This window comes from Quercus lobata, chromosome 4 (assembly GCF_001633185.2).
Source record: "Quercus lobata isolate SW786 chromosome 4, ValleyOak3.0 Primary Assembly, whole genome shotgun sequence".
NCBI classification, from domain to species: Eukaryota; Viridiplantae; Streptophyta; class Magnoliopsida; order Fagales; family Fagaceae; genus Quercus; species Quercus lobata.
Window position 1 is genome coordinate 68,492,276 of NC_044907.1, and position 71,125 is coordinate 68,563,400.

General features: G+C 33.6%; 3 protein-coding genes and 2 pseudogenes across 3 annotated transcripts; 3 read left to right on the forward strand and 2 right to left on the reverse strand.

The window, feature by feature from the left end:
- The first annotated feature begins 6,923 nt into the window (after nucleotides 1-6,923).
- Nucleotides 6,924-11,117, forward strand: LOC115983999 (SNF1-related protein kinase regulatory subunit beta-2-like). Its single transcript, XM_031106875.1, has 5 exons — nucleotides 6,924-7,064; nucleotides 7,596-7,780; nucleotides 8,723-8,904; nucleotides 9,000-9,162; nucleotides 10,042-11,117. The coding sequence occupies exons 1-5, from the start codon at nucleotides 7,061-7,063 to the stop codon at nucleotides 10,417-10,419; spliced, it is 912 nt and encodes a 303-aa protein (XP_030962735.1). The 5' UTR covers nucleotides 6,924-7,060; the 3' UTR covers nucleotides 10,420-11,117.
- Nucleotides 11,118-11,780: 663 nt separating this feature from the next.
- LOC115986972 lies at nucleotides 11,781-12,756 on the reverse strand. The gene is made up of 3 exons (XM_031110406.1): nucleotides 12,530-12,756; nucleotides 12,314-12,383; nucleotides 11,781-12,186 (listed from the first exon to the last, which is right to left on the reverse strand). Exons 1-3 carry the CDS (start codon nucleotides 12,669-12,671, stop codon nucleotides 12,042-12,044), a joined length of 357 nt encoding a protein of 118 aa, XP_030966266.1. The 5' UTR covers nucleotides 12,672-12,756; the 3' UTR covers nucleotides 11,781-12,041.
- Nucleotides 12,757-38,480: 25,724 nt separating this feature from the next.
- LOC115987416 (alpha-1,6-mannosyl-glycoprotein 2-beta-N-acetylglucosaminyltransferase) lies at nucleotides 38,481-40,628 on the forward strand. The gene has a single exon (XM_031110954.1). The coding sequence runs from the start codon at nucleotides 39,151-39,153 to the stop codon at nucleotides 40,441-40,443; it is 1,293 nt and encodes a 430-aa protein (XP_030966814.1). The 5' UTR covers nucleotides 38,481-39,150; the 3' UTR covers nucleotides 40,444-40,628.
- A 7,985-nt stretch (nucleotides 40,629-48,613) lies between these two features.
- LOC115983172 lies at nucleotides 48,614-53,660 on the reverse strand (annotated as a pseudogene).
- A 16,891-nt stretch (nucleotides 53,661-70,551) lies between these two features.
- Nucleotides 70,552-71,125, forward strand: part of LOC115985681 — a 4,697-nt pseudogene continuing 4,123 nt past the window's right edge.

The window sequence follows — 71,125 nt, forward strand, 5'->3', positions numbered from 1 at the left end:
GCAGCATCTCTTTCATCTTTGTGGAGTTGCCGGCCATACTTGACCAAATTGTTATAAGTGGCTAGCCATTCAACAAAGCGATAGCATGATAGCATCTAGATGCCAGAATTAGCTTCAATCCTCTCTTGCTCCCTATAGAGATCTTCTCAAAGCCCTCATGTTCCTTTTGAACTTGAACAGTTTCAATTCTTCCCCCTCACCACTGGTTCAAGGGATTAATAAAAGGAAATGTTCTTCTAAGGTGTGGAAGAAAAAGGACTCCAAGTGATTCTATCACTTTTCTCTTTCTTTCTTCTTTTTTTTGTGTGTGCATTACTTGTGTGTTTTGCTTTCAAGTTTTGAGTTAGTCTAGTTTTATGCTTTATTTTGTTTAACATGTTTTTGTTTGGTTATTTTTTCAGTTTTGCTTTGTTTTGTTTTTGATATAAAAATTGAAAAAATTAGAAAAATACAAAACAGTGTGTGTTATGTGTACATTGGTACTTGTATACCTTAGATGACCATTGAAACAAAGTTTTCTAAACTTTGTATCTCTTGTAACTTAGATGAGCATCTCCATGCACAACTAAGCAAGTGAGTTTTATGGCTCTTGTTTGTGATGAGTAATATTAAGTTATCTCTTGTACTTAACATTCGTATCACTCTTTTTTACGGGAATGACTAGAAAATCCTAAGAGAAAGACATAAATAACCATCTCACCACTGTTGTCCGCCAATCATGATATAACATTTGTATGCTTAGACATAGCAAAATTGTGATGTTTAGCTTAACATAATTGGGTATTTCTTTTCTATCTCTTATATGCCCATGCATGATTTGCTTAAAAGAAAAATATGCAAAGAAAAAATAAAAAGCAAAAAGATTAAAATATTTTAAATATGATTGCATGTGTGTATTCTAGGAGATGTGGGAGTTATAGGATGTATCACGAAGGTGACAGTCCCCATTAAACAGTTATGATTGTGTGTGAGGTAAAATGATTTTCTTATATCTCAAATCGTCATAACATGTATACACTTATGCAATCTTGTAATGTTTTTCACACACAACACGCAATATTCTTTGATACTCTTGATACATGTGCAGGTACAATGTGATTTGGTCATCACAAGGTTTTACATGTGTTAATGTATACTCACTAAACTGTCTTAATTTATTTTTGAAATATAAAATTGATTAGACCTGTTTAGTATGTGTGTGTGTTTTTGGGATTCATGTGCTTAAAATTACTGTTGAGAGATGATTTTGAGAGGTTAATATGGTGTTTTGGATCATTCGTTGAGTCGTATGCTTGATTGCATTCATGTTTATGTTTTTCTCTTCTTGAAAAACTATTTTTAAAAGCTTGCTCGACACCTTCTCGGCACTTTCTCAACATCTAGCTTTTCGTCGAGCTTCCAAGCTTTTTCTTATCATAATCTCAACACCTCCTTGACACTTGGTGGATTGATCGAGAAAGTTCCTGTCCCCTCAATAGCTTCTCAACACTTGGTGGATCGATCGAGCCTCATCTTTTGTGTTTGATGTTTTGTACCTTGACACCTGTATTTGTTGACAACCAAATCCTTGGCTCGATACCTTGCTCGACACCTTTATCTGTTGAGCTTTACTGAGGTTCTATATATTCTTCCTCGTGCGATCTGAACGTTATTTTTCTCGATCTCTCTCTCGATAGCTCTATCTCTTCATCTACCAAACACTCTAATCTCACTCCCAATCTTCTCCTTAAGGTTTCTTCAAGCTTTTTCAAGAGTTTCTTCACTTGGTAAGCTTCTAATCTCTCATTCTTCATGCATTTCATGTTTTGAAACTTAGGTTTTGGGCATTTTGAAAAATTTTTGAGTTTTTCAAAATTGATGAGTGTTTGTTGAAATTTTGGGATGGGTTTTACTTAAATGAGTTTAAAATCTCATGCATTGCATCACATTAGCATAATAACTGTATTATCATACATTTTAGATGTGTGCAATTGATTGTGTGCTGGTAGGATTGGATTGGGCTGAGCTCATGATGTAATTTACTTTGCATGTCACATGTTCATGCATTTCCCATGCATACGTACTTCATTTCACTATACTCGCTTTATTTGAATTGTTTTGGAGCTTTTCTGATTGTCTCTATGTCTCTCCGTCTCTCCTTCTCTTTCTGTTTACATTAGTAGTGTCTATGGCACCTAAGCGTAAATCTACTCCGGCTTGGAACCCTCTTCGTTCCAGAGCTTCTTCATCTTCTGATTTTGCTCCTATCTCTCTTTGGTTCCGTGATGATGATGCCCACAAGGCATTCTCGGAGAACTTTTCTAGACGCAACATTCATTCGGAATGCCAAGTCATTCTAGTGGACTTCGCTGACACCGACCTTCCCGATGTCATTCATAGTCGGGGATGGGAGTCACTATGTGACGTCTCGTTCAATTGTCCTCTCGTGCTTATCCAGGAGTTTTACTCCAACATGTACGGGATTGATTGTTCAGTACCTCTTTTCTTCACTCGCGTTCGAGGTACGCGCAATCCTGTCACACCATTGCTTATTGCAGATGTGCTTCGGGTTCCTAGGGTAGAGTTCCTTGACTACCCTGGTTGTGAGCATCTACGAAATGTGTCCAAGGATGAGCACAAATCCACTTTTTGTAAGTGTCCTTCCGAGTGGGGTGAGCGCTAGTTCACTTACTATTCAAGCTTTGCAAAAGGCCTTCAATTTTTGAACATGGTCATGACCTTTGTACTCCATCCTCTCTCTCATTATAACTCCATCACAGAACCTTGTGTTTGGTTTTTGTTATCCCTCCTTGAGCATCTTACTACTGATTTCCCTTCTCATTTTATTATTTCCATTATAGATGTTCATTTGGATTTGGCGTCCCGTGATAAGCTCATCTTTTCTTCTGTTATCACGAGGATATTACACCATTTTTCCGTCCCTTTTCTTTTGTCCAACCACTTCACTCATATTTGTGCCATAGACTATGCTACTGTTAAATGTAGCGAGACGCAATTCAGGTCGCGACAGTCGGATTCAGCAACTTCTCCCTCCTGTTCGGCTCCATCTCGATCTGCTCGATCCACGTCTACTCCTTCTTCTTCCACGAGCAATGTGTCACTAGGAGACATCATGGCGTAGCTTCAACGGATGGATGCTTGCCTAGATACACTCTCTACAGAGTTGTATCAGGTGAACGTCCGTGTTGGTCGTATTGCTAGACAGTAGGCGATCATTGGCGGTTTTGCTCCTGAGGCTTCTCCTCCACCTCTTCCAGTGGCTTCTGATTCTGATTTTGAGGATGAGGATGATGATGATGGTGATGATGATGATGCTTCTGATGATGATGATAGAGATGCTATCTCTACTGATGAGATGTCTACTTGACACTCTAGCCTTTGTAACTCGTGACAAAAAGGGGAAGTAGTTTTGGTATATGAGAGTAGTCATACTTTAGGGGAGAGTTAATATAGGAAATTCTTATTAGAGGGAGTGTTGAAGTCTTAAGGGATGTAGTGAGGATTTTATGTATCTTTTCTTTTTCTTTTTCTTTTATAGATACATTATTCTTGTACCGTAGGTCTTATGATCATTTATTGACATACATTGTACTTATTCTTCTCTATATGTGGATGTATGTTTTTTCTTTCACCTACCCCTTACATGTGTTGTTTCTTTTCTCTCTTTATGCACATGCTTCTTATTACTTATATACAATCTATTATTTATGTTTCACACAAAGATGCCTTGATGAGTTTTGTTTAAAGTGTTTCAGAAATACAGGTTGTCAAAGTCTACATGCCATAAACTCTTTTCTTACAAAGTTTTTCAAGAGTTTGTGTTAGGATATATTTTATTGTATTCAACAAGTGAATATGAGTTAAGTGATTTATGACGTTTTTCATATGTTCATTTGTTTGTTGTGGTTTTGTCACGGAATGCCAAAGAGGGATATTGTTAGGACATATGTGATTCACTTGTTAGGAACATATGTCACTATTTTATGTAATTGGCTAATCCTTTGACAAAACGCACTTTACTTGTAATTGGGTAGATTTAGGTGTTTTTAATACTTCAAGAAACAAGATCTCAAGATCAAGTGTTGAAGTCATCAAGTCTATCCAAGAAACAAGCTAAGAAGTGCAAATTCATTAAAACTCGACAGTTACATCTATCGAGCTTAAGAAAGTTGTTTCAGCCTGTGTGCTCAAAACTTGCTCGACAGTTACTTGACACCTCTTATCTGTCGAGGTTTAAGAAAAATAGAAATTCTGATCTATTTTCTTGGAATTCGTGAATGTGTCTTTGGGACTTCTTTTCTTCTAACCCTAGACATATAAAAGGATTATTTTAAGGGCCGTCAAAGAGTTCACAAGTTGCACAAGCTTTAAGAAAAGTATGTTCAAGTAAATTATGACTGGAAACAAAATTTTGCCCTAGTTCATCTCTTTTGAAGAAGTTGCTGTGTATGTGCATCGTAGGATTTTGTGACCAAGTATCTTCTTGATCTTCATCGTGTGGATGAACTGAAAAACTTTGCAGCCAACAGCCTTCTCTAGTTGGTGATTGAAGTCGCGTACTGGGATCCGCGTAATTGGTTAGTCACGTACTTGGGAGCTGTGCATTGAAAGGAGAAATTGTCACTACAGAACAAGTCCAATTGGGTATTGGGGTAAGGGTTCAACTGTAGGTTGATATAAGGTACTGAGATTCCTTTACTTGTAATCACTTGTTGTGATAATAGTGGAATTTTAAGAGTGGTGACCTAAAAATTACCTGGTGGGATTTTTGCCGTGTAGGTTTTCCCCATTCGTAAATAAATCACGATGTCAAATTTATTTTCCATTAAATACTTAGTTTTTTGGTGATTTGTTTGTGTTACCACGCATTTGCATATTAATTAACTTAATTAAGTCACTTGGCTAAATTAATTGGTTAATTTATCACCAGGGGTCAATTTGTTTTTGGCCTATCACTTACTAGTAATAGTAATGTTAGAAACACAATATTTTTTACATTTTTTTTTTACAATTGCTGACATGACTTGTTGTGATTAAAGTAACGACTCATTCACCTAGGTCCATCAATGGCATTATTATTTTATTATTTTCAATTAGTCATAACAGGCTATATCAACACTTATGGAGAATGTTATATTTAAAAGTGTACATAGGTTAATTCAAGTCAGGTTTGGACTCAACCCAACACTCAACTTGACATAATTTGGTGAGGGATGGTAGAAATTACCATCAATTGAACAGAAATGTTGACTCAATTGTTTACGTGTCCACAATTGGTGGTAGAATTTGATGGAAACCGGCTAAAGACGATAGTAGTGCAACTTCGGCAATGACGTCATGGTCGAGGGCTAGTGGTGATAGGGAGAGGTAGAAATGATCTTGTGATCTTTTCAACATTTGGACAAAAGTCTCATAAAAAATCTCACTTTGGACGTTTGTGTTGAAAGGATTGAGTCGAATCGAATTCTTAAGTGGGGAAAACCCTACCTAATTCACTAAAGGTCAGTTTCGGAACTTTGGACTTTTTTCGTTGACTACCTCTTGCCAACCAAACCATGGCTTTGAAAATTGGATAGTGTTAGGTTCTAAAAGTTTAGAACAATTGGCAAATCATGAACACACAAGAACATACAAGCTGCAGAAAGAAGATTTCAGAGTCTGTCTGGTTCGATCGATCGAAAGACAGGCTTGACCGATTGAAAGTCGTATCTGCATAATTTTAATTAAGCCTAAACAGTAGTTCAAGCCCATTAAAGATTAGAGTTTTTGATCTACTTCTCCCAGTATATAAAGGAAACTCTAAGCATGTTTTTATAAGGCTTTTTAGGGAAATTAGAGTGCATCTTGTGCCTCTTTTGTAGATCTAGGGTTTTGTACCCAAAAGTTCTCTAATGTCTTCTATCGATGTTATTCCTGGAAGAATCTCAAGATCTGGTATTGTAGAAGTTGCTGCATACAAGATCAACGTTTAAGAAGATCCAAAACCTTTGAATGGAGTCTCAAAGTCACAAGCAAGTGAGCTTGTGTTGTTGCAAATGCCAAGAAAGAAGTAGTCCGTGGACTTGGAGTTATTATAGGGTCGTGGTAATAAGTTTTCTACTCAAGGTAGCAATAGAATGTTAGTGGTCTAAGTTTTATTGTACAAACTTCAATTCTTTCATAGTGGATTTGCTTTTTACCTTAAGGATAACTAGGTTAAATCTTCCCTAGGTTTTTTACCGGTTTGGTTTTCCTAGGTCATCATATCATTGTGTTTTTTATATTTCTACTGCTTTATATGATATGATATATTTGTGTTAACCTAGATCTGCATAATTTACCTAAGTTAATCACTTGGCTAAATAACTAGGTTAATCTGATTGTGTTTTAAGGGGTCTAAAAACAAACAGATAGGATCGACTAGTTCAATTGTGAACCAAACCCTAAGCAAATTTAGTAAAAATGGATGGTTCAACTGGGAATCGAACCCTTTTTCAATTTTTTGACTATTCCAAGCTTTAATTTAAAACCACTCAAATCCCAACTATTTGAATCAAATTGAGCGGGTGGGTTCGTTTGAGTAGGTCTTTGGACAACCCTTATGTCCCTAAACTCATTGGGGAAAAAAAGAAGAAAAAAAGAAGAGCAAAATACAACCTAGTCCACTAAATCATCCTCACATCACCATTCTCAACACAATATTTAGAATTCCAATTTGCAAATAGTCCTAAAAAGGTAATTTTGTATAGTGAAGTGACAGGTTGGTACTATTCCAGTATGATTATCTAGAACCAACGAATGCAAAGGAAAACCAAGTAAAATAGGATTGTAACCCAAAGTTTAACCCGTAAACATGGAATCTTTGAGTTAAAAAAATAAAAAATAAATAAATAAAAAAAGAAGGAAAGAAAAAAAGGAAAAAGAAAAAGAAAAAGAAAAAGGCATAGAATCTTCCCAACTCGTGGGAGAAAAACTATACAATGCCACTGTTGATGTCATTCACACAATTCAGAGTCCTTGTACAGTGCAGAGCTTAGAGAGAGATTTTAAAGACTACACCAACAAATAATAATGCTACTATATGGGTATGTCACAAACTTAGACTTATGTATTTCTTTAATTTCTTCTTTATGGGTTTCTTCTGTTTCCAACCTTGTATATTTTCATGGGTTTTTTGAATTTTTTTTCTTTGGTTTTGTGCTCTTCTGGTTTCCCTCAATTAATTTGATTGATTTTTGTTCGTGAGCTTGTTTTGTTTATCGTTTTTAGTTTATAGGCGTGGTTTTCATTGCTTTTTGCTTTTTTTTTTTTTTTTTTTTTTTTTTTTTTTTTTTTTTTTTTTTTTTTTTTTTTTTTCTTTTTGATACATTTTTGTACTTTAATAGTTTTTATTCTTCTAATTTTTCGGTTGATGGGGATAGTAATTTTTTTCTACTTCCATTAGTTTTTGTTTTTATAATTTATTCTTTTTATGAAAGTACTGATTTTTATTATTATTATTATTTTTCATGATCAATGAATGTTATCGTTCTGTGATAAAAACATGGTTTTGAATCCTGATTTCACTGATTATGACAATAATAGTCAATAATATAACTGGGGTTGTTTGCTTTCAGTAATGGGAAATAATGCTGGTTTGAGAAACGATGGAACAGGCTGTTCTGGAGCTAAGAATTTGGAAGACAACCATGACCATTTAATGGCCTCAACACAAGGTTATGGGATGGTGCCTATGCCCATTGTTCATTGTCCCCCCCATAACCACATAGCCTACCAGCCACCTTTCATTTTTAATCCAGAGGTCAGTTTTTCTCTCCAATTTTAATTTTCAGATACATCTAGTCCTTATGCATATTATTATTTTAAAAAGTTGTGGAGAATGAAATCTTTAAATAGCACATGTTTGTTTGTTTATATCAACAGCAGTTATTTGAATTTGGAATTTTAGGGAATAAAAGAGATATCTACTTTAATTCATTTGAAAAGTGTGGCTCTGTATGTACATGGGAAGTGGGATATGTGGTTATACATTGTTATGTGCAGTTTCTTTACACTTCTTTGACTATTTGACAATTATTAGTTTGATGGTTCATGTAAAGTTTCCTATGCATTTGCTGAGGGAAATTGGATGAAAAGATATAAGATCTTACATGCTACAAAATTAGGATGAATTGTCAAGCTGTGAAACCTATTTGAAGTTGCTTTGGACTAAATCTAGTTGGTTTTGTTTTCTCAGGGAGTATGTTTCCTTTGCTATTCGGTAGTTAATAAAAAAAGCAGGTTTTATGGTGCATATATAGCCACAAAACCAATAGGAGTGTATTTCAAAAATTAATTTTTTAAAGACTATAAGAAGTTAAGAACATCTCTGGAGAGTAAGTACCCCTGTTTAACCATGCTAAAAGTGGATAGCTAGCAAATTTGAGTTATTGCTATACATATGAAAAAAAATGCTCATATGACCCTTTCTACAATTTTGGTTTCCACAATCATAGAGAGACACAGTTGAGGACAGTCAAGAAATCTGGTTATAGTTATACATTTAAAAGATTCATTCTTGTTTTGCGTTCTTTTCTTCATATAAATTCAGTGGTTCATCCAAAATATAATACTCATTATTTTAGTTATACACGCACTTACAGCCCATAAGATCTTTAATTCTTATGAAATTTGGTTTCCACACGCACAAACACTCACAGACACTTTAATATGGATATTGGCTTATATAATAGTCTTCTTATAGGTGCTTGTGACTCCCATGCCAACGCTTCATCAGTTTATACAGTCCCAAGTGCATGCATTGCCACAAAGCACAATGGATAGTAAAGAAGAACTCATTGGAAAATTGATTTTTGTCAAGATCACATGGAACTATGGTGGCAATTCAGTAGGTCTTGTGGGGTCATGGAGCAACTGGCAGACTATGTAAATTACTTTTCTTTTCCAAGTTCCTACTAGATTCATGTTTATCCTTCCACTTTATAATTTGACACGCTAAACTTTCTTTTGTTTCAAACAAGGGAGTTCTTGGAACATGCAGTAAAAAATGCAACAGTAACCATGGCGCTCCCAGTTGGAATCCATTACTACTGTTTTATTGTCGATGGAGTGTTGACATACGCTTCAAACTTGGATTGGATCTGTGATAATTATGGAGATCACTATAATATCTTATATTTACTGGTAACTTCATGGTTCTTTATTTGAGTGTAATTTACAAATTGATAAATATTTCTTGTCATTAATAATATTAGTTGTGGTAGCACATAAACACACTCTCTTGTTATTGACAATGTTCTATCTTTCACTTATGTTACACATCTGTTATATCAATGAGAACAATGTTAATAGCATTGTAGGTAGCATATCCCGTATAATAAAATTAAATATCTAAATTGTTTGTCCCTCCTATCACCTGAGGGATACAATTGCTATGGATTCAGTATATAGTTCATATTTGATAGCGTGTCTTTTCCTTTGAAAGTACTCTCAGCCAAATAAATAAATAATATAAGGCTGCGTCATATAAGAGTCTCGGTCTCTATACTTCCTTTGTTTGAACACTCTGATGGAAGTACCAGTTCTCTTTCTGGTCCCTTGTTATTACATGATATTGTCATGACAAGTTTTGATCCGGAACTTAGCTTATGTTTTATCTTCATTTCAACTCCCTCGTAAAACTCCTAGTCCTTTGTTTATCCATGAGGTGAAGATGAAAGGAAAATGGATGCTATTGCTACACAGTTAGCAAAAGGGGCACAAAAGCCTTTATCTTGATCATTTTCACTCTTATACAGTCACCCTTTTAGTGCTATGGTATAATCAAATGTATATTGTTGATATCTTTTAAATTTTGTGCTTAGCTGTAATTCAAAAGTGTTGGGACTTCATTTACATCTGTTGATATTTTTCAGCTATTATTTCCATTTGGTGATTTTGCATAAGAAATTCTAATTTTCTCCCTCGAATGTTTCAGATTTTGAATGCCTTTCTGGAGTTGGATTCTTAGCTTGTTACAATGGATTTAAATCATTATTTAATCTAATTTGGTTTCACTTGTAGGAGGATGTCCTTCAAGCGCCTGCAAATGGTTTTGCAAATCTGTCTGATTTTGAATCTCCTCCTTCCCCACCTTCAAGTTATGACAACAAATTTTTTACTGACAAAGATTTTTATTATAGAACCAAAGAAGGTAACATTTGCGAGATTCAACCACCAGAACTACCCCCACAGCTAGAAGAAGCGATATTGGATATGCCATCATGCTCCTTTGATGTTTACCATTCTCTACCAAGGCCTCAATTTTCACAAGTAAATCATCTATACGGTCACAAAGAAAACGAAGATCAGTATGTGACAGTCAGCTCTACAGAGAGGTTTGCTGATAAGTATATTACCACAATATTATACAAGCCCGCCTTTAAAACCAAACCACCATGAACTTTTCTTATTTTTCCTTTATATATTTCAAGATTTAGATTTATTTAACATCAGTGACTTTGGTTAGGAAAAATTATTTGGTCCTCCAACTGTTGGACAAAGTTCAATTTAATCCTTCAATTATTAATTGTGTTAATTTAGTTCCTCAACTTGTAAAATCAAGTCATTGTCATCCTTGTGTTTCCCCTCCATTTTAATTTCAACAAAATTAATAGTTAAAATTTGTTTGATTTTGAATTTGTTCAATTTCCATTTTAATTTCAATTAACCATATCCATTAATTTTATTCTGATTTAAATGAGGATGAGATGTAAAGATGAAATTTAATTGATTTTGAAAGTTGAGGGATGAAATTAACACAATTAATACTTGGCTGGCCATATTGAACTTTACCCCATGGTTATAAGACTAAATTAGTAATTTGGCCTAACTATTTTCATTGATTTAGGATCATAGATTTAGTGGGCTGAGAAAAGAGTTAAGTAAAGAAATAGGATCTTTTGTTATATAACACATTGGTGTAATTGATATTCATTTTTGGACATAATTATATGTTTTCTAATTTCATTTGTGAGCTTCCTATTTATGAGGAGACTTCCAAAAAACTTGTAATATGACTGCATTTGCGAGATTTCACTAGTGAGTATAACCCAGGTGTATAGTTTGGAAGTATCTTCCGATAGCCCATTATGTGGCAATTGAAAAGACCATCTATATGTAGTTTTAATAATATGATTCTTTTAGTGCATCACTTGATTTGTTTTAGTATTATACACGAATAATCTTATAAATTGCAACGTAATCAATTGGAGGAAATTCTTCCAAACCGGTATGGAGCTAACCTTAACCCCTTTTCTTTTGGTTGGGCGGTGGGGGAAACCCATGTTGTATTGTTCAACTAAAATTTTAAATCGACTGCCTTCTTTGAAATGATCAGAATCTTAAGCCTATTCTATTTTAGTTTAAATTCTGCACAAATTTAATCAGGTTTATATGTTGCACACGCTTTAAAATATGAGCAATCAACGTTTATGAAGATTACCATTTCTTCTGTGCTTGCATTTTGGCCAAAAAAGAAAAAGAAAAATGAAAAATAAAAAGAAGTGTATTTGAATTTCATAAGAATCCTTGACAACCAAGATCATCTAGTTATATTGTTATGCAATATACAAAGTGGGATAAATTAGGACTTGCTGATGTATCATCAATTTTGTAATTCGTGACAGTGAAAGCAGATATTTGCCATCAATTAGAAGGATTTTCTCTCCTTCTTCACATGCTGTCTAAACCATCCTATTTGAATCAAATTTAATCATAAAGAAAGTTGTTAAAACAATCAATTGCAGTAAAGGGTAGACAAGTCAAGAAATCCCTTTGTGCTTGTTGCCCTTCTGTCATCAAAATTTGTGCTTAAGCAAGATCAAGTGGACATGTAACTGGTATGAAATGGTTATTACTGGCAAATAACTATAGTAATTTACTTGCTACGTTTCATCTAAAAAAACTCAATACATATTCAAGCAATTGTTGAAGAATATATGCTTTGAGAATTGTTGGTTTCTAAAAAGATTGAGCATTCATGACATGTAACACTGCTGCTTGCATCAACCGTCCCAATCAAATCATCGAACAGGGACCTTAACCCATCCATTTGCAAAAGCAATGGCTAAGATTACAAAAGGTGTAGCCATTCCAAATATGATAATGTAAGGAAGAGGAGTCATCATGGGATTCTCCCCTTCCCTTTCTCCTGCTGTTTGCCAATACCTGCAATTAGTAAACCCCTTTCAATTATTGCCAATTTGAACCATTAGCAATGCCAATGACATGTTTTGTTGAAGATCAACTTGGTTGAATTATTAAAGCAAATATTACAAATGGGTGGAAGGCCTACTCTTGTGGTTCTTCTTCTCTAGTTATGAATTTCTTCTTTCCTTCCTTTTTGATTTCTCCTTCCCCACCACCTATCAAAACCAAAATTTTAACCTCTCAAGTTATTATTTCAGTCTAAGTTTACTCAAGATTTGAACAAAAGCAAACAATAACAATGAAAATTAAGAAAATACAGTTAAATATGGTGAAATATCAATAATAAGAGAATATCTCTTACCCAAGTCTGCACATATTTTGAACTGATGGACCCTTGTCTTTGGTAAAATGTAAGTGCAAGAGAAAGGGGATGATAATGATGGCTTAGGTGGGAGTAGAAACTGGGTGCTGAGAGAGGAAGAGAGTGTCATTTGGGCTGCCATTTTTTTCTCCTTGGAACTCCTGTATGCTTTCTTTGCTCATTTCTTGACCATCACATATATTAGTTCTGGATATGGATGTGGTGGGGACTGATATTTACAATAACCTTGTGTGACCAATATATGACCAACATGTCACAAAGTGAATCTCTCTCTTCAGCTATGTGGTGTAGATTCGCTGCTAGAGTGAATGGACAAAACTAGTCATTGCATATCTTGCATTTTTGGTGTATCAGGGGTTTCAGTTAACTCAACTGGCAAAGTTATTGATAGTTGAATAAGAGATCTAAAAATCAATTTTCACCTACAACTAAAAACTAACTGGTGTCTTGATTTAATAATAAAGAGCACAATCATCATATGCGGATGTTATAAACTGAAACTCTATAATAATAAAAAAATAACATAACGGATTGTTTCATGTCGTCTGGTTGAGTAATCAAGAAACTTGAAGTCCTATTATGAAATTTCCACATGGTCTCTGAAGAATTTTTTTTTTTTTTTTTCCTTTCATTTTTTAAGGAGCTCAATTTTCACGGGGGACTATTATGGGTTGTTTTAATGTCACGATGAATATAATTGACCCATCAAAACATTTGTTTATGAGGGAGGGATGACAATTTTATTTATTAATCTAAATCTAGGCTAATTATACAATTTCCAAACTTTTATTTTTTTTGTAAGATACCAAATCAAATCTTAACTATTAATTTTAAATAAATAGTTTAATCCTAACTTTATATATAAAAATAAATTCCATAGGTTTCATGTCATTAGAATCGTGTGATTATAAAATATTTAACTATCTGAGAAATCAATTACAAATTTCTCAGCATTGTTACAAACCGATTATTGTTGACCCATCTGTTTGTTTTTGAACCGAGGCATCTATTTGATTTGTGCAAACAAATCAAGGTTTAGAGATAATTAGGGGGTGTTTGGTTTAAGTGTTTTCATCACCCAATACTCAATTTTCATTACTCAATTTTCAAATTTTGTGGGCCTCATAGCAAATTGCTTTGTTTGGATTAGTTTCCTAACTCAATTATCAAAAAATTGAGTTTGAGTTATGAAAATTAAAAACAACTTTGTGATATTTTCAAGTTGAAAAATGAGTAATAGTGGCATTATTGTAAATATTTACATCGTTGTGGGACTTGCATCAAGGACATGTCTACATCAAGTCAGCAGCACCAATGGCTCTCTCTTTCTCTCTTACTTCTTTCTCCTTTTTCCAATAGCATTCTCTGTTTCCCTTTCTCTTTCTTCTTTCTCCTTTCTCCTTCTCCCAACAGCAAACCAATATTTTTTCATAAATTTTTTACTCCTTTCTCTCTTGTCCTATCTTCACTTTTCCCTTCTACTACTGAAGAACAACGATACCCAGCTGAAACTCTCCATCTAAAAGAAAACCCAAAAACCCAACAATTGTGAAGAACGAAACCTAGCAACCGAAGACCACCCAAATCTCTCCATCTAAAAGAAAACCCAAAAACCTAGCAGCATCTGTGAAGAACGAAACCCATCAGCTAACTGAAGCTCTCCCTCTCTCTCTTGTCCTCTCCTCACTTTTGTATGAATTTTTATTTTAGGTCTTTGTGGAGTAAAGAGTTGTTGCTCTATGCAAATTTTCTAGTTTCTGTGCTCTCTATTTACTTTATGTAATTTGTTATTCTAAACCAAATTTTGTTTGGATTTTTTTAGTTATTTTTCGTTTCTGCTACCTGATTCACATTACTGAAAATATTTGGGTATTGTGTGCTTCATGTTTGAGCTATGCAGTAGTGTTTAACATCACTAGAGCCTGAAAATGAATGTAAATTTTTTTTTTTTTTTTTTGAAAATCAATGCTATTCTTTATATGAAATTCCTAGGTATAGTATAACTGCTATACTCATCTTTGGCAAGGTTGTTGGAGGAAGTGAGGAGGTGAGACAGAACAAAAAATGAATGGGAAAGAGGAGAGAGGAGAAGCACACGGGTAAAGGGTTACCGGTTTGACTGACCAGAGTGTGTGGACACCACCAATTTATCAAAAATTTGAGTTTAAGTAGTGAGATATGAAGTTGAGAACAAGAACCAAACAAAAGTATGATAAAGTAGGGGAAAAGTAGAGATATAGATGTGAGTTATGGATACTGAGAATCTGAGATTGAGTAATGAAAAATGAGAAAAGAGAACTGAGTTAATGTCTTGGATTTGAGATGAGGGTGCTATTGTCGATTTTATTTTAATAATTTTTTATATCATTTTAATCTTCCTTTTTGTTCATATGTTCAGTATGTTCCCTTACTACACTCCTAATTTCAAGAACGATATCGTTTTAAACGTTTTCAAATCATTTGCAAAGTTCTTAACGATTGTATACAAGACTATTTATTCCTTTCTCGTGTTTCTTTTTTATTTTTATTTTTTATTTTATAGTAAATTATAAAGTGTACACAACCGTTCTTCAAAATCTAGTAGATCAATTACATGTACGATTATCATTAATCTACCATCAAATTATTATTAGTTGTAATAGTTTTTAGGGTAGAAAAGTACAATATCTACCATGTTCGCCTTTGGATAGATTAGACCACCATTATATTGATTAGTAGCTTAAAGTTCCATTGGAATAGGATCCATCACATATCCACTGTCTTTTTGTGTCACTGCCAATTATAATGAACTTAAAAGATTATGTCAACTACATGGTGTAAGAATTCATAAAAATACAAACTTTAATTTATCTATAAGTAGTCGAACATTACCTCTAGACTATCAAAACTTCCTTTATTTGTAGGGAGGTCAATCTCTGCCCATCTTTTGGCTCAATGGACAACTCCTATAAGCTAGACTAGGCCGATTCCCATATCAAATCTGCCTTCTTCTATTTTGTAAGCTTTAGATAGAGATGAAATTTGGCTCAATTTGTTTCTCCCCTGTTTTGAGATGAGCAATAAAGTATTTATTCAGCAAAAAAATAAATAAATAAATAAATAAATAAATAAATGAAGGACTATCAAAACTTCTGCATCATTTGCTTAACTTCTTGGTCTCCTTAATAAAGAATACTTGGTTGACCGCCAAAATGTGTCCGTCAACACCTCAACATGGACCAGCTTGAGATTGCTAGAATCCAACCTCTACTGGGCCACCTAATAAGGAGTCAAATTTTTTTCACTCGTTGGCTATGCTCAAAGATCAACGATATCTCATTTTGCCATTGCTAATTAATTTTAAAGTTCAAAGGATAAATTTTCCAGCTCCACAAGATAATTACTTTTGATCTCATGGTATATTTGAACCTCAATCGTTTTATGCACATCCTTCCCCAATACAAGAGCCATCTTCAACTATACCACCCATATTTAGTGTGATTGGAGCAACTATTGTTAAATATTTCCACTAAAAGTCTACAATTTCATTCTTAAGTAATCATATGGACTTGATGTTCTATGCATTACTTTGTTGTAGCTAGATCCTCAAGCACACAGTTCATTGATAGGCATCCAACGGTTAACTTTTTTGCTTCCCTTCTGTGATAACATGTCAGCCGATTAAACTTTAAAGTTTAAACCTCCCTTTTGAATTCTTCATAGTCTTTTAGAGAGTGTCCCTTTGCACCAAAATGATACTATTAGAAATACTGAATAATTGTATATTGTATTTTCATGGTAAAAGAATACACATGAGTGTCTTTATATATGAGGAATATGAGTGCAGTACAAGTAAGAGTGTAGTACAAGAATGTGTGTTATACAAGTAATTTAGTTGGGCCTAAAGTCTATAACACTATACACATTAACAGCGCCCCTCAAACTCAAGGTGGATGTGAGACTAACTTGAGGTTGTCAACCAAAATACGAAGGCGTCCCTTAGGATGTGACTTAGTGAAGATATCTACAAGTTAATCTTTAGAGGAGATTAAGATTAGCTTGAGAGCATCATGGACAAGATGATAACGGATAAAATGACAATCGATCTCGATATGTTTAGTCCGTTCATGGAAGATATCATTATGAGCAATATGAATGACACTTTGGTTGTCACAAGAAAGAGAAGTAGCAGAGGATGTAGACACACCTAAATCTTTGAGAAGCCATCGTAGCCAAAGAAGCTTAGATGTGGTATCAGCAAGGGTACGATATTTTGCTTCAGTACTGGAGTGGGCCACATGAATTTGTTTTTTTACTTCGCCAAGAAATCAGAGAAGAATCAAGAAAAAAGCAATAATCAGTGGTGGACCTACGATCAGTGGGATCTCCTGCCTAATCAGCATCAGAAAAAACATGGAGAATAAGAGGAGACTGAGCAGAGTAGAAAAAAACATGAAAGAGAGTGCCCTTTAGGTATCGAAGAATGCGCAGAATAGCAGCATAGTGAGTCGATTGTGGAATGGACAAATATTGGCTCACCTAGTGAACAACATAGGAAATGTCCGGATGAGTAACGGTGAGATAAACTAGGCTGCCAACTAAGCGTTTGTAAAGAGAGGGATTAGACAATGGTTTCCCACCCCTGAGGGAGTCAGATGTGCATTAATCTCAACTGGAGTGTCAATAGTCTTGCTATCAGTGAGTCCAGCTCGAGATAAGAGTTCAGAGGCATACTTGGCTTGAGTAATGTAAAGTCCATCTGTAGAATGAGTGATTTCAAGAACCAAGAAGTAGCTGAGATGTCAAAGATCTTTCATCTCAAAACTGCTGACTGAGAAAATCCTTGAGTTTTTGAATGCCACTGAGGTCATCACCAGTTATTATTATATCATCCACATACAGGAGAAATAAAATAGTGCCTTTCTCAGTGCGACGAAGAAATAAGGCAAAATCATAATGACTGGCCATATAACCCAAGCGAGAGATGGTAGAGCTGAATTTGGCAAACCAAGCTCATGGAGCTTGTTTAAGGCCATAAAGTGCATGTCGAAGGTGACAAACCTTACTTGATTCAACAGAGAGACTAGGAGGAGGTTGCATATAAACTTCTTCACTTAAATCCCCATTAAGGAATGCATTTTTGACATCCATCTGAAAAAGGTCTCATTTACTGGCAAAAGCAACAGCTACGAGGGCACGAACAGATGAGATATGAGCAACTGGAACAAAGGTCTCTTCATAATCAATCCCATACTCTTGTGTAAAACCTTTTACAACAAGACGAGCTTTGTAGAGCTTAATGGACCCATCAGAGCGAGTCTTAATCTTATTGATCCACTTACAACCAACCATAGATTTCCTAGGAGGGAGAGTCACCAAGTCCCAAGTATGATTTTTAGATAATGCATCAAGTTCCTCTTTTATTGCAATTTTCCATAAAGGGTCAGTGGAAGCCTTACGATAGGTGTGAGACTCATGCAGTGTAGTAAGGGCAGTGTAATAATGATAGTCAAATAAATGTGTAGGAATGGATCTTACTCAAGTTAAGTGACGAGGTGGAATGTCTTGTGCATGATCTTCAGGCGGAGCAGGAGCAGGGGACCCAAGCTTAGGGTTGGGTAGTTCGTCTTTGACCTGTTCATTAAAGGGTGAACTAGGAAAGGGATCAAGGATATCTGGTGGTTGGACAGAGAAGTCTACAGGAGAATCAAGAGCAACTATAGGAGGATCAGGAGCAATTACAGAAGGAATATGTGCCTCATCTAAAAAAAGATCTAAGATAGAGGAGGAAGATATGGAGGCATGAAAGTAAGAGAGAGCTCAACAAAGAGGCGATCCCAAAAGACAACATTGCGGGAGATACGAAAATGATGGGAAATAGGATCATAACACTGATACCCCTTTCGAGTTTCGCCATAGCCAAGAAAACAACAAACCCTTGACCGAGGCTCAAGTTTGTTATGCTCATGTGGCTGAAGAAGAACGAAACAAGTAGAACCAAAAGAGTGAAGGTGGTGATAGTCTGGAGGTGACCCAAAAAGGCACTTATATGGAGTTTGATTTTAGATGACAGGACTTGGAATGCGATTAATAGCATGAATGACATGAAAAGCAGTTTCACCCCAAAAAGGAGCAAGAACTTTGGTAGAGAGAAGGAGAGCACGAATAGTGTCAAGAATATGACGAAGTTTTCGTTCGGCTTTACCATTTTGTTGAGAAGTACCTGGAAAAGTTAGTTGATGAACAGTACCATAGGAATGCAAAACAGCTTGGAAAGCATATTGAGTGTACTCAAGAGCATTATTAGATCCAAAAATTTTGATACATTTGGAAAATTGAGTTTCAACCATTTTTGCAAAATTAGAATATACTTGCAATAATTCAGAACGATATTTCATATTAAAAATTCAGCTATAGCAAGAGTAATCATCAATAAAGACAACAAAATATCAAAATCCACCAATACTAGAGATAGAGGAAGGCCCCCAAACATCAAAATGAAAAAGATCAAAGATATCAGTGGATATTGATTCACTATTATTGAAAGGCAAAGTTAGTTGTTTTCCTAACTGATATGAAACACAATCAAAATTTTCTATAGACATTGAGCTTAACAAATCTCTAGAAGCCAATTGTTGTACCCGAGAAGAAGATGCATAGCCAAGTCGAGCATGCCAAAGTGGAAGGGAAGGAATAGAAGAAATTGCAGCCGCTGCAACAACAGAAACAGGAGCAACAAGTGGAAGACGAAGGTTGTCCACGGGAAACATACGCCTAACTCTGGGACCGGTCCTAAGCTCCTGTCCCGTCTTTGGATCCTGCACAATACACCCAGAATAATCAAAGATAATGCGGTAATCCAACTCAGCTAATTGTCCCATATAAAATAAATTGTAAGAAAGGTCAAGAACATTAAAGACACTAGGAACCAAGAGGTTGGAGGTCGAAACGGAACCTATATTATGACCAGACATTGTGGAACGATTTGATGTGCGAATATTAAGAGGGTGTGGTATAGGTTTAAGTTTAGAAAATAAGGACGAGTGAGGTTTCATGTGATTGCAACAAGTAGAATCCATAAGCCAAGAGGAAGGAGACATACTTGATAAAGTTGAGAGAGAAGAGGAATAAGATGCATTGCCAACCATATGAATGACATTAGCGATGATGTTTTTATGGTCATCCGTGGTTATGGTGAAAGTGCGACCTGAAGACTTAGACTGTGCAGAGACGGGAGCCATTGGTTGGACACTCTCAGTGTTAGCAACAGTAGTAGCAGAAATTGAAATAGATGATTTGTTGCGATGATAGCAAGTCACAATATTATGGTCAAAACGTTTGCAAAAATTGCAAAAACGTTTGCTAGATTGTTAGCGGCGATTATTGCAACAAGAAGAAGACCTATCCTTATTCTTCATTTAGAAGCAAAATATGCAACTGTAAAAATGAAATCTATGTGAAAAATTGGGGAAGAAGCACCTGGACTGCAAAAGTCAACTCTGAGGAAAAAGTCAACGGTTAACGGTATAGTCAAATCCTAGTGATGACGTCATCAAGATGACGTAAGCTAATGACGTAAGCTAGGGCTTATGTGGATGCTGATGTGGCAGTGATGATGTCAGCAGGTGACCTAACGGCGCGTGGAGCGCGTGAGGCACATGGTTCAATCTTCGCCGAAGCTTTGGATGAGGCGTGAGGGCGTGTTGAGAGTCCAATGAGGCTGATTCTTTTCTGTCGATGTAGATCGGAGAAAGAATATTCTGATGACGACGGTGGTGAGATGATCGGAGCTATACTGAGGGCGTGTAAGGCGCATGGAAAAACTGCCGAATATTAGACTGGCGCGTAACAGCGCGTGTAGGATTAGATGATGATGATTCCGGCGGAGTTGTGTAGATCGATTGAAAATCTACACGGTGATATGTCTTATGTCTTAATCAGAGGTCCAATGTGGAAGATCCGACGAAGGCAGTGATCTTGGTGGTAGTGTTCAAGCTTTTGGCGGTGAAGATTCAACCTTGGGCACCTCTGACGGCGGTGGAGCAGTCAGGAGAGGGCACAAAAAAGGTTTATTGACCGAAGAAGTCAAGGCAGCGGAAAATACCAACAAAGACAAGGTTGCAAAACACAAGAAAGTTAGAGCAATGGTTTTGATACCATGTTAGAAATACTGAATGATTGTATATTGTATTTTTACGGTAAAAGAATGCACATGAGTGCCTTTATATAGGAGGCATATGAGTGCAGTACAAGTAAGAGTGTAGTACAAGAATGTGTGCTATACAAGTAATCTAGTTGGGCCTAAAACCCATGACACTATACACATTAACAGATACAAGTCTCACTGGTATCTCCTTACTCTTTGGCCTCCATCACCTGGCATATTCCGAGGCAACCAATGTCTTAAGAGGGGCTTGCATTCACGAAAGTTTTCTATGTTCGGGTGGTCATCTTCTATCCCAATATTTATGTTTACTGCACTTTCGATGGCTTGGTGTTGCATAGTATCCCCAAATATTAAGACACTATCATCAATTAGGGTGTTGAATTCGAAGTTTGAGCGAAAGACAATCCTCCAATGAATGTCCAAGGGTGTTTCAATGGAATTCACAACTTTTAGAAGGGTGATAATCCTCTGGAAGGTAAGTAATTGGCTTGGGAACCATCGGGGTGGGGTGATCATTCATCATTCTCTCATTCAGTAGTAGTAAATATGATTCCATGATTGGCATGGGTAGCGAATTAGACTTCCTTGGTTCCCTTGTAAGGATATAGCTTATCTCTGTCGTAGATGTTGAACCTCAACATTTTTGTGCACATCCCTTCCTTTCTCCTCGATTATTTTTTGCCTTTCTAGGATGAAAAGCAATTGAGAGATATCATGAATACAATTACTTCAAATGCTATCTTTTATTCTCCAACTAATTAAGACTAGATCAACAAAGATTTGGACCATTTAAGGCTGTCCATAATGATTTAGACCATGTACTCTTTTTATGTTATTTTATTTTTTTTTTATTCAGATTTAACTTGTGCGAATTGCTCTCTCCATCTCTAAGCATATTCATGGAAGGTTTCGCTGTTTTTCTTCTCCATACATTTAAGATCAAAGCGGTCATAAGTAATTTCAATGTTAAAACTATAACAAGATAATAAGACATTAGCCAGGTCCTTACAACATATTGGACCCATTATTGGCAATGAACTACGGAGTACGCTAATGCCTCTAAAACAGATCCATAAAAGGAGTCGTCACCTAATTTAGATTTAGAAACCACTGTGAACTTTATAACTGAAGGATTAATTGGCCCAAATTGAGTCCAGACTCATGGTAAGTTCTTGGAAAGGTTTTAGACACCCTAGATCACCTAGCTGTAATTTGCGTTCACTTGTATTACCGGATTATATCTAAATAGACTTTATTGAGCAGGCACCTATGCATGCACTCACACCTTAACCCTAAAACTTAACTAAAATGGGAAATCAGACAATGAAAGTGATAAAGTATATAGGCAAATAAAAAAAATCACATAAATTAAGTCATCAATCATGTGTAGCTCAAACGAGCATGTAAGAACAACTAGTATGTGAGAATAGCCAAGCATGTGTGAACAACCAATCGTGTGAACTTGATCAAAATTAGAAACATGAAATTATAAGCATGAAAAAATATATGCAATGGATTTAGAATTAATAACAGATCGAAAAGATTGTAAGAGAGAACATATGCGTTTATGGAATTGATGAAAATTAGAAATCCAGCATTTGAATGTTATCATATTGAATCTAGCATGATAAACAAATTGAAAAAACAAGCATGTTATTGCATGTGAGCCAAGCATGGTAAATAAATTGAAAAGTAAACGTGTTATTACATGTAAATCCAACATGGTAAAGAGATTGAAAAACAAATATGTTATTGATTGTGACAGAAAAAAGTTTAAAATAAACAATGAGATTAATTCTTGAACAACATATGAACAAATAAAAAACATAATGAACACCTAGCATGCATAGATTCTAATAAACATCATATAATTAAGGCATCAAAACAAATTACACAAAGAAATTTGACATGATTAGAACCAATAGGATTATAATAGTGAGTGCACCGTCCTGTGCAGGACACATATGGTTTGCTTACTGGACGTATGCTTTAGTTGAATGGAGAGGAGGTAGAAGGTTTAGAGTTGCCACCTATTTTAGGTCTAGGAACCAACTTAGGCTCCTTATTGTTGGGGGACCATAATTTGACTCCCTACAACCACTCTAAAAACAGGCACACATGGCGTGATGTCGAATGTCATAAAAGATTTGAGTGTGTCTTTCTCATCACCAATTGGTTTTGAGGTAGAATGACATAACTCACGGTCTGACAAATGGTATCCAAGCCAAGGTCATGGGTTCGAGTTAGGGAGTGTCATTGTGAGGGAGCGATTGTTGGGAGGACCACAATTTGACTCCCTACAACCACTCTAAAAACAGGCCCACATGTCATGATGTCGAATGCCATAAAAGATTTGAGTGCGTTTTTCTCATCATTAATTGGTTTTAAGGTGGAATGATACAACTCATGGTTCGACACTTACAAAGGACTACATGTTTGACATTGCATCCAGAGCTAGGGTACTAGAATGGAAAGATGTTAAGCACCCAAACCACCCCGTCTTGTGAGCCGGCCTCCATTATTATGTTTAGAAGCCATATTTAACTAAATATTTTATCAAAAGAGTCATAAACCCTAATCCTAATCACATGCACATTGAATTAAATAAAAAGCACGTGAAACATATATCAAAGATCACACCACAACACTGAAAGAGACATATGAAATTCAACTAAATCAATTAAAATTTACAGTAAAAAATTAAGAAAAATAAACATACAGTAATGAGGAAATATCTTATTCTAAGCATATTCAAATCACATTAAATATGAAATTAATAAGAGAGAAAATCATGGCAATTAATAAACTATTTTAATCCTAAAGATTCAAAGTCAGACAAATTACATAACATATGAGAAAACATAGTTTCTGCCCATTTTGGGTTGTGGGTGCACACATACTCAACCTTGCGTACGCATCCTAATACATAAACTTATATTTTGCATGTCGCATTATTCAAAAAATCCAATACATAAATTGATCATATTAACATCAAATAATACTAAAAATCAAATATAACTAATCTATGATCATATTAACACATCAAACAAAGATTAGAATCATCAAGCAAATCACATATAAATACTTTACTTATTAGAACATATTTACTTGAAATTTAAGGACAGGCAATAGGGAAACACAAAGGAAATACTAAAGCAAAAGCTTAATTAAATCATATGGTCAAATTAATTTATATCACAAAATATATAAGATCATTAAACAAATTGAATACAAGCCTAGAAATAAATTACTACATGAGATTAATTTGGGAACTACTTAGCATGACAAGAAATCATGGAGATATAACTCACCTTGCTTGAGGATGACGAGTTTGAAGTTTATTTCACCGACCCTTCTGTGCCAACAACAACAACTTTAGATTCAGAATACAAGAGGAATTAAAGAACACAATAGAACTAAGTTACCACAACTCAAGAACAATATTACTTTGAAAAAGATTTTGAAAACAATTTTAAAAACAAGTTTATGTCTTGTGAGACTATTAGAGAGAGGTTTTGAAGACTTTAAAAACGTGCTAGTGTGTGGTGAGAGAGATTAGAGAATAGAAATAGGGTTTTGAAAACATGGAAGCACTATCTCTAGGTTTTTTTGGAGGCATAGGGTGGATATATATAGGAGTAAATTAAGGGATTTTGAGCCTTGGAGGTAGACGTTCCAAGAGGTATATGAGCGCCCCAACCTGAAGATTTAAGTGTTGGGGGACTAAATATGGAAATATATAGTTCTGGAAACGAGACTGCGTATGAAGCCCCATGAGTGTGCGAACACTGCCTCGAGGCCTCATGCGCAAACTCACCAAGAATCCAAAATTTTGACAGCATTGGTGCCCTAACTTGGAATTGTCATAACTTACTTATTCTAAATCCAAATTGAGAAAAATTATGTCCAAATTGAAGCCTTGGATGTCTGCTTTCCAATGCAAAAAGTTAATTTAAAAAATTATTTGTGGTTAAGAATTTATGGTCAAAATAGTGACCATATGTCATTTTTCAACATCATTTTCAAAGAAATTTTGAGTACTTTGAGTTGTGGTTACCTCTGACCAAACTATTAAGTACACTTCAATTACCTTGCTTGAAATATGTCACACTCATCATTGGAGTAAGGTACAAAAGGTTATTAATGATGGATACAAAATGAGGTGTCTATAATTAGTTAATTACCTAAATTAATTAAGTACAAACAAAAGTGAGGGAATTCTTTTAAAGCTTTTGAGGAGTGAGGCAACAAGGTGCTTGACTGCAACTTAAGGCTAGGAAGTTTGATGTTCCCAAACATGACCGACTAGGAAGATGATCACATGTGCCTTTTTTTTTTTTCATTCATATAGAACTCTAAAAAATTATCTCTAGAAATCTAGAAATGAAGCAAGACAATGCTCACTCACATTCAGAGACTAGGAAGATTTGATGCTTGACAAGCAGTTCTTACTCTCTCTAGAATGCTAGGGGATGGGGTACCTGAATGGTGAATCTTCTATTTATAGAAGTCTCTAGAAGAGGGAGGATCCTCTTTAGATGAGCTGGTTCAAATTTGAATTCAAATTTCAAATGAAATGGGAGGGAGAAACAAGAGCTAAATATGGAAAACTTGAATTTTAAAGCGGAACACTTGTCAATATTTTAGCCATAACTTTTTGTTTAAAATTCAGATTAAGTTGACACCATGTGTATGTGTGTGTGTATATATATGTGTGTGTATTTGCAATAATGCTCTTTTTTATTTATTTATTTATTTTGGTTTAGTGTTATAATGCTTAAAAGTGATATATAAATAACCGTATGTATTTATTTATTTTTTTTAAAGAAGGAGGTAAAATAATGTGGAATAACGTTTAAAAATGAGATAAAGAACCGAAAGAAATTGAAACCCAATGGGGCATTTGAATTTATTGATTGAGATAAAAATTGTGATAAGTAAAAAAATTTGATATTTGAACAAAAGAAAGATTATATACGTGAGTGTGGATAGATGGGGATTTGTGATAACAAAAATTTTGGAATGTTTTAAAGAATTCAAAAAAAAAAAAAACAATCCATAGAAATTTCTGAATAAGAATGAGCAGTTTTTACATGATGTAGTAGGGTTTTTTTTTTTTTTTTGGAAAAAGTATTTTTTTATATAAATATAATTGAAGTATTTGAATTCAAATAAATAACAAATACAGATAAAAATCGGACATTTGAATACAAATGGGTGATGAGAATATTTTTTTTTTCTTTTTTCCTTTTGTATGTGAGATAGTATTATTGTTTTAACTTGCAATTTACAATTACAAGGAAGAAAAAAAAGGTAATTAAAAGAAAATTTTCTTATAACATATTAAAAAAAAAAAAAAAAAAGCTACATGATGATAAAAATATCCATTAGCACCTTCTCAAAAAAAAAGGAAAAATGAAAAAGAAACCATCCATTAGCACCTTCTGAAAAAAATAAATAAATAAATAAATGCATTAGCATGCACAATTTTTACTACATAACTAAAATATACATCACATCATATATTTATCTCATATATTATCATATATTGTGCAATAATGCTTTATTTATTTATTTATTTCTTTTAGTGTTATAATGCTTAAAAGTGATATATATAAATAACTGTGTGTATTTTTTTTTTTTTTTAAGAAGGAGGTAAGGTAATGTGGAATAATGTTTAAAAATGAGATAGAGAACCGTAAGAAGTTGAAACTGAATAAGACATTTGAATTTATTGATTGTGATAAGAATTGCGATAAGTATTGTGTTAAGTAAAAAAAATTTGAGATTTGAACAAAAGAAAGATGATATACGTTAGTCTGGATGGATGTGGATTTGTGATAACTGTATAGAATTTGGATAACAAAAATTTTGGAATGTTTTGAAGAATTAAAAAACAAAAAAACCATAAAAATTTTGGGATAAGAATGAGTAATTTTTACTTTTTACGTGAGGTAGACTTTTTTTTTGGAAGAAGTAAATTTTTTTTTTTTTTTTTTTTTTTAAGATAATTGAAGTATTTGAATTCAAATAGATAACAAATATAGATAGGAATCATATATTTGAATAAAAATGGGTGGTGAAAATAACGGTTTTTTTTTTTTTTTTTGGTACGTGAGATAGTATTATTATTTTAACATTTTTTTTTTGTGGGAAAAAATTAAACTAAAGAGTATGTTATTTCAAAATTTGTATGACGATATTTTGGTATGCCAAAAATTGAAGACAAAACAGAAAAATCCTCTTATTAATGGCATATATATAACAACTTTCATAAATGTCCAAGTTCAAATTTCAATATTTACAATGCCAATTGCCCTGCAATGTGAACATGAATATATATTGTTGCAATTTTATGTTTTTTAATGGTTTTCTCGTAATTGTTTTGAATTGAATCCTAACGTTGAACTTAAAATTTAATCATTTTGGATCAGTTTAGGATAATGGATATTTTGAAAATAACTTTTTTTTTTTTTTTTTTTTTGTTGAGAAAATAACTTATTTCAATTAAAAACTTAAATTTAATATATTTAATTAAGATTAGTTATTCATTATAATCACATAATCCCATGTGCAATATTACACCCTTGTCCATCAAGTTAGGCTAATGTGATTATCATGACACTTCATTAACAATAATTAATCCTTTGAACAACCAATTATACTCAATCAATATATATATAAAAGCAGAGACCTCATGAGGGAGTGCATGAGGTCCTGCCATGTGGCACTCTAATATTGCATTTAGCATTTTTAACCTATTTTCGTTAAATTGTTTTTACTGTTACCTCAAGAGTACATTAACCTATTTTTACTTTTATATAAAAGATGGCCAGTGTTAATACATGGGCCATTGTCAGCCTCAATTAAATGGAAAATGAGGAAGCTATAAAAACAGAGGCTTTCAGCATTTACTGAAATCCCATCGTATTGTGCAACTTAGCTGTCATTTCTCCTTTTACAAAATTTAGTAGTTTCATATTGCCAACCTCTTGGTATTCTTCATAAAATGGTTGTTCTTACGTTCCAATTTTCTTTGCCATTAATTTATCCAACTTCAGTTACTACCTCTCTCTCTCGCCTCTTATCTTCATCAAAGTTAAACCCCCTCAAATGAGATTGACATAAAAAAGGGCAGATAATCACTATTGAAGAAGATAGAGAACAAGAACTTAACGGCTAAAAGAGACTGTCACAGTGGAAGATCAACTTTATAGGTCGCATGTTTAATGAAATTTATCTTAGACAGGTGATTTGTAATCCTTTGATTCTTTTTTTTTTTCTCATTCAAATTTAATCTCACTCTGTCTCTTATTATCTCTCTCCTTCCCAGATCTTATTTTTATTTATTCCCTCTCTCTATCTCTCTTTTTACCCCTCTTTCTATCTATTTTTTAAAAAGATTAATGAAAACCCTGAGCCTTTGCCAAGTCCGTTGGTTTAAGCCCCCACTTGGGTCACAAACCCACATAACTGAGCTCAACTAAATAGTAATACATATTACTTGATAATGGTCATTGTGGTAGAGCATAGTTGGGTGGCTTTGATTTTATCTCCTAATTCATAATAAGTTGAAAATTTGCAGTGTATATATGTTCTTTTGGAATTATGATTATATGTTATTGACTTATTGTTGCATGCCATATGTTGATTGAAAATTTCTTTTTGATGTGATGTGAAATATTCATATTTTCCCATTTTGTGATCACTGTTTAAGGTTGATTTCCTTGAAAATTATTTTTTGGTTGGAACAAAGACTATGGTGGTTCAATTCAACTTATCTCAAAGTCTTTTGACTAAATGGGTAAAAGGGATTTGGCTAATTCGTGAAAGGCATTTTTCCACATTAAATTAGCCAAACAACTCAAATCTTTGGTATGCCTTTATTACTTTAAATGTTTAAGATAGATTCAACGCAAAATTAATGCAGAATTGTAAGAGTTAAATTCAATGGATTAGTTAATTTGATATTTTGTCTCTACACATTTTTCCAATCAATGCATTCTCTTCATCAAACTTTTTGTCATTAAACTTACAGGAAAATTTTAGAAGGGAAGGAAGAAGAGGTGGTGGAGGAACTTTTTGAGATAGCGAGGATGCTCTGGAGTTAAAGAAATTAATGACTTTTTGAATGGTAATACAAACTACCCGGTGTGATGGCCAAAGAGGCCATATGTTTTGCTGCAAGACTACAAGACCCGTAACGATCTAATTGCACATAAGAATCCACCAATCAATAAAAAACAACCTCCTCAAGAGATGTCCTTGATGATAAATTTTGATGGAGCAATTTTTATAGAACAAAGCACATTGGGAGCAGGAGTTTTTATTCGAGATGATAATCGGTTCCTCATTGCAGCATTGAGTTGCAAAGGGAGAGCAATTATGGATTAGGAGGAGGCAGAACTAGCAGTGGTTGGCTAGGCCACTAGGCTATTAATTTTGCAATTGGGATAGGTGCAAGAGATATCATCTTAGAGGGAGATTTAGCAAATGTTATTGACAAGCTATGATCCGAGGAGGAAGATAATTCATGCTGGGAGTTGTGGTGGATGAAGCAATACTAAGAATGAATCTATTCAAGCCATGGAAGGAAAGCTATTCTAGGTGAGAGGCAAATCAACATGCATATGTATTGGTATGGCTTGCTTATTGATTGGCTAAACACTGATGTAATGAATATGAATAGTATTTAATACAAGTTATATTTGATTAGTTTAAGGGGGAAAAAAAAAAAGAGAGACCAATACCCCAACATACTATCTCTCTCTAAAATGCTTCCAAAGAAGAAAATTTTCAGTTGCTCCATATACTCAATGGTGGTTTTGATATATGATTCTATTTGTTCCACTTTGTATGTCATTTGTTTTGACCCTTTCTTTTTTTCAATATTATTATTGCTACATTTTCATTGATTTCTTTTTTTTATCCTCCATGGGCAAATGCACTTCCATTGTGGACCCTTATGATCACTATTACATTTGTAGAAGTTTTTATGTTGATATCAATTTCCTGTCATTAGATTTGATCCATATATTGCACCCTAAGCATGTAATAATTCTAATAAATTTATTGCAAAAATAGGTAGGAGGACGATTACTAATCTACTTTCAACACCTTGGTTCATTTACACTTCTAATACGTATTGCATTGAGTGTTTTTATTCTGTCATGAAGTGTAATATAATAGTTGAATAAATTTATTTTGAAAAATTACTGATTTTCTCAAAATTTGTTGTAACTTCAGTTATATTTTTTTCCCTAGAGGATATTAAAAATAAGCAGATATGGGTTCCTCCATTTTAGATTAGCTTTTTACTTATCTAAAATTCTCAACCGTGTGTAAGGCAATAGTCAATGAAGCAGGAGCCTATGTTGCAAAAAAAATTTGTGCCATGTATCTTTCTATTTTGAAAGAACAACATTCTTTTTATTTAGCCTTCATGACTGCCATTTTAGTTTGAGTAAACTGAACAATTTAAAATATGATCATTAAGTTCATAATCTTTTGTATATTAATCTTAACAAATTATATTTACTCTATTTTTAATAACATGTAATGTAATTGAAACTAATTCCTCAAGCATTAAATCACATAATGAGTATTATGCATGATCTAGAAGATAATTTCTTATAAAATATTTTAAAATAAATTAATACTGTACCCGTGCATCGCACGGGAACATTGGCTAGTTGACCATAATTACACATATCTAATCCTAATTGTAGGGATGACTGATTGTTAAGACTTAAGATTTATTTTACAGGGAGAATTTAGAGGGTCAACATTATGATTTTACCCTTAAGATGTTAAAAAATCATTTATTTCCCTAATTGAGGTTAAATGTAGGTTGCAAAATGAGATATTTATAGTCAAATACTAGCTTGGCAAAAAGGGTTGCCATCTATACTTGGATGTAAGAGATTTTTGTTTTAATTCAGCTTGATATTATCTCTCTCTCACACACACACACATTATATATACATAATTATATTTATATATTTGCTTTGATTCCCCAAGAGTCAAATCATGCTTCTCCACTATATATAAGGTTAGAATTAAGTTACACATGTTGTAAATCTTTATGATATTACATTAGTCCATAACTTTTATTGGATTAATATTTTGTTACTTTTAATATACACACAAATTTCTTGTCAATAAGATATTATTTACTATATGGTTCATAAACTCATATTTTGTTTAAAATTTTAATGTTTAAAAATATTGGAATTTAAACATTTTATAATGAGATAGTTATTGATTTATGATCCTCTTGATATGTTTCCAGTATGATAGTCACAAGAAGAAAAGGAGGAAATATTGAAAAAAAGAAAAAGAAAAAAAAGCTCAACAATAAGGATGCACGAACAAATGAGGATGGGTGAGTGGGATCAAAGCTGAAAATAAGCTATAAAGATGAAAGAATCGCATTTTGCTCTTGTGCTATAAAATAAAGAAATTTATTTATGTTTTCCATATAGTACTTTTTTTTAATAGAGTTTTAACCTATAACGTCCGTTTATAATAATTGTGCTATTTGTCATTAGACCAAGACACTAATCGGTTTTTAGTGTAAGTGAGGATTGAACCCAAGGTCTTTTATTCAACCATCAGAGACTTTACTAATTGAACTATTTGAAACTCAATCCATATAGTAAACTTGCCATGGTTTTTTATGCTTTCCATAAGTAGCAACACTTTAATATAAATAATTCAACCTTGACAACCTCTCTCTCTCTCTCTCTCTCTCTCTCTCTATATATATATATATATATAATTTCAATTTTGTGGGGGCTATGGCTTTGTCATAACTCATAATTCCATTACAGAGTTCGTAAAATCTTATTTATTTATTTAAAATTGAATTGCGTAAAATTTAATAAGGTCAATTTGAGAGGATCCAAATGTCCAATAGAGCTTTAAGGCAAGGAGTGGAAGAACGAAATTTTTAATAAGTCCTACGCTGCCTAGATATGGGGAGGTCTTGCATCTTATATGGAGGCCTTGAACTCTAAATTCATGAGGGATGATGTTGGGTGTTACTCCCGAAGAAGAATATATCATGCCAATTATGAGTTGGTGTATTGGCCAAAAAGTCCAAAAGACATCCTAAATAGGGTGAGGTGAAGGAGAACTAAATCCTAACTAAGGGTACGTTTGGTATGTATCAGAATGGCAGTAAAGATGATCACAAGGAAGCAAGAGCAGAGCATGAGACAGCAGAGCTTAATCTGAGTGAAGAAAAAAGTGCTGCATAAACGACATCAGAACTATGCAGAAACGGCAAGTAGTTTTTGGTCTCTGTATTAATGCCCACATGTGGGAGAGTTAGTTTTCTATATGAAGTCACGTGTAGGAGTTAGTTATTTGAGTTTGTTAGTCTCTGTTATTCAGTTAGATCAGTTCCGTAGCTTGGTTCAATCTATATATAGTCTTGTACATTCATTTTTGTAATTAATGAAAAAGATAATAGAAATTCTTCATTTCTCTGATATGGTATCAGAGCAAATTCCCAATTTTTAGGGTTTCTTTTTCTCTCAAAATTCTCTTCAATTTTCTCGGGAAAACACTTTGTTTTTGAGAAAATTCCTTTTCTTTGTCATCAATGGCTTCCGCTACCACAAACACAAATACAACTGGTTCAATTAATGGTTCTGTACCTGAAAATCCATCTCCTTCTTCACAAGATTCACCAATGGATGATCCCCTGTTCTTGCATCATGCTGAGAATCCAAGCTTAGTGTTAGTTACGCAACCTTTAATTGGTGGAGAAAACTACTCAGCTTGGGCTCGAGCTGTGAGAAAGGCATTGCTCACCAAGAACAAACTGGGATTTATTGATGGGACTCTGACTCTCTCATCTCCATTGATTTCTACTCCTTCATCTGTGCAAGCATGGATTCGATGTGATAACATGGTTGGAACCTGGTTGACCAATTCAATTTCTTCAAAGCTTCAAGCAAGCATTATATATGAAGATACTGCTCTAGAAATATGGACTGATTTGAAGAATCGTTTTGCACAAACCAATGGACCAAGGGTATTCAATCTCCAAAAGGAAATTTCAGAATTACATCAAGGTGAGATGAGCATTACTGATTTCTTTACTCAGTTGAAAGTTTTTTGGGATCAGTTACAAAACCTTAGTCCATTCCCTTCTTGCTCTTGTGGAAAGTGTATGTGCAATATCAACAAAAGACTCAATGATTTACAAGGTAGAGAGTCTGTGATGAAGTTCTTAATGGGAGTAAATGAGTCTTTTTCTCAAGTTAGGTCTCAAGTGCTACTCATGGATCCTATTCCATCACTGAGCAAGGTTTATTCCTTGATGATCCAAGAAGAGACTCAAAGGTCAATCCCTAATGCACCTGTTGTTAAAGTAGATTCCACTGTTTTGGCTGCTAAAGTGTCCACTGATCAAGCCAATTATGTTGTTAATTCTGCTGGAAAAGGAAAAGATAGGCCGGTTTGTACCCACTGTGGCAAGATTGGTCACACTATGGACAAGTGCTACAGATTACATGGGTTTCCTCCTAGTTTTAAGTTCAAGAATAAGACTGCTATGGCACATCAAGTCTCCTCAGGATCAAGCTCAGAATTTGTTTCACCAATGCATCAATTTTCTGCCTTCAGTCCTGAGCAGTGCCAGTAGCTTTTAGCCTTGTTTAGTGCACCCAATCCTTCTTCTGCAACATCATCTCATATATCAGATGCCTCAATGGTCACAACAACTCCTTCTTCCACTTCTGCTAATGTGGCAATGGCAGGTATGAACTTCTCTCATAGTGTTTTTGCTGCTCAGGTGGTAAATAGAAAGGCTTATGGTTGTAATACTTGGGTCTTGGACACTGGTGCAATTGATCATTTTGTATGCTCAGTGGATTTGCTAACTTCAATCACAGCTATTAGGCAATCTTTGGTCCAATTACCTAATGGGGAATCAGCTCAAGTAACTCACATTGGGACTGTTACTCTTTCTTCTTCCCTAGTTCTTAAAAATGTCCTTTGTGTTCCATCTTTTTCTTTTAATCTCTTGTCTATTAGTTCTTTAACTCATTCACAATCATATTGTTGTGTTTTTCTGTTTGCTTATTGCTTCATTCAGGACCTTATTTCCTGGAAAACGATTGGGGTAGGCAAAGCACTTGATGGATTGAACCTGTTGCAGTCAAACAGCCTTCACCAATTCTCCAGTTCTTCATTTGCTACTTTCTTATCTACTCACAACCTCACTGATGCTTTTGGTCATTTCACTACTGTTACTTCCACATCAGTCTCTTCTCAACCTTCATCTATTTGGCATGACAGGTTGGGGCACCCATCTGATGTCAAACTCAATAGTTTGTGTCATGTAATTCCTTCTTTAAAACCTTCTTGTAACAAAGGTTGTCAAATCTATCCTATGGCAAAACTTAAGAGATTGCCCTTTCCTTTTCATAATAATATCAGTTCTTGTGCTTTTGACTTGATTCATATGGATGTATGGGGTCCCTACTCAACTCCAACTTTAGATGGCTTCATATATTTTTTAACTGTTGTGGATGATGCTACAAGAGCCACTTGGTTATTTTTAATGAAGTCTAAATCTGAAGTTAGGCAGTTATTTTCTTCTTTCTATACTATGGTTCATACTTAATTTGGCCTTAAAATCAAAGCTGTTAGAACTGATAATGCCAAGGAGTTTAACATGTCTGACTTCTTCAATTCTCATGGAATTATACATCAAACCAGCTGTGTTTACACTCCACAACAGAATTCTATTGTGGAAAGGAAACATCAGCATCTTCTTTGCATAGCTAGAGCTTTACAAATTCAATCCCAACTCCCTCTTCAGTTTTGGGGTGATTGTGTGTTACATGCTGCCTATCTTATCAATAGGCTTCCATCTCCTTTGCTACATGATAAAACTCCTTTTGAACTTCTTTTCCACAAAATTCCAAACTATTCTAATCTCAAAACTTTTGGTTGCCTATGTTTTGCATCCACCATTTCTCACACTAGATCCAAGTTTTCTCCAAGAGCAAGGAATTGTGTCTTCCTTGGCTTTCCTTTCAATATTAAAGGTTTCAAAGTTTTTGATCTTGTCTCTCACACTATTTTTGTTTCTAGAGATGTCACATTTCATGAAAATGTGTTTCCTTTTGTTTCCAATTCAACTAATTCTGTCCAGCAGCCTTGTTTCACTCCTGTGTCTTGTGTTCCAGCCATTAATCCGCTCTTTGATCCTTTAATTCAATCTAAATCTAAATTTGCTCCTGCTGTACCTCTTGATCCCATCACTCATATTCATCATTCTATTGATGATGATTTACTTGATGAGGTTCCAGTTGAGCCCCCTGATCCTATTGTTGATCCTATCCCTCTTAGAAAGTCTTCTAGAGCTGTCAAACAACCCTCCTACTTACAAGCTTACCACTACAACAAGGTATCTTCTGTCATTGCTGCCCCTACTTCCCAGTCAGGTACTTCTCATCCACTCTCTTCACATCTCTCTTATCAACACCTCTCTTCTTCTTACAAATCCTTTTGTTGTTCCATTTCTTCTCTTGTTGGGCCTACCTATTATTATCAAGCTGCTTCTAATCCCAAATGGCAAGAAGCCATGACTGCCAAAATAGCTGCCCTTGAAGCAAATCACACATGGACTTTAACCCCTCTACTTGCTGGTAAGAAGCCTATAGGGTGTAAATGGGTGTATAAAATCAAGTATAAGGCTGATGGTTTAGTTGAAAGGTACAAGGCAAGGCTAGTTGCTAAAGGTTTTACACAGAAAGAGGGTGTGGACTATTTTGAGACCTTTTACCCAGTGGCCAAAATGGTATCTGTCAAAGTACTCCTTGCTGTTGCTGCCATAAAGGGCTGGTTTCTTAGTCAATTGGATGTGAACAATGCTTTTTTGCATGGTGATTTGGATGAGGAAGTTTATATGGCTCTTCCACAAGGGTTTCATAGCCAGGGGGAGGTAGTTTGTAAGCTGAATAAGTCATTGTATGGGCTAAAACAAGCATCTAGGCAATGGTTTGCCAAGTTTTCTAGCACTTTGTTTCAGCTTGGTTTTACTCAGTCCAAAGCTGACTATTCATTGTTTACTAGGAGGCAAGGTGATGTTTTCATGATGCTTTTGGTGTATGTGGATGATGTCTTAATAGCTTGTAATGATAAGGCTGAGATAGAGAGATTCAAGGCTCTGTTGGATGACAGGTTCAAGCTCAAAGACTTAGGTGACTTAAAGTACTTTCTTGGATTGGAGGTTGCTAGATCAGCCAAGGGAATTGCCCTTTGTCACAGGAAATACACTCTTGAGATGCTTAATGATGCTGGTATGTTAGGGTGTAAACCAGCTAAGACCCCTATGGAACAAAGTCTCAAGTTAAGTCAATTGGAAGGAGAAGAGCTCAAAGATCCCAGCACCTACAGAAGGCTAATTGGGAGGTTATTGTATCTGACCATCACAAGGCCAGACATCACCTTTGCTGTTCATAAGCTTAGCCAATACATGTCCAAACCAAGAAAGCCACATTTAGATGCAGCCTATAGAATCTTACAGTATTTGAAGAATGAACCAGGGAAGGGTCTCCTATTTTCTTCCAAGACAGATTTACACTTGAAAGGCTTTGCAGATGCTGATTGGGCTTCATGTTGTGATACAAGGAAGTCAATAACAGGTTATAGCATTTTCATTGGAGATTCTTTGGTGTCTTGGAAATCAAAGAAGCAGTCCACAGTCTCCAGGTCCTCAGCAGAAGCTGAGTATAGAGCTATGGCAGTTGCAACATGTGAACTTGTGTGGATTTTATACTTTCTAAATGATATTGGAGTTAAACATGACAAAGAAGCATTGTTGTTCTGTGACAGCCAGGCAGCATTGCACATTGGTTCCAATCCCGTTTTTCATGAGAGAACCAAGCACATTGAAATAGACTGTCATGTAGTTAGGGATAAAGTTTTGGAAGGTGTCATCAAGCTTAATCATGTGAGGTCTCATTGTCAATTAGCAGACATGCTTACCAAAGCATTGGGGTACAATCAATTTTCCAATCTTGTTGACAAGATCGGGATGATGAATATACACACACCAGTTGCTCTTGAGGGGAAGTATCAGAATGGCAGTAAAGATGATCACAAGGAAGCAAGAGCAGAGCATGAGACAGCAGAGCTTAATCTGAGTGAAGAACAAAGTGCTGCATAAACGACATCAGAACTATGCAGAAATGGCAAGTAGTTTTTGGTCTCTGTATTAATGCCCACACGTGGGAGAGTTAGTTTTCTGTATGAAGTCACGTGTAGGAGTTAGTTATTTGAGTTTGTTAGTCTCTGTTATTCAGTTAGATCAGTTTCGTAGCTTGGTTCAATCTATATATAGTCTTGTACATTCATTTTTGTAATTAATAAAAAAGATAATAGAAATTCTTCATTTCTCTGATAGTATGTTGTAATAGCTCCTGTAATGGAATAGTTATTCATATGTAATAGCAATTCGGTCATTTGGTTGCATATTTATTACATGGATTAGTTATTACATTAAAATGACTATTCTTTAAATTGAAGAATAGTTATTCCTCTTATGTAATAGCTATTCCTTAGTATATATAATAGGTTTCAAAATTAATATATTTCTAAAAATATAATGTTTCCTTATACATCATCTTTTACAAACTTTCTATATGTAACAACCAAACTTATGAATAGTAATAGTTATTCTATTACAATGTCTTCTATTTCTAGTAATAAAGATTACTATTCCTAATGTAATCTACATTCAGTGTACTAAACGTATCCTAAGTGTCATATCAAAGAAAATGTCATATGCCTTATATGGAGGCCTTGGAGACTAATTGATATACGAAGCATTTTAAAGCCTTGAAGGATGATGCTGTGCCGTCCTCGAAGAGGACAATATGCAATGATGAGGTAGGACGAGAGATACTGGTAACAATGCAGACACGCACGTGATGGAATGGTGGGTACATCGCACAAGGGACGTGTAAATTTGTAATCCTTAATAAATGAAACTCTAGAAAATCTAAACTCATTTTGAATCTATTTTAAATTGAATATTCAATTTTGATCCGAAACTAAACTAAAAAAGCCTACTATATATATTACCACAATAACTATGTCTATGTGTGGCGTTATTTAATTAAAACATTCAATTTAACTTTTTTTTTTTTTTCATATAACTCTCAATTAAACTTAAACTTTTTTTTTAAATTATTTATATCTATAATACTATTTAATGAGCTTTCTCTATTTGATATTCTCATTTTTTTTTTGTTCAAAAATGTCCATACACTTTTATATTTAAGTAGAATCAAAACTAAAAGACAATTTAGTAAAAATACAACTCTAACTCCTACTAAAATATTATTTGAAAAATAAAGTCACTATCCTGTTGATTTTTAAATTGTTTTATTTATTTATAAATTAGATTCTCCAAAATAAAAATTATATATAAAATAAAAACACTTTTTTTTATATAAAATAAATGTGTAATATTTGTTCATTTTTTAAATCTTATCCTCATCACACTCCTAAATGTATCAGTAGTCTAAATACTCTAATATTAATGAGAAATGGTGAAAATCTAAAAGTAGTAGTTCTAGATATTATTATTGAGAAGAAACCTTTTCTTCTCTAGAAGTATATTCTTAAAGGGGAAACGTTTACCTTGTCCTAAAGAGGCCAGATTTACATTAGAAATGACAATGACACATTTAGCCCTCAATGTTGACTCCATATTTTGATTTTCCACAAAACGCGAGGACCTCATTTGACAACTGAACCGAGTCTGAACTCAAAACTAGTTTGCAATTAAAGCATATTCTCTGCTTTTTTTTGTAAATTTCTCGGTTTAACCTATAAAATCCCTTGGAAGTTTGCGACCCTTTATCTAAACCCCAACTACCTAACTTGAGAGAAATTGTCAACTTTCAAACCCAAAAGTCACCCTTTGGAAATTTCCTTCAACTCTACTCAATTGTTCTGTTCTGGTTTTTCAAGTCTACCAACTGTTCGATCAAGGTCCTTGATCTCAATGATATTTCCTTTTTGAAGCAACCAAATGCTTTGTTGGGTCACTGAGGTTTTGCTCTATTTCACTGACCCGAAAGGAGAACTTGATTTGTGGTAACTGATTGAATCGCAGCAACAAGGGAGCAGTGGTTTCTGTTCATGGGTATCAGTTAAAACAAGGTCTGGATTGCTTCAGTTTCATTTTGGGGGCTGTAATTGAGGTTTTTGATACTTACCCTTAATTTTATTCAATCTGTTCTCAAATGGGTCGGTGTTGTTTTTGATCTTTGACTCTTGTTTAGAATCAAATTTTGGTAATTTTGTTCATCGTAGAATATTTGGTGGGTTTTGTTTCTCTGAGCTTTAAGCGATGGATGCTGTTATTGTACAATCTATTAAACCTGTTTGACACTGTGTATGTTCTTAGTGACTTAGTTTTATGGCTACTATCAACAAACCCCAACTCAAAGCTGCGGCCTTTCGCCGTTTCTTATCCGTCGTTCTTCTCACGCTGTTAGGGGTTTTGCTACTGATATTTCTCCTTGGAACAAATTTAACTTCAAATTTTGTGTCACCGCCTTTAGATGATATAGATGAAGTTAGTTATACTAATTCACATTTGAGGGAAAAACTTGGTTTTCCTGAGCAGAGTAAATTGTCTATTAAATTGGAGAAGCGAAACCAATTGCCCCCAAGAAACATAGATCTGTATCCAAATCTAGCCAAAGATCATATAACTATTGTTCTATATGTACATAACCGGCCCCAATATCTCCGGGTTGTTGTGGAGAGCCTTTCACAGGTTGTGGGAATAAGTGAAACTTTACTGATAGTTAGCCATGATGGGTACTTTGAAGAGATGAACAAGATTGTCGAAGGCATCAAATTTTGCCAGGTGAAACAGATATTTGCTCCTTACTCACCTCATCTCTTTCCCAATAGCTTTCCAGGGGTCTCACCTAATGACTGTAAGGATAAGGAAGATGCAGCAAAGCAACATTGTGAAGGGCATCCTGATCAGTACGGTAACCATCGATCACCAAAGATTGTGTCGTTAAAGCATCACTGGTGGTGGATGATGAACACGGTATGGGATGGATTGAAGGAGACCCGCGGGCACTCAGGTCATATTCTTTTTATAGAGGAGGACCATTTCATATTCCCCAATGCATATCGCAACTTACAGATACTTACAGAATTGAAACCTTATAAGTGTCCTGATTGTTATGCTGCTAATTTAGCACCTTGGGATGTGAATTCAAGAGGAGAGCAGTGGGATAGTTTGATTGCTGAGAGAATGGGAAATGTGGGTTATTCCTTTAATCAAACTATTTGGAGGAAAATCCATAGGAAGGCAAGGGAATTTTGTTTTTTTGATGAATACAACTGGGATATAACAATGTGGGCAACTGTTTATCCATCATTTGGTGGTTCTGTTTACTCATTACGAGGGCCAAGAACTAGTGCAGTTCACTTTGGTAAGTGTGGCCTGCATCAGGGCCAGGCGGACAATAAAGCTTGCATTGACAATGGCATGGTTAAAGTTGATGTGCAAGAGATTGATAGAATTGCCAATATCAAATCACAATGGCAAGTGCAGGTCTCTAATAATCAAGCGGGCTACAAAGCTGGATTTAAGGGTTGGGGGGGTTGGGGTGATGAGAGGGACCACAAGTTGTGCTTGAATTTTGCTCGCATGTATCATGCCATAGACACTGCCTCTACTTTCTGAAGAGTTGACGTTTTGGCATTTTGATTTTTTTTTTTTCCAACTGAAGTAACTGGGGAAGGCTTGAATGTTTTTGTTGTGTAATTTAAAGGTAGCATAAGTAGCTGTTATTTGTTTAGAATATCCCACGGACCTTCATTTTGTTTCTTTACAATACTGCTTCAATCAAATGGATTTTTCTTTTGCTATTCCAGTAGTACAGATTACTTGTCTGTGTTGCTATTGGCTTTCTGCTCAGTTTCTTTTGTTCTTTCTGCTGGAGAATCACTCCCATATGTCTGTTAGTGTTGTTCTGATGAGCAAACACATCTTCTTTGTTTCTCTTTCTGCATCTATGCATGTATATGCATCTGCATATGTGATTCAATGCTTGGGATTAGATGCCTATGGATGCAACAACTATGTTTTCTTTTGCCAGAAATTTGTATGTTTACATGTTTATCTTTTGCCAGAGATGATTTGTGACTTCAAATCTTAACTTGTCAAAGGTCCAATCGATTGTGTGCACTTTGCCTTTGCCCTTGCCCTTGTTGTCAAGTTGTCAACATTGGTTGGGATGTTCATGCTTCATGATCATTCTTCCGACTAAACTTCTTATCTTTAGAATTGTTGTTCTTGTCTGTCTCATCTAACTTCCTTTGAAGTCCATTAAACTCTCTGCTACCGTGATAGCTGAAGTGAGGCCATTTACTTTCTCCCTCCTAAGTTCGTTCTGAATTCACAACTGCAATCCAGCCATAAAGTTTTAAAGCTTTTCTTCCTCACTTATACTACCCACTTTGAGCATGAGAGATTGAAACTCTTCACATACACAGCAAAGACAGATTTCCCAGCTCTTGTTTCATCTCTGGCCAATCAGTGATAGGTTGGCGTGAAGAATCCTCAACTCTGGTTCTTTACCATAGTTTTATATCACACACAAGATACACAGAAGTAATGCTAACTTTATCTGCTCCTGGTATATGCGCCACTACGAAATACTGTTAGACATGGAACATGAAGTTCTCTACTTCATATTCACCAATAAATGCACCATTGAAGGCCTTAAGCTCAGGGTTCCAAACCTCTGGTCTACCCCTGCCTCTGGTCTACCCTTACGCTCTCAAACCTCGAGAGAATGTTTAATAACTCGTTATAATAGTAAGCTGCAATCGGAAAATAAAGAAGTTAAAAACATAAATAAATAAAAATCCATCATCTTGTTAATGCTCTTCACTAGAAAAGCTAAATGCTTTTCACTCAGATCTAATTTAACCAAAGAGCCATGGATGCAGACACGACTCTTCTATTAATTGTTTGATGGAAATACTTTCGACTAAAAGAAGAAAGTAAAAGAAAAAAACTTTGGCTGAAGTGAAGAACACATCTAGCGGTCAATGAAAGTTCAAAAGTGTTTCGTGACTCTTAAATAGCTGTTGAAAGAACAATTCCATCATCTTGGATTTGCCTTTAAAAACAGAAAAAAAAAAGAAAAGAAAAGGTGAAGCTATCTAGCTGAGATCTTTTGGACCTTAATTTGGTTAGGAAAAAACGAAATTGTTGATTTTGGAAGACATTTGTAAGATCAGCCATGCCCTCTGATATACAAGGTTGGCCAATAAGGGAAGTTTAAAGCATAGATGAATAAAAAAGCTTTCTGAGTACTTGTGTATACAAGGGCGAATAGAGATCTTACATGCAGAAAAATATAAGGAACGTTCTTGGAGAAGACATAAAGAACTTACTGAAATAATTTGAATAGTTCCTAATTTGTGCGATGCACAAGAAAGTTTTACATAAAGGTGATACATATTTATATATTATATTTAATAAAACATTTTTTCCATCATCAAAATGTAAAGAAAAAAAAAATTTCTAAAAACTTAAAGACATAATATTGACTTTTATATAACTTTTACTTAGAAAATTTTTATTTAATCAATTAAAGTTAGAAATTGGAAATTATTAACTAAAAAAAATCTTTCTTAAAATCCGAACTTTCACTTAAAAAAAAAAAAAAATCTAAAATTTCATTTTTATTCAATTCAGTATTTTGTTTATTTCCGTAACAATTTTGCTAATAGTGACTTCCAAAATGATGTAGTTTTGAGTTTTTTAAATTAAAATAAATATGAAAAGTTAATAAAAATATTGTTTCATGACAAAAACAAAAATTAAAATTAAAATTATTTTCAAATCTTTAAAGAAAAAAAATACTAGAGATATTTATTAGAAGGGCAAAACTTAGGTACAATACCTTAGGTACAGTACATTAGGTTCCCTACTTGAAATTTTGACACCTGTCCAATTTAACAAACAAATTAAACGGCGTTAAAACTAAATTTTTTTTTTTTCTTTTTCCTTCTTCCGTTTTTTTCCTGTACTGCGCAAATCTCCAGTTGGCTCATTTTCTAGTGGGTTTCAAACTAGAAAAGACCCTTCTCCCTCATTTTCTCGGTAACCAAACAAGAAAGATCAAAAAATAAAAGCTAGATCTATTGGGTTTCAAACCAAAAAAGGGACCCTTTTCAGCTATACCCGAAACTTCCACACTTCACATCAACAAAGCTGAAACAAATACACATAAATACATACAGAAGACAGAAAGAATCATAGATCAGAAGACAGAATCATAGATTAGAAAAGAGGACAGAATCATAGATCAGAAAAGAAGAAAGAATCATAGATCAGAAAAGAAAGAATCATAGATCAGAAAAGAAGGAAATAGATACACATACATACACACACACACCGAGAGAGAGAGAGAAAGAACGAATCATAGATCAGAAAAGAAAGAATCATGGATTAGAAAAGAAGAAAGGAAACAGATACACATACATACACCGAGAGAGAGAGGTATGAGATATTCTTTCTTTTTTTTTTTTTCTTTTTTTTTTTTGGGTTTTGGGTTTGGAAGAGAAGGGTCATGAGTGGTTTGGAAGAGAAAGGTTTTGGGTTTGGAAGAGAAGCCATTTGCAGGTACTGGAAAAAGAAGGAAGAACGAAATATGGGTTTTTGGTTTGGAAGAGAAAGGTTTTGGGTTTGGAAGAGAAACCGTGTGCGGTACAGGAAAAAGAATGAAGAAGGAAAAAAAAATAATAATAAAGAAGATATTTTAGTTTTAACGCCGTTTAGTTTGTTTGTTAAATTGGACAGGTGTCAGAATTTTAAGTAGGGAACCTAATGTACTGTACCTAAGATACTGTACCTAAGTTTTGCCCTTATTAGAAACAGTAACACTACTCACTTTGTCAACACTGCCACTTGCCATTCCCTCTACTCCACCACTGGCTACCAACACAATCTCTCCTTTGCCACGAACCACTTCCTCATCACCACCTCCAATCCACCACCACCACGTCTCGCCCTCTACCACTGTCAACCACTCTTTCCATGATATCTCATACATATTTGGAAAATGTTAAAAATACTACAAATTTTATTATATAAAGCATATAAATTGATGTAATAGTGAATGAGATTGGTAGATTTCAATTACCTAATAAATGAATATTTAAATTGTTTTTTGTGTAGTAGCACATCAATTTGTAAGCTCTATGTAGTAAAATTTGAGAATATTTTAGTTAAATCACATTTTGCAAACTCAAAAATCAACTGGTTCCAAATTTTTAAAGTATATTAGAAAAGTCAACCCCATAAATTTTAGTTAAATCACATGCCCCACAAATCAAGAGATTATGAACCATTTTGAAACATGTGACAAAAGCGTAGAAATAATTGTGTAATATAAGTTTACTGTTAACTAGAATATCCCCTCTCTCCGTGTGTGTATTAAAATACTAAGTGTTCTAAAAAAAAAAAAAAAAACAAAACAAAACAAAAACAATGGGTTAATCCCACATTAGAAAATGAGTGTAAGTTAAAAAGGTTTAAAGCATATGCTATGTATTCAAGAGTTAGGCCATTCTGGATACATACTACTGTTAGTTTCTTTAAAACTTTCTCCCATCTCTCCGTGTGTGTTTGTTAAAATACTTTGTATTCTAAAAAAAGAAAAAAGAATATCACTCTCTTGTAACAGCTAAATGCCAATTACTAAATGAAATTATGTAGCCTTGAAAGAAAGATATAACTCTCTTGTAACAGCTTCAACACTTTGCCAAAAGCCTCAATATACTTATGAGATTTTACTTTTGTCATGAAAACAAATCTCGTTTTTGACAAGTACTATCATCCAAATGCCAATTACTAAAAGAAACTAGGAAGAAAGATATAAAAGACATTCAATGCCTAAGACAACTAATTAAGGAATATCGTATGGGCACCAATGGACGATTAGCTGTTGGCAGACAATAAAAGCCAGCCATTAATACCAACAACTTCATATCCCATAAATGCAGATATTTATTCAGACAATGAATACAAGAGCTATAAAACCCACACAAACCAAAGGAAGGAGGTATACAATTCTCACCCCAAAAATTATTCCCAAGTTGAATTCTTTTGCAATATGCTCCAATTGAATTTCATTCTATCTTAATCATCAGAGGCCCTTTGGCATACACCACACCGATGTATTTCTTTTTCTCTATTTCATATCTTATTGTAGGTTCGTCTTTATACGAATCCAACACCTTTGTCCATTTGTATTGGCAAGGAGTTCAACCGACGATTTTTTACATCATCAATTATAAAGCCAGATAAGAATAGCACCAAAAGCTATAAAGCCAAAGAAGAATAGCCCCAAAAGGTTCGTCTCTGGACAAAATGTCTTTGTCCATCTAAATTGACGAGGAGTTCAACTAACGATTTTTTGCATCATCATTGACTAATCCATGAAGTAATAAATACGTTCTTTCCCTACAATAGAAAAATCATCCCTTTCGACTGAGCATTGTCAATTCAGAATGAGATGATTTCATATTCTAATAAACCAAAAAACCACATAAATGCAACTTACATAAACAACCATATCATTACTATATAGTGGCGGCTCTAGGAATTGTTTCTAGGCTGGTCATTAAGAAATATAAATTATACATGTGGGGGGTTTGAAGACTGAGGAGGATCAGACCGAGGAATAATTTGCATAGTCCAAGCCCAAAGAGATAAATATGTTCTGAGGATTTTGCCTACCAGATGATGGAAACAGAATCAGGACAATTGGTGCCCTGTGGTGTTCTAGGGAAAGGAGAAGAGATAGTGATGGAGGCAAGGATGGTAGGAGGAAGTTTCCTAAAGGGTATACTTCCCCCCTCTGCATTTAATGCCCTACACCAACCTTATCAGCTGCATTAATATGGAAATGATCCCTGAGCAGTAATTTCACAGTTAGCAGCCCTTTCCGCCACCTTTAGCAGAGTTTTGATAAGACAAGTATCCTTAGGAATGCCTAGAGGCATATAGGTGGAGGATTAGGATGCAAGGAAAGGGGATATAAAAGGAAGGGAATCTCCCAGAAAAAGGGGATGAACATTTTCTTTAATAAATAGAAAAATAAGGAAGTGAACAGTGTATTATCTGGTGTAAAACCTGAACCAAATATATATAAGAGACTAATCCTCATACCAGCCCGAGGAGAACATCATTCTCAATTACTACTTAATTCTCACTTATCTATTACTCTGGGCTCTTCGGCCTTAGACTTGAACTAAGCTTAGAACTGCACTTGAAGTATTTTCTCACTCTCTTCTAAAAATTCTATTGTTTGGGCTTGGTTCGAAGGACACGGTACCATTGTTCTTAGTGGGCTTAGACATTTATTTTTTGAGTACTTACAATACAATATTTAATAAAAAATATAGTTATATCTTATTATCAATACTGCAAGCTATATCTCTTTCAAAATTTTAATTAAATAAGATTTTTCTTGGATTTTTCTTTTTGTTTGTAAAGGCCCAATATATTGTTAAAATGACCAAAGTTTGAATACAAACTTAGTTGTAGCCTAAAACTACAACTTTTACTAAACAAATTAACATAACTACATATTTTGAAAATCTAACTATTGAATTATATGTTTTTTATGTTCTTAAAAGACATGTCAAATTTTATGTCAATCGGATGTTATTTACTATTTGATCTATAAACTTATTTTTTATGTATGATTTTAGACTACAAAAACTCGAAAATTAAACATTTGATTGATGACATAAGCTATTTATCTTTAATCTTCTTGAATTTCGCAAGTATAGAGGATATAAGAAAAAGAAATGTAATCTAATTATGGAATTGTTAAAATTCATATCTAATAAAAAAATATTGAGTGGAGTTGTAACCTTAATTTACAACCAAGTTTGTTACTAAACTTTGTCCAAAATTTAATTATATTGGACCTAAAAAAAATTAGGGTGGTCACACATTTTTTTAAGGTAAAAAAATCATTAAATTTTTAAATTTTATATATAATAATGACTTTTTTTTTTCTAGGCTAGGGTGGTCCTGTGACCACCCTAACTCTAACTTGGAGCCGCCAGTGTTACTATACACACACGCACATCTGTCATAGTGTTTTAATGTGAGATCCCCACATACAGAGATTATAAGTTTAATTATACTTGTGTTTTTAGAGCATTAGTAGTATTGGAGCTAAAAATTTAGCTATTTGGCTCTACAAAAAACTACTTTATCTATTTTACTTACTTATTTTACAAAACATCCAGTAGCAGTGGATCTATTTTAACTTTTAACACAATAAAATAATATATACATCACAATAAAATAATATATCTACTACAATAAAATAATACATCCAACTAAAAAAAACACCACAAACCGATCATTGGCACAGTCCACAGCCATTGCCAACCAAGAATAACCACCACAAAAACCTTTCCTCCAGCCACATCTACCTCCACCACCACTCCACTAGCAACAACCTCTATGAGACAACCACAACCCATGGCAAGAAGAAAAAAAAAAAAAAAAAATCAAATCACCACCAAACCCAGAACAGATTGGCGATGAAGATCGGAGATGAAGATGAACCCATGGCAAGAAAAAAAAAATCAAACCACCACCAAACCTAGAACAGATCAGCGATGAAGATGAACCCACAGTGGCGTTGAGCTTCAAATAAGGCTGGCTGCGTTGAGCTTCGACTCGGGTCGGTGGTAGTGAGACAGAGAGGTGAAAGTTTGAGAGAGTTTGAGAGTTTGATGATTTGAAGGAGAAAGGGTGAGAATGAGAGGAGAGCAAGAGCAGAGTAAAAAGAAAAAGAAAAATAATAATAAAAAAAAGTATTATTTTAATGGAGGTAGGATTAAAATATTATTTTTTGTTTTTACCCTTCACCTTTCGTACGAAGCCAAATATAGCTTCATACGGAAGGCTAAAGCTAAAAAATTTTAGCTTTACCTTCATTGCTGTGTGAGCATTTTTTGGGTTTGTGTGGAGCTAAAATAGCTATATAGCTTTTTAGCTCCACTACTACTAATGCTCTTAGTACTTTCAAAAGAGCATGAACTATTTTGAAACATAGGATAGAAGCAGGGCCGGCTCAAGGTATTGTGGGGCCTAAGGTGATAACTTTAAGTGAGATCTATTCTTATATTTTGAATAATAAAAGAATATTTATTCAACTTTTTTTTAATCTATTTTTTTAGAAAAAAATTACAAATTAAAATGAACCCATTGCATTATTCAACGACTATACAACTAAAATAAACACTATTCATTGAATGAAGTAACCAAATACTAAAAAATTATGATTGAAAATTTTAATAAAGTTATATATTTGATATTTCTAAATAGAATTTGAGTAAAAATTTATTTACTAGTGTAAGATTAATAAGTTTTTTTAACATTTATGTATGAGAGATTAAATTATTGACCCATCCAATGAAAATATTTTCTTTAACTAGTTTTTCTTTGATAAAAAACAACTACTTTTTTTATTTATTGGTGAATATTTAGGACTTAATTAATACTTCTATTGGTACAGGAATATCTCTATTGGTAAAAATTTAGAGGCCTTTTTTCATTGGGGGCCTTAGGCGGTTACCTATTTATCTCACCCATTAAGCCGGCACTGGCTAGAAGTTAGTTTTAAGTATAAAACTGGAATTACTTTCTCTTTTAACAACTTCAGTACTATCATTCAAAAGCCAATTACTAAAGGAAATTAGTGACTGCGGAAGGAAGATACAACACTTTTTCAAAAGTATCAATATAAATATGAGATGTTACTTCTGTTATGAATCCAAATCTTGTTTGACAACTGATAATTTGCATTCTAGAGCTTATGTAGAATAATGTGAGCACCATATTCTGGTTGAAGAATCATAGTTGGGAGCGGAGAATGAGCATAAGATGGGGACAGCTCAAAGGAGAAGCGTTGTAGAATCATTGATAAAGTCATTTTCGCTTCTATCATAGAAAAATGTTGTCCAATGCATATCCGAGGCCCCCATCCAAATGGGATAAATGAAAGTTGACCCCTTGTTGCTTTCAAAACTCCTTCTGCAAACCTATCTGGATTGAAGTCATTTGCATCATCACCCCAAATTTCATGGTCATGATGGACAAGGATTGCCGGTGTGCAGACTTCAATTCCAGCTGGTAAAAACAAATTTCCGAGTTTTGTATCCACATGAACAGTACGAGAAAGATTAATTATTGGCGGATATAGTCTTAGAACCTCAAACAAAATCATGGTCACCTGTGGCATGGCACGACACATTGTGATATATATAGAGTAAAAATGCATTAGTGATATGCATAACATACTCAATTAATAAATCTTTGATAGAAGTAAATGCCCTTGAAAAAATGCTGAATTCAAAGAAGTTTAAAAAATTAAAATTTCAACCTTGTCAATGATAGAATGTATTTGAATAACTCATTTCTGTACGTTGTATAATAACTAGTAATTTACCCATGTGATACATAGATAGTGTTGTAATATTTTATTTAAGATAGTTTTGGAGAATGTTGTACATGTATTATAGCATAATTGGTAAAGAACTTTATTAGTAATAAGTTCATCATAAAAAGTAACAATTATAAATTACACACACATATCTACTATAATTATTCAGTTGAAGTAAAAAAAAAAAAAAAAAAACAACAACTATGGAGAAATATTATAGGATAAAAGTTGATAAAGAATGCATTTTTCTCTTTCTCCTTAATACTAAAAACAAATATACATCCCAAACACCCACAGTCAATCACATTATTTACATAACCCACAAATCAACAACATCTGACCTTAATATCAAAATCATAATTGTCGTTGTCACTCAATATAAAATGCAAGCCTCCCTTCCTTAGTTGTATCAAACTCATACGGGTTAGGATTAGATGAAACACAATATTAGAACTAGGTAGGTTTCATCTAAAGATTAAAGGTAAATGACATCAATTTTGATTAGTGTGTATTTGAAATGAGATAGCATGAAGGGTTATTGGTGTGTGTGTGTGTGTGTGTGTATAATGGTAGAAGTACAAGAGGTGAAAATGGTGAATTAAAATGCAAAGAGTTTTGTGTGTATGTGTAAGGGATGAAAAGTCTTGAAATATTGAACCAAATGAAAATAAAGTCAATATTTAATTTGTTATTATCTATGATATGACACTTGAGAGTATTTCAATCATCTTTGCATAGAATGTGTCACTTGGTAGAACTTCATCTTTGCACATACATATATATATATATATATAAATATTTTTTTTGATGATTGATTTTACCTACCTTTGTTTCCCTATACAAAACATGGAAAATACACAAGAAATACACAGGGATGACTATGATGTACTTAGATAGCATTAATACCAATCTTACAGAGCCAAACAAGCTGGTCAAAATTGATTCAAAACCACAATTGTGGTGGTGCAATTTCCTCAATTAACTAAATAGGTTCAAATATAATAATCAAGATATATTCCTGTAAGAAAGAAATGATGTAGGGACCTGCATGGTGTAAATCCTTTAGGAAATAATCTATTTCTTCTAGAAAGAAATTCAAAGTAAATAAATCAAAAGTACTCACAACTTTTAGGTGATTCAACCCATCAAATTCTGGTTTGTTTTTTCCAAAGACTTGTAGGACCTCTTCTCTTGCACGCGCTTGCCAACTTGGATACCTACCCAGAATTATCATCGTCCAAACAAGCAAAGCTGCAATTGTCTCTTGTCCCGCAAAATAAAATGTCTTACATTCCTCAATTACATCTTGGAGATTCATTCCAACGTTCTTGTTGTTCCCATGTTCTTGAATTTCTTTAAGGTTGGACTCAAGAAGTATACCTAGTAAGTCATCAGCTCTAGCTTCACTCGCTTTTATTGCCTTCTCTCTTTTGTTGATAATGCCTTTAAGTGAAGCTTGTATTTCCTTGTCAATTTTTTTCATCCTATTGTTTATTTTAGTTGGCAGAAACCTACATGTGAAGCATTAATGAGACAAGAATAAAGTGAATTACACCTCTCACTAAAAAGAAGGGGGTTGGGGGGGGAGTGAATTACATCAATAAGAATTGAATCTTCTCCTCAGGCTGTGGAGAAGAGCATGAATATATAATGATTTAACATATTTATTTCGGGTAGAAGAACCTTATTATATATATTATTAAATTATAGTAGCATTTTTATTTGATTCTTTTGATAAATGAACATAAGTCTATAAGAAAAATTTGATTATTTGTTGTTAGCAGATATTGAAATGTTTTGGTTTACCTCCAACCCGGAATGTAAATAGACTGTACTGTTATCATTGCAATCTCAGCTTGTTCTTTTTGGAGTTCAAAAATACTTCTCCCTTCTTCATAGCTACTCCCAAAGGCTGTTCGAGAAATCACATCACTTGTCAAAGTTTGGAGATAAGGCCATATATCTAACTCAATTGATCCCTCTTTAGACACCAAACTTTCCCATTTGCAAATCATGTCATTGCAACACTGATAAAATGCAGTTGACATATTCTACAGCAAACAACATGAAAAAATTACAAGGATTGTACTTAGTAGGCACATCTAATTACAAAAACTACATGAAAAAAATACAGCAAGCATTTAAAATATCCAGATATAAGAACATTTCAAGTATATTCTAGTAAAAGCTGTAGCCAAATGTCAGTGAAAACTGTGGTTTGTACTTAGTAGGCACATGTTCACACGCGCACACACATAATCTTGGTGTTATATGTAACTAATTGAAGCAGATAAATGCTATATTTGCACATATTTTTACTTTACGCTTGTTGGATCCACACCTGGAAAAAGATGTAATTAAATTCGAGAAAATGTTTTAATAAATTTTGAGAAAAGGTAACATGACCTACAATATATTCACCACCATTTTAATCATTAGTTTCACTTCAAACACCATTGTGATTAAACGAACAGCAAATAAATGTTAAGAATAAAGTAACCTTCAACTTCTCATGATGGAATGCTTGATTAATAATCTTTCTGTGTGTTGTCCATTTCTCACCCTCGTGCCATGAAAGTCCGTTTCCTAGCAACTTGATATATGGATTTCCAAATGGCCTTCGGAAGTCACATGTCTTGGAGAAGATTTCTTTTAACTGTTCAGGATTCATAATGTTCACTAGGGGTGTGGGGCCCCTCCATGTAAAAGAATTTTTACCTGCATATATATATATATATATATATATATTGTTACTATAGGACAAGTTGAGAGAGCATATGAATTTTGGTCGTTGACATAAGCAAATAGATAAACTCATGAAGATATCAATTAACACAAACACATCACTGGAATTACATCAGTTCTTTGGGATTTCATAATTTGTAAGTGTAATTACATTAGTTGAAAATATTTAAGACTTTTATGTATACTGATTGTCTCTAAGGTTAAGCAGCAATTTTTAGTTTCTAAAATTTAAAGAGATTGTTTTTAGTCCGATAGATAATGTGACCAAACTAAAAAATTAACATATCATCACTTCATTAGATATATTAAGAACTAAAAAAAATTAATTTAAGTTTGGGAGAACTAAAATCATTCGCTTTTAGTTTGTTAGGGACTAAAAACGACGATCGTATCAAACTTTCGTGACTAAATTGTTCATAGCCTAAAGTTTAGAAACAAAAACATTGTATTTTCCCATAAATATATAAATCTTAATACAAGGATAGTTAGAAAGTTATCACTTGAACAGTATCAATAGTAAGAAGGAATGTGATTGATCATCATTTGAAGAAAGAATGGTTTCTATCTAGAAAAAGTCAAGTTGCACTTGATATTCTCTGATTACCCCTAGGGAAGTAAAGTAGGTTTTAAAATATTCTTGTATAGAGAATTAGAGATTCACGGGAAAAAGAGAAAATAGTAGAAAAGAATACCAGGAAAAAAAAAAAAAAAAATCCATTATTTCGTAGTGGTGTTGCCGTGATAGGAATAGGATGGCATCAAGCTACTTGAATTATTCGAATTTATCCATCAAACGCAAAATTCATGGCAAACCTCATCTAATGATGGGTTCATTAAGGCCCACCAAATATGGACGCTAGTCAATAGGATTAAAAACCATCATTTAGCTTCTTAAAAAAAACCCATTATTTACTGGTAGAAAAAAAAATATATATATATATATAAATAAATATATATATATATATATATATTAAGTACTATACTATATTTGGGGGTGTTTGGTATATGCACTTAAATAATAGTTTTTAGTTTTTAAACAACATTACACGTATTTTTACGCATATTTTTACACACTTTTTCATCCACACGTATTTTTAAAAAATACAAATAACGTTACTAGAATAACATTACCAAATGGCCATAGGTTTTCCATGTAGATTTAAACAAATAGCTGGATTGCATTAACTCTTGTTGGGAAAGATATACTAATGCTGTACTGGCTAATGAAGACAAATATTTAAATTAAATTCGTGAATCTAATATATTGCACTTAAAAAACTGCATCTAAGTTGTTTATTCTTTCAGAAAATAAAAACTCATGCGTCTTGTTTATATGAAAATAAAATAAACAAATAAAATTTCATCAGGCAGATCCATGTAAACATACCATAATTGGTCACAACTTGATGGATCAAGGGGAAGACACGTGGTGCAATGTCATGGGTGAAGTTGATGGGTTTAGACTTGGCTTGACTGCTCATCTTAGACCACTCCTTCAAGTCTCCAAACAATAGCCGGTACGAGTTGCCGCTCAGACCTTGCTCTCTCAAGCACCTCTCCAGCTTCTTTGGCCTTAGCCACACCCAATTCACCAATCTCCATGCCCATGTTATTAGTACAACAATTGAACTAAGGAAACTGCAATTCTAAGCAATGATATTTCCATGTTCTGAGATAATAGAGTGAGTGTGAATAAAATGAATTAGAGGGGATGCCTTTTATAGTTCCTATTTTCGAGAAAATCTCTCTCTACCTCTAAATTTTCAATTTGATTGATCTACTACAAAATTCCAAGTTTATTGTATATTTATTAATAGACTTTATTTGATAATTATGATAATTATTAATACAAATTTATTTTAATTATATTTGTATATGAAATATTAAACATGAAATTCGATAATTCATAGTTTTTACTGAGTATTTATTATAATTGCGTTTTTATAGATATTTATTTTAATAATTACTATTAATAGATATTTACCATAATTCATCATAATTAATAGGAATTTATTATAATACTTATTAATATAAGATTATGGCATTTATTACTACTAGCCTCATAACAAGGCTCTTTTTATTTTTATTTTTTATTTTATTTTAGTATTATAGTTTTTCTTTCATTCATCTATTTTAGTGTCATAAATTTCATTCTCTTATCTCTAAATTTTCACTTTGATTGATCTACTACAAAATTCCAAGTTCATTGTATATTGTTTAATAGACATTATTTGATAATTATGATAGTTATTAATACAATTTATTTTGATTATATTTGTATATATGATATATTAAACATGACATTTGATAATTCATAGTTATTTACTGATTATTCATTATAATTGTGTTTTTATAGATATTTATTTTAATAATTACTATTTAATAGATACTTATCATAATTCATAATAATTAATAGGTATTTATTATAATATTTATTAATATAAGATTATGGCAACTATTAATACAAGCTATTTTGCTTTGCCAATTTACTTCGATGTTCTTCTCTTAAAAAAAAAAAAAAAAAAAAAAAAAAAAAAAAAAAAAAAAAAAAAAAAAAAAAAACCGATTTTACTTCAATGTTTTAAAGGGATTAAATAAGCTTGAACAATAAAGAAAAAAGGGTAAATAGCAAATTGCACCCCTAAAGTTTGGGGGTTGTTAGGTTTTAAAAGTTTACAACAATTAGCAAATCGTGAATACAAACTTGTTTAGATATAGATCCTAGAGTCTATGGGTATTATTAGACAATGCTCAAGGCAATACAAATCAAGATTCAAGAATATACAAGTTGCAGAAAGAAGAGTTCAGATACTACCTAGTTTGATCAATCGAAAGACAGGCTCAACCGATCAAAACACGTATTTGCAGAATTCTATTTCAGCCCAAACTCTACTTAAACGTATTAGGTTTCAAGTAAAACACTACTAGTATATAAAGGAAACCCTAAGCATGTTTTTATAAGACTTTTCAGAGAGAGAAGAGTGTGCCTCTTTTTGTATCTAGGGTTTTGTACCCAAAAACTCTCTCATATCTTCTACCTATGTTATTCCTTGAAGAATCTCAAGATTCGGTGTTGTAAAAGTTGCTGCCTTCTTTAGTCATTAAAGGTGCTAATGATCTAAACCTTCAAGGGTGGTCTTGGAGTCACAAACAGGAGAGTTTGTGTGTGTGTGTGTGTTATTATTATTATTATTTTTAATCACAAGGGTGGGTGCTTGTGTTGCAAAGACCTAATAGAGAAAGAGTCTGTGGATTCGGAGCTTGCACGTGGTCGTGTCAGCAAGTTCTACATGTGGTAACAATAGGATGTTAGTGGTTTAAGTCTTATTGTAAACTTCGATTCTCTATAGTGGATTTACTTTTTATCTTGAGGATAGTTATATTAAATCTTCCCTAAATTTTTTACCGATTTGGTTTTCCTAGGTCATCATATCGTTTTGTTATTTATTTTTTCGCTGCTTTACATAATATGATTGTTATTGTTTTAACCTAGATCTGAATAATAAACCTAATTATTCACTTGGTTAATTAATTAGTTTAAACAACTTAAGTTAAGGGGTCTAAAAACGTACAAGTGGTATCAAAGCGGGTTAGCTCTTGATTTAGGTTATTATACCTAGAGTTAATCCTTGATCCCTGTTCTCATTGATAATTTTAAGTGTTTTACTATTTTTGATTGTGATGTTTTGAATAAAAAGGACACTATTATTTCATTTGATCTTTTTGAGGCTTGTGAAAGGAATTTGCAGGATTTCAATCTTTCTTAGAAGATTGGTGTAATCCCTCAAATACACTCTACTTCACATGGATTTTCACCTACAAAGCCGAAGACTTGTGTTATATGGGTGAGAAAAGATTCTCTAAGGTGAGTGTTGTTTACTTGTCCTTGATTTAATTCTTTCAATTGTTTGTGAACATGTTTTGTTTATGTTTTTGGTTTTTTTTTTTTTTTTTTTTTTTTTTTTTTTTTTTTTTTTTTTATTTTAATCCAAAAACATTGAAAATTTTCAAAAAGACAAAAATATTTTATTTTGTGTCTAGTTTTTATTTTTCTTGAGGATTACATGAATTATGATATCTCTCTCTTGATTTAGAATATACTTGACATTGTGGAGAAACTTGAATAGTATGTATTGATCAACTAAGTGCATGATTATTTTGAGATAAATATGATTTTGTATGAGTATGTACTAGTTTGTACATTTACTCAAGGGTTAATTAAGAAATTACTATTTCTTGTTTGTGTACCCTCTATAGCTTAGTTAAGCATTTCTATGCATTGCATTTGCATTTTTAATCATTTAGCATAATGTGTGCTTTTAGTGGGATCTCAGAGTTACAAACAGTAACTATTGTAAATCTTCCATTCTATCATTGTGAATTTGTTGCCTTGAGGATAGATTAGGTTAAATTCTTCCCAAGTTTTTTACCTTAAAACTATTGGTTTTATTGGTTATCCTGGGTCATCATATTGCTTGCCTTCTTTAGTTTTCCACACTAAGTAATATTATTGTTTGTGTTTAACCTAGATCTGAAAAATCAATCTAAGTATCAACTTAGTTAATTAATTAGGTTAAATAATCTAAGTGTATAGGGTTTAAACGAACAAACAAGTGGTATCAGAGTAGGTTCACTCTGATTGGATTAATGTCCTGAGTGAGATCCTTGATCCCTGCTATCATGGATTAATTTTAAGTGTCTTACTACTTTTAGCTGTGATGTTTTGAATAAAAAGGACACTAATGTTTCTGTTGATTTTATTAATGACTGTGAAACTCTCCATAAGGAATTGTTTAAATCTATGAAAATCACTAAGAAATTCAAGGAAGAGTTCAAATTGGCTAATCTTGAAAAAGAGGAATCGATTATGAGATTACATGAATCTAATAAAAAGAATAAATTTTTGAGAAATCAATTTTCCTCTCAAGCGGAAAAGATGAAAAGTTTGGAACAAAAGATAGTTGAGTCTGAAGCTAAATTTGGCAATTTGTCTAATACCAAACTTGTTGTTTATAACAGATTTGTTTCTATTTCTGTTCCTCTTAAGCCTAAAGATAACAAAGTTTATATTCCTCCTTTCAAGAGGAATCATAAGAAAAATGCTTATTTTGCTAGGTTAGACACAAAAAAAAGTTTTGATGTAGGCGCTAAAATTTCTTAATCTATGTTTAAATCTACTGCTTGAGTGCAAAAGAAATTTGTTTTTGTGCCTTCCTATCACCTTTGTAGTGTTGTTGGTCACATTAGACCAAATTGTTCTTTGTTAAGGCAAAAACCAAAATCTAAGACTAGATTTGTCATTTGGAATATTGATGTTTCTAAATTTGTTCATGTCTATCACTTTTGTGGTGTTATTAGTCACATTCATTCTAACTATCATAAATTGAAATTTAAGCATTCTGTGTTTCAATCTAGAATATGTAATGATATATTTCCTGCTACAAGTCTTGATAAATTATTTCATATGCTTTAAAAAATGTTGGCCTGTGAAAGGAATTTGCAGGATTTTAGTCTCTCTTAGAAGAAGTGTGTAATCCCTCAAATACACTCTGTTTCTCGTGGTTTTTCACCTACAAAGCCAAAGACGCGTGCTATATGGGTTAGAAAAGATTTGCTAAGGTGAGTGTTGTTTAATTGTCCTTGATTTAATTCTTTCAATTATTTGTGGACATGTTTACTTTTTGTTTTTAGTTGTTTTATTTTCTTAGGTTTTGATTATTTTAAAAAAAATCTAAAAACAATGAAAATTTTCAAAAAGACAAAAATATTTTATTTTTTGTCTTGTATTTTATTTTTTTTTTGAGGATTACATGAATTATAATATCTCTCTTAACTTAGAACATGCTTGATATTTCTGATTTTGTGTAAGTATATACTAGAATGTACATATATACACATGGATTAATTAAGAAATTGATATTTCTTGTTTGTGGACCCTCTATAGCTTAGTTGAGCAGTGTTATGCATTGCTATTGCATTTTTATTCATTTAGCATAATATGTGCTTTGTTTGTCATAGTAAAAATATTTTGAAAATCCAAAAAGATTTTTTATTGTTTCGTATTGCATACCACCAAGTGTGTAATTATGGTTGGCCAATGAAATTTTTGCACTTGGCTAGTTTATGCTATGTAGTGCTTAATTGTGTGAGTTGTTTATAGTTTTTAAACAAACGATCTTGATTTTGATGTCACATATTTTGATTGTAAGGACTAGAAAATTCTAGGAGAAAGGCATAAATAACCATCTCACCACTATTACTCTCTAATCATGAACACCTATGTGCAAATCATAAAAGCTGGGCTCAGTAAGGTGTAGCACTTGCACAACAAGATAAAATGAGATGTTATTTTATAATATAAAAAAAAAAAAAAATGTGTAACAAGGGTATTTCTTTTCTATCTCCTATATGCCTATGCATGATATCTTTGATTGTACTCAAAAGAAGAAAAATCAAGAGGAAAAGAAAAAGCAAAAAGAATCAAAATGCTTATACATGATTGCAAATGTGTTTTCTAGAAGATGTAAGAGTGATATGATGTAACTCTTTAGGTGATAGTCACTTTCAAACCTATGTGAATGATGATGTAGAAAATTTGTTTGATTGCATATCACATTTTCTGTACTTTGTACACTTACTAGTTGCACACACTACACGCAAATCAATGCTAAATTCTGTACATAAGATTGTGCATGGTGTTTAGTCTGGCCATCTTTAATTGCATATGAACTAATGTGTACATACAATTTATTTATTTATTTATTTTTTATTTTTTGATTGGGAATTTGAAGAAAAATTTGTTTAGAAGTTTAAATCTTGTGGTTTTAACTTCTTGATTGATTTTGATATTTACATTTAAGAGACATCATGTTTTTAAAACTTTTTTGGATCATGTTCATGTACATCGAGTCTTAAAAACATTTTTTTTAAGTTGTTTTTCTACATAAAATTTCTAGATTTTTAAGTTTAAAAATTTTTCACTACTTCAACTGATCAAAAATCTCCCTAAACTGATCGAACCTGTGAGGTTTTGTGTTCAAAACTCTCTGCCTCTCTCGACTGATGCCTAATTGAAGCTCGACTGGTTGAAAATTCCCAGAAATTTTTTCCGATTGATGCTCGATTCCTTTCAACTGATCGAAATTTGAAAGTTTCAATTTTTAACCGATCAGTCTTTTCGTGCATCATTTGTGATTGGATCCACATGCATTGCATTATTTTCTTTATCCATCTTTCATTTTTCCAGTCATATCTCTCATTGTTTTTTAGAAACAACACACATACACTTTGTTAAATTGGGTACTTAACTTGATTTAAAAATTGATTGATTAATTTATGAGTTTTGTACATTTTAGAATATGCTATTTTTCTTGATATGTGAATTGCTAAAAATTGGAATTTTTTTTTTAAAGAGTTATGGTGGATAATAAATGTGTAAGTATTTTCCGTACTCTTAAGGTTGATTTGAGTTCAAAATACCTTAAAACATGAAAAGAAATTGCATGCTGATTTTTATATTATTGAGATCTATATTGTATAGTCTTAACTGATTATGCCTAGGTTGTTTGCATGCATCTATTTATGGGTCATATAATGTCAAGTTTGCATATATTGTTAGGTTCAAAGACTTTAGGAACTAAATGTATTAGAACTTCAATGTGTAATGTGTTGGCAAACCATGATCAAAACATAGAGTCTAGATTTAGACTAGTCAAAGTGTGTTTATGTTTAAAGTTGGAATCGAGTGATTGCAGAATTTACTGGACTAAATCTACAAGGCTCAATTGATCGAAAATTATACTCGATCGATCGAATCTCGTGTAGATTGTTTTTTCTGCAGAATTTCCAATTCAGCCCAAGCCCATATGACGTGTAGGGTTTTATGTTTTGCTTCAAGTATAAAAGGAAAAACCCTAGCCACGTTTTAGAGGTTGTTGATATGCTATGTGTGTGAATATTCTGTGAGATCTAGAAGTGTTTACCTTCATACATACTTAGGGTTATTAAGATCAAGATTGATGTCAAGAACTTGGTGATCTCTTCAATTGGTGTTTCAAGAGCTTAAAGAAAAATACAAGTAGGAGAACTTGTGGTTGCTGTGGATTAAGGAGGTAGCAATAGGATGTTAGTGGTCTAAATCTTATTATAAAAACTTCAATTCTTTCATAATGAATCTGTTTTACCTTAAGGATAGTTAAGTTAAATCCTCTCCAAGTTTTTTACTAGTTTGGTTTTCCTGAGTTATTATATCGTTGTGTTTTTTACTTTTCCGCATTGTTTACATGATATGATTTGATTATGTTAACCTAGATCTGAATAATTTATCTAAGTATTCACTTGGCTAAATAACTAGGTTAAACAACTTATGTCTAAAGGAGTCTAAAAACGTACAAGTGGTATTAGAGCAGGTTAGCTCTTATATTTAGATCCTTTGATCTAAGAATTGATCCTTGACACCTGTTGTCATGGAACATGGTCACTCTCTTGTGACTCCATCTCACTTTGATGAGAATAACTATGCCTACTGGAAAGTAAGGACAAAAACATTTTTGAAATCTATTGATGAGAGAGTTTGCAATTCCATTGAATACGGATAGGAGAAACCGACTACTCCTGTAAGCGAGTAGCAAACTTCTCAGAAAGAAGCAGCTGCTTTTAATAGCAAAACTATGAATGCTATTTTTAATACTGTTTTTATGGAGGAATTCAAGAGGATCTCAAATGTTGAGGTTGCTCATACTGCATTGAATATTCTCCAAACTGTGCATGAAGGAACAAAGGTAGCTAAGATTAACAAACTCCAGCAATTAACTACTAGATTTGAAAGTATTAGAATGTCTGATGATGAATATTTTGATGAATTCTATGTTAAACTAAATGATATTGTTAACGCTGCTTATAATTTGGGTGAAATTTATGATCAACCTAAGATTGTTAGGAAGATTCTTAGATCCTTGATTGAGGATTTTAGACCCAAAATGATTGGCATTACTGAAAGCAAGGATGTGGACTCCATTCTTATTGATGAGCTTGTAGGATCTCTCCAGTCCTATGAGCTAGACCTACCTAAGACAAACAAATCCAAATCAATGGCTTTTAAGTCAGTTGATGATGTTGATGGTAATGGATTTGATGATGAACTCTCTTCTATAGAGATTGCATATCTTGCCAAAAATTTTAGAAACTTTCTTAGAAACAAAAACAGAAGGGCAAGAGGCAAAAACAATGCTGAACCTAGGAATTTTAAGAGGAATGAACCCACAAAAGTGAATAATTCTGATAAATCTATAGAAAGAGTAGGTCAAACCTCTAATAATTCCATAGGTCAACAATGTTTTGGTTGTCAAGGGTATGGTCAAGTGAAATCAGAATGTCCCACATTATTGAGATCAAGGGATAAAGCTATGGTTGTAACCCTTAGTGATGATGAAGTTTCTGATCATGAGTCTGGTAGTGATGAGGATGGAAACTTCATTGCTTTCATAGCTACTACTATGGTTGATGAAAGTGTTGTGGTTGATGAGAACCCTTCTGATGGGGAACTTTCTGAGAATGTTGATTGCAAGAAGCCTATAATAAGCTTTGCAAGGTTGTTGCAAAGGATGCTATGAATGTTGACTTAGGTTTAAATAAAATTGCTTCTCTTGAACTTGAGAAGAAAATTTTGTCGTTGAAGTTGTTTGATGCTAATAAATTGATTGATAAGGTGAAGACTAAAAACATGTTATTGCTTGATAAAGTTAAGAACTCGGAACTAGAATTATTTGTTGCTAGAAAACAAACAAATATGTCTGCTAGTTCTAAACTTGATCACATGTTGAGTATTCAAAAGTTTCCCTTAGACAAAACTGGTCTAGGTTTTGAAGATAGCATCTCTGTGTCTGAAACTCATTCCACAAACTTTGTTTCTTCTTCTGAGCCCCCCAAGAGTGAGATTGTCAAACCAATAGAAGTTACACCACCTTCTAGGAAGATTAGGGTTGATCTTAAAGAGTCCAAACCTAAGAATCCTCCTCTTTCTAAGGATAAGTTGCATGATAGACCTTTATGGGTTTGTCATTTTTGTGGAAAGACTGGACATATTAATCTAAACTATTTCAAGTTATAAGCTGCAAAGTAAGCAAATAAGCCAAAAGTACCTGTGCCTCAAGCACAAAATCCTATGGTGCTTATTGGTGAGTTGGTAAAGGAGTTAAACCTTTATACCAATTCAAGAGTTGCTAATCATTCTAATAAGAATAATAACTCCAATTCAAGAGTTGCATCTAAAAGGTTTTGGATGCAAAAGGCTTAATCTAATTGAGTCTTTCTGACATGGTCCTTGTGCTTCATCTTAATATTCTTTGTGACCTCTCTCCTTTTGCTTTTTTTTTTTTTTTTTTTTTTTTGAAGGATTTTCATTGCATTTCATGATAGGTTGTTTTTGTTATTCCTTAAAAAAAAAAAAAAAATAAAAAAGAAGAAAAGGGAAAGGAAGGAAAAATGTGTTTTGCATTATTTTTCTTGGACTTGTAATCAAGTTTGGCCATATTATTTTACATAACATGTTTGTGTACCTTGATTATCTTGGATGAGCTTATTTTACTGCACTTTGCTATTGTTAGCCATGTAGTGCATGTTGTGTGGAAGTTGTTTATAATTTTTGATCACATGATCTTAATTTTAAAGTCACATGTTTTTTATTGTAAGGACTAAAAAATCATAAGAGAAAGGCATAAATAACAATCTCACCACTGTTTACTTGTCAATCATGAACACCTTAGTGCATTTCATATGATTTTGTGCTCGAGAAAGTGTAGCACATGCATAAAAAAAAACATAAGATATAGCCTCGGTTTAAATAATAAAATTGGTGTGTTCATTATTGGACTATAATAAATTCAAAATGAAATAAAATTGGTAGTCACTTTTAAATTTATGTGATGAATTTTGTAAAAATTGTGATTGATTACTATCTACATATCACCTCACATGTACCTCATACTATTGCTAGTTGCACACACTACACAAGTTATTCCTTGCTAAATTTAGTACATGATATTGTGTGTGACCTTGTTGTGGCCATCTAAGATTAAATGTTCCTTGATTCTAATGCAAAATATGTTTAATGTTTGAGTTTTGAGGACAAATTGATTGAAAAACTTGTTTTTGAAAGATCTGGGTGAAATCCATTTGTTTTTGAAAAACTTTTAATCTCATACACATGCATTTCATTCATGAAATTTTGTGCTTTGAGAAGTTTCTACATTAAGATGTTTTGTTTTTCAAAAATTTGATTTTTCCAAATTTTTGATCGATTGAATTTGTCTCTCGACCGATCGAAAATGCAATAAAAAATTTAGGTCTGAATCTGTTTGGCTCAATCGATGCTTGATTGATACTGGATCAATCAAATATGTTTTTCGATCGATCAAATCTAATTTTCGACTAATCGAAATTCGAAAGTTGAGATTTATAAAAAATGCTTCATTTCAAACTTTTCCTCACTTTCTCTCCTCGACCAATCCAATCTAAATTTCTTTGTCATTTTCTGCCTCAATCTTTCAAAGGTTTTTGTCTTCTAGTACTAGTAAGTATTTTTTAACCCCTATTTTTCAATTAATTCACATTTTTCATGCATTTTACATGTGATTTTCGAACATAAGATTTTTAGGGATTTTAATGTTTGGATTGTTTTTCTTCAATTTCAATAATTGGGTTTTTGTCCCTAGACCATATACATGTGATTCTCATGCTTTAATTTGATTAATTTTGTGTTTTGAGAAAAATTTGAATTTCTAGGGCTTGAAACTAAATGAAATTGGGGATTTTGTTCAATTGGGCTTAGATTGGTAAACTTGACTTGTGTAATTGATTGATTATGTCATTATATGATGTTATTTAACTAGTGTAATGCTTAATTGATCAATTTGATTTGATTTTTGAAATTGGGTTTTTCAAAATTTGGGGTTTTTCAACTAATACTCTATATTCAAGTCAATTGTTGGTTTATAAAGTAAAATTGAACAATTTTCAATGCATTAGAGCATGCATCATATGTGCATTCATGTCATGCATCATATAGATTGTTATTTTCTATATTTTACCCTCTCTAATGCAGTCTGTCCTTGGTTTCTTTGTTTCTTTTCTGTGTTTTTTTATTTTTTTCTTTTCTTTCCAACCCTTAGCATCATGGTTAGAAAGACTAGGGCAAAGAAAACCACCACCTCCTTTTCCTCGACTTTCGAGAGTGATAGGTTTAGGTTTGTGAAAAACCAAGAAACCTATGAGAAGCTTAACATGTTTAGGTCTATCTGAGTTAAGTGTAAGGTCATACTAGATAAGTTAGATCTAGAAATCTGTAGGAACTTTGAGCATAGGGGTTGGTTGCCTCTTTTGGATATAGATCATCCTCCTCTAGCTACATTGATTAGAAAGTTCTATTTGAACCTCTCTGTCCACTCCGATGATTCCAACGCCCAGTATGTGATGAGTTGGATAAGGGGTGAAGAGTATGTCATTACACCTTCTGTAGTGGCCATTGCTTTTGGTGTACCTTTGGTACAGCAGCCTATGTACCTATACACTGAGACCCTTCCTCCTGATGACATTATGTCTTACATCACTGGTACTTCCATTTAGTGGGGTACTAATCCTCGTGTCACCTCTCTTGAGCTTACTAAGCTCAATTATTTGTTCTTCCGGATTTCTTGTCATTCTATTTGGCCTATCTTTCACTTGCACACCATTCCTATTGAGAGATGTGCAATTTTGTATGCCCTTGTGACTAATGCTCCTATGAGTTTTTCTACTCTTCTCATTCGATCTTTGGTTGAGGTTCATAGGAGTAGTTCTAAATCACATGGTCTTTTCTTCCATGTTTTTATTCATAGGATTTTGTTACATTTAGGATTAGAGGATTTTCTTGCATCTGAGCCTGTACATATTATCGCTCCCATAAGTGCCACCTTCCATAGGCAAAAAACAGCTCAGATGAAAGCTTGCTCTAAACGCCTTAGAGTAAAGTCTTCCACAAGTGCTGCATCTTAGCCTCCTTCTTCAAGCGACCCCTCTATTGAGGAGTTTGTCAATCCCACTGCCGTTGTTGATCCTCCATTGTCTTCTTCTAGCAATGCTTCTCTATGGAATATGCTGGACACTGTCATGACCGTTCAGGTAGCGCATGGACAGATTTTAGTAGACGTGCTCACGGAGCTTCAGGCTTGCATGTTGATTTGGCGAGTGCTTGACAGTCTCGTCCACCACCTCCTTCTGATAATGATTCATGATTACCTTTTGGCAATTCGTCACAAAAAGGGGGAGTACATATTGATGGAGATAGGGGGAGTTTTGGAGTTTTGGAGTTTTTGGAGCTTTGGAGCTTTAGATTGTATATCTAGGAGCTTTATGTATTTTCTTTTTTATTTGGCTCATGATGTATTTATTTGTATATGTTAGGGGGAGAAACTATGTTTTATGTTTTATTGTTTCTTGTTTCACATATGATACATTGATTATTGATTTATATTATGAGGTTATTCATGATATATGTCTTTTATTTTCTGTTTTGTGAAATTAGGAATTTATTTTGTTTTACTTGTATTTTCCACACATGCATTTATGTGTTTGTTAAGTGTTTCAGGAATATACAGGTTTATTCAGTCATGCTATTGTCTACACTGGCAGCTAATAGATAGTAGTTATGTTGAATTGTTTTTGAGCATGTTAATTTTTAAAGGGTTGTTTGTAACTTTGAGCATTTCAGTTTTGTGATGTGTTTTGTTACGAATTGCCAAAGGGGGAGTTTGTTAGGTTCTAAAACTTTAGGAACTAAATGTATAAGAACTTCAATGTGTAATGTGTTGGCAAACCATGATCAAAACATAGAGTCTAGATTTAGGCTGCTCAAAGTGTATTTATGTGTAAAGTTGGAATTAAGTGATTGTAGAATTTACTGGACTAAATCTGTAAGGCTCGATTGATCGAAAATTAGACTCGATCGATCGAACCTTGTGCAGATGGTTTTTTCTACAAAATTTCCAACTCAACCAAGCCCATATGACGTGTAGGGTTTTGTGTTTTGCTTCAAGTATAAAAGAAAAAACTCTAGCCACGTTTTAGAGGTTGTTGATATGCTGTGTGTGTGAATCTTTTGTGAGATCTAGAAGTGTTTACCTTTATACATACTTAAGGTTATCAAGATCAAGATTGATGTCAAGAACTTGGTAATCTCTTTAGGTGTTTCAAGAGCTTAAAGAAAAACACAAGTAGGAGAACTTGTGGTTGCTGTGGATCAAGGAAAGAAGTAGTTCGTGGATTCGGAGCTGTCACATGGTCGTGGTAGTAAGTTTTCTACTCGAGGTAGCAATAAGATGTTAGTGGTCTAAGTCTTATTGTAAAAATTTCAATTCTTTCATAGTGGATCTGTTTTACCTTGAGGATAACTAAGTTAAATCATCCCTAAGTTTTTTACCAGTTTGGTTTTCCTGGGTTATCATATCGATGTGTATTTTATTTTTCCGCATTGTTTACATGATATGATTTGATTGTGTTAACCTAGATCTGAATAATTTATCTAAGTATTCACTTGGCTAAATAACTAGGTTAAACAACTTGTGTTTTAAAAGGTCTAAAAATGTACATATATTAAAAGAGAGAATATTTGTATTCATGTGTATCCTCAACTTATTATTGTTTAAGTTTGATTTGTGTCTTTTTAGTTTTCCCCACCTCCTAAATTTTCCCTAAACCTATTTTTCCAAAAAAAAAAAAATTCCCTATTTTTATAGGGGGAGAAAGTTGTTTTTATAACCTATGCTGTTTCTAGGGGGAGTTGCCTCTATTTTTTATAGAGCTTATGTTTATGGTTCTTTGGTTCTCTATTTTCTCTTGTCCTTTGTTGTGTATGTTTACTATCTTCTCTTTGTTTGAGTTGTCTTAGTCAATATGTGACAAAAAAAGGGAGAAATAGATGAAATTTGGAAAAAAAAATTTAATTGCTTTTATTTAGGGGGAGATGAAATTGTTTTTGAAATGGGGAGAAAATAAATTTTTTTATGTATCTAACTTAGGAGGAGAGTTAGTTTGCTTTAGTTTGATGATTCATATTGTTTATCTGTCTTTATTTCCACACATGCGTTGATGTGCTCTTTTGAGTGTTTTCAGGAAAGAAAGGTACATTCCGATCAAGATCTTCTGCCGCTTCTTGCAACTTCTAGGTTAGGAGTCTTAGATTGGGATTTGTGATGTAATTGAGCATTTTTATTTTGATTAGGTTGTTCTTGTATTTGAGCATTTCATTTTGTATGTAAGTTTTGTCACAGATTGCTAAAGGGGGAGATTGTTAGGTTCTAAAAGTTTACTTATCCCCTTCACTGAAACTTTGGAAGAGTCACCAAAGGTAACATTCCCAACCACCGATTCATCAATCTCCATAAACATCCTTTTACTCCCACACATATGGTTACTAGCACCAATGTTAAGATACCACACATCATTTTCTTCTCTGTCTTCTCCTTTGTATGCCAATAACAAAGTCGGCTCACTTCTTCATTCTTATCTTCAACATAGTTAGCTTTCTCCTTAACAGTGTCAGCAACAGTTTTACATTCAAAAGCATAATGCCCATATTTTTGACAATTATAACATTTAATATTAGACTTATCATACCTTCTTCCGTATGGTCTTGAGAAACTTTCTCTTACACGATCTCTTGTGGATTGTGAACTTTGACCTTTCTCTTCATAATTGGGAGAAATTTGACCATTCCTTCCTCCAAATCCTCTCCCTCTACCATGTCCATGTCCTCAACGTTTTTGGCTACTTTCATGCCACCCTTTCTCACTCAAGGTGAGCTTAGCTTGTAGAACTTGCTCCAAAGGCTCTTGCATTTTCTTATTGAGCCTTTCTTCATGGGCTTGTAATGATCTCATGAGCTGGCCAATGGTCACTGACTCCAAATCTTTTAATTCCTCATTGCAACAACAATATAGTCAAACTTAGAAGTTAATGACCATAAGATTTTTTCTACCACAAAGACATCATCTAAGTTCTCACTCTATCTCTTCAATTGATTTATAATTGCTAACACCCTTGAAAAATAATTTGAAATAGATTCAGATTCTTTCTTGTTCAAACCTTCAAACTCGCCTCTCAATGTTTGAAGGTGAACTTTCTTCACTTTATTAACTCCTGTTAGAGAGTTTTTAAGAATCTCCCACGCTTGCTTAGATGAAGTTCCATTTGCAACTTTCTCGAACATGGTTTCATCCAAACCTCGATAGATCAAAGGAAGAGCTTGTTGATCTTTCTTCCGAACCTTTTGCAAGGCTTCCTTTTGATTTGGATTCAAAGATTCTTCATCTTGTGACTCTACATAACCTTTCTCCACAATCTCCCATGCATCTTGAGATCCAAGCAAGCCTTCATTTGGATACTTCAATTTTCAAAATTTTGTTTGGTAAGTCAAGGAAATTGAAATGACACCATCCCATTGGCAATAGCCATTTTCACCATGAACTGATTGGTTCTAATACCACTTTGTTGGAAATAAAATAAAAATATTGATGGACCTTTCCTCACTTACTCTCATAAACACTCACACACTAAGTGTATAAAAGAGACTCTCACTCACAAATTAAACAAAGGGAGAGAGACTGGAGAGGGAAGAGTTAGAACACTTCAATGTTTTGTATTTCTCTTCAACTCTTGCATAAAAGTTGATGGATAAATGAGTTTATATAGTACACCATCTAACCTCTAATTCCCACTACATTTATTTTACTAATTCTTACATTCATAAATCCCACAAATAACTTCAATAAACCTTCCACTATATTAACTTATGAAACTCCCACTTATTTATGAAAGGTTAATTAAAAACAAGTTTAACTTCTAACATTCTATTCTAGAGTTTATGTAGAATAATGAAAGCACCATATTGTGGTTGAAGGGTCATAATTAGGAGCGGAGCATGAATATAGGATGAGGACAACTCAAAGGAGAAGCGCTGTAGAATCATTGATAGAGCCATTTTTGCTTCTACCACAGAAAAATGTTGTCCAATGCATATTGAGGACCCCATCCGAATGGGAAAAATGAAACTTGACCCCTTGTAGCTTTGAAACTCCTTCAGCAAACCTATCTAGATTAAAGTTGTCTGCATCATCTAGCAACTTTTAGGTTTGAAGTCTTAGTGATGAAAATCAACAAGCATTCAAGGATCCACTGCATGTTCCAATTGGGCCTATTACTAAAGCAAGATCCAAGAAGATCAAAGAAGCACTTAATGGGCTGATTCTAATGCAGGACATTTCAAGCTTGGCCCAAAGGAAGATGAAGGCGTAATAAATTTAATTCAAGCTATTGAGAGCGGCTTAATTGGGCTTGATTTATGGTGTGGATTAACGGTTGATTGATTTTCCAGCTCCATATCAGTTAATAGATATTTTTCCTATTCTGGAGCTTCTAATTTTGGACCAGATCTACCTTAATTTTAGGCGTTTATTATTTAGAACGTTTTTTAGCTATTTGCCTATTTTGGATTTGCTAATTTTAGATCAAATCAACTTTTATTTAGGGTTTTATTATTTAGTATGTTTTTAGATTTTCTATTTTTAGTCATGTCTTATAAATAGCATGCACTCATTGTAATATAGAGAATTATTTAATAAAAATCAAAAAAGGTGAGGCTTTGCTCTTCTTTTGGTTCTTTAAGAACTGTGAACTTATTAGAGATTCTTCCTTGTGGCGTTCAAATTTTATACCTTTGATTCGTGATTCAATTATAATCATTGGGTCAAGGTGTTATACTTATACCTTTGGTTCGCGTTTCGATTATAAATGTTGGGTCATGGTTTCTATCAAAAATCTAAATTTTAGCTTTCTTGGGTAAGTATTCCAATATTTTTGTTGGGTCTCAAAGCGTATCAATTGAGGTTTGCATCATTTGGTATTAGAGCCAGGTTCTAAAATCAGTTTTCTATCCCTTTATCTTTTGTTTCCTGTTATCATCCTATCTTGTTCCTTTTGTGTTCTTTATTCCTTGTTCTTATTTTGTGACATGCACTAGGTTAAAATCGTGCACCAAGCTCCCCCCCCCCCCCCCCAAAAAAAAAAAAGTGAAAAAAAAGAGATTTCAGAAAAGAAATAGAAAATAGGAAAAAAATATATTGTTTGTAGTTTCAATTCACTCAGACCAAAATATTATTTTCTTTTGTCCTCTTCCTTTGATTTAGTGTTTCTGTCATATTTTCTTGCCATTGGTATTAGTTTAAATACTACAAGTTGAATTTCTTGATCAAGTTTATTAGTTTAAGCAGAACTGAAAAGGAGAAGCTACGAGTGAAAAAAGGTAAGAGAGTGTGAGACTAATATTGGGAAAAAGCCAATTTAAGAGTGAAACACGAGTGTGAGTGACATAATTTGAGTGCAAACACGTGAGGGAGTGTTGTGAGGAATTATTTCTAACATTTCTTTGTAGTTTCAAAAATATGTCTTCCAAGGATGAAACTGCAAATAGGGAAGGAAGGGAGGAGTCATCCCTCATGTTGCAGGCTATGCAACAATAATTTGAGTGCATGAACGTGGTGTTTAATGATATTCGGGATCGGATGGATAGGCAAGACATTGTTATTGCTTCTTTGCATGAGGAGCATCCCCAAAGAGCCCCTAATGCTAGAAGGCAAGAAAGGCGTGCGCGCGTGGATGATTCTGATGCCTACCATGAGGATGAGTTTGAAGATGAAGAGGATTACGTTTCATTGAACAATGAGGGCAGGTTTGCGCCAAGGGGAGAAAGGCGTGGTAGAAGTTTCCGAAGAGATCCAAGATGACAATACAGAAACCTAGGAAACATCAAAATGAAGATACCATTGTTCCAAGGGAAAAATGATCCAGAAGTGTACTTGGAGTGGGAGAAGAAGGTGGAGTTCATCTTTGAGTGCCACAACTACTCCGAGAAGAAAAAGGTAAAACTAGCTGTGATTGAGTTTACTAACTATGCTCTTATATGGTGGGATCAACTTGTGATGAACAGAAGGAGAAACTACGAGAGGCCTATTGAGACGTGGGAGGAAATGAAGGCCACCATGAGGAGGCGGTTTGTCCCTAGTCACTACTATAGGGACTTGTATCAAAAATTACAGAGCCTTA

Bases quoted from the DNA above. Each gene is read 5' to 3' on its own strand.
- LOC115983999 (XM_031106875.1), top strand. The intron at 8,905-8,999 runs GTAAATTACTTT...GTTTCAAACAAG, and splicing joins TGGAGCAACTGGCAGACTAT to GGAGTTCTTGGAACATGCAG. The intron at 9,163-10,041 runs GTAACTTCATGG...TTTCACTTGTAG, and splicing joins ATAATATCTTATATTTACTG to GAGGATGTCCTTCAAGCGCC.
- LOC115986972 (XM_031110406.1), bottom strand. From the start codon at position 12,671: ATGGCAGCCCAAATGACACTCTCTTCCTCTCTCAGCACCCAGTTTCTA. The intron at 12,384-12,529 runs GTAAGAGATATT...TGGTTTTGATAG, and splicing joins CAAAATATGTGCAGACTTGG to GTGGTGGGGAAGGAGAAATC. The intron at 12,187-12,313 runs GTAGGCCTTCCA...TACTAATTGCAG, and splicing joins AGAGAAGAAGAACCACAAGA to GTATTGGCAAACAGCAGGAG.
- LOC115987416 (XM_031110954.1), top strand. From the start codon at position 39,151: ATGGCTACTATCAACAAACCCCAACTCAAAGCTGCGGCCTTTCGCCGT.